The sequence below is a fragment of the Peromyscus leucopus genome, chromosome 15 (assembly GCF_004664715.2).
Source record: "Peromyscus leucopus breed LL Stock chromosome 15, UCI_PerLeu_2.1, whole genome shotgun sequence".
NCBI lineage: Eukaryota > Metazoa > Chordata > Mammalia > Rodentia > Cricetidae > Peromyscus > Peromyscus leucopus.
The window spans coordinates 55,453,839-55,525,927 of record NC_051076.1 but is presented as its reverse complement, the minus strand read 5'-3'; positions in this window follow the sequence as shown (position 1 = coordinate 55,525,927).

Below are 72,089 nucleotides of genomic sequence, written 5' to 3'. Positions count from 1 at the left end.
ACAACTTTCTGGGTGGCATTTCAAGCTTCATATAGCCAATGATTTTTGAGGTTCAGTATTTTATCCATTTTACAATTACTGATTTAATCTTTGAAAATAGCCAGGGGCCATGAAAAATCAAAGCATCGAACTAGAACAAAGTTGAGAACTGGGAAGTGAGCTAATAATGTAGGCTGCTGTTAGAAGGCAATGTTCTGGGGGCGGGAGTGTGGCTCAATGGTAGAGGGCTAGTCCAGTGTGTATAAAGCTCTGGGTTTGATCCCCAGCACCACATAAAACCTGGGGGCACCCAGGAGGTGGAGGAGGGAAGATTAGGAGTTCAAGGTCAGCCTTGGCTACATATCAAAGCCAGCCTGGGCTACATAAGACCTTGCCTCAAAGGAGTGAGGGAAGGCAATATACTGGTTGGGCATGGTGGCACTTATATGTACACACACACACACACACACACACACACACACACACACACACACGCCAAGACAAGAGGATCATTGAATTCAAGACTAGCTTTGACCACATGGAGTTTGAGGTCAGTCTGTGTTATCTAGTGAGACTTTGTCTCAATAGCCACCCCCAAAACCAAAACAACCTAAACAAAATTAAGGCAATATATTAAATGTATTTAAGAGAAGAAACGCAGCTACAGATGACCAATCAAATATAAGTGGAAGATGTAGAGTGTCTTTTCCCCGTGTAAAAATGTGGGCATGATGGCTGGAGTGTCAGCAGTTATTATGTGACCAGAGGGACACGGAATTGGAAAATCCTGTATTAAGGAGGGCTAAACAAAAGTAAGTGTATGAGTCCCTGATTACTGATATACCATTATCTAAGGTCAAGCTGCCTGACTCTAAACTTGTTTCACATTTTCTTCCATTTATTTATTTATCCATCTATTTATTTGAGACACAGTTTTTCTGTGTATCCCTGGCTGTCCTGGAACCAGCTTGAATTCAGAGATTCACCTGCCTCTGCCTTCCAAGTGCTGGGATTTAATGTGTGTGCTACCACGGCCTGGCAAGTTGTTTTTTTTTTTTTTTTGTTTGTTTGTTTTTTGTTTTTCCAAATGTAAGCCAAAAAAAAAAGTCTTTTATAGATTAAAACTTTTAATTTGTTATTTATTGTAAGATGTTTTGTTAGGAGCCTGCACAGTTCATTACTACGACCGTGTATGTTTATTGATAGGGGAACATGGCCCTAGACCATTTCTTTCTGTTTGCCAAATTAGTAGGAAGAAGAAAAGGAAGTCCTAAGAGCTGTCCCATTATTTCCTAGCGTGAGCGGATAATCCTGTGGGTTGTGAAAGTGAAGTCACAGCTGAGCTTGGAGACAGAGACCAGAGAGGATGCAATGGGTGTGTGCTAAGCCATCTTCTGAGGCGGCTAGAGAGCGTGGAAGAGGCCCAGGAAGGTGCACAGTGCTCTGATATTAGCTACTTTCCCAGCTACTTTGACAAAATACCCTGACCAAAGTCCTTCACGGAACGGTTTATTCTGGCTCACGGTTTGAGGTCCATCGGAGCAAGGCTTGGTGGCGAGAGTCTGAGGAGGCTGGGCACATTGCATTGCACTGTCAGGTCAGGAGATGAAGGATGCTGGAGCTCAGCCTCCTTTCTCCTTTTGATTCAGTTCAAGACCTAAGCCCAGGGAATGGTGCCGCCCAATTCAGGGTGGGGCTTCCCACAGCTATGGAGCCTAGAAACTCCCCTACAGATATACCCAAGGGTTTGTTTCCCTGGTGACTCTAACTTCCATCAAATTGAGATTCCAGACTGACCATCACAGCTATAGATGGGCAAATGGACCTTAGATAATGTGGGAACTAACAGCCCAAGGCTGAAGAGGGAAGAAAACTATACAAGAAGCCGCAAGGACTGGAAACAGACAAACCCCAGGAGCTTATCAAGACCAGTGATGGTTAGTCCAAAGAGCCCTGGAGAAGCTACAGAGAAACCCTGTCTCCAACAACAACAACAATAAAGAATAGCCCTAGAGACTTCATCAGGACCTAACAGGCGTTTGAGTCTCACAACATGATATAAAATGGGAGATTCATAACAGTGTGGGTCATCTAAATAGATCCACTCAGTTCACATCACACAGTCTGAGACGCTGGCGCTGTGGTCAAGCACACAAAAGGGAAAGGAACAGCAGATTTGAAAATTTATAGCCACACTTGAAAACAAGGAAGGGGAGCCTTGAAAGCTATCAAGGAAGGAAGGCAGATTATTTACCCAGAAACTACAATCACATCAAAACCAACCCTCATATGAAATGGCAGGTGCTCGAACCAGTGGAATACAATACCTAAGTGCAGAAGGAAACAAGGCTTAATGGAAGATTCTGTGCCCAAGTAAGGATCCAAAAAAGACATCTGAAGGCAGACAAGAACCCAGAACTTTACTACCTCCAGACTTCCACTGGAGGGATTTAAATAAGAAGGTGAACCCCACAGGAGAAAATGCAGGCCGCAGAGCGGGACACAGGGTCATGTCCATGGGCATCGTTGTAAAGACAGTGCCGGGGTTGGGAGGTGCTCAGCCTGTGAGGCGCTTGGCATGTAAGCACAAGGAGCCGAGTTCAATCCCCAGCACCCGTGTGAAAAGCTGACCAGGGTCACATGTGTTTGCAATCCCAGCCCGGGGCAAACAGACACAGGCCAGCTAGAATAGTCCAATGGGCAAGCTTCAGGTTCCAGGGAGAGAGACCCTTTCTCAAATAAATGAATGAATAGTAAATAAGTGAGGATGGTTGGGAGAGGTGGCACAAGCCTTTAATCCCAGCACTCAGGAGGCAGAGACCGGCGGATCTCTGTGAGTTCGAGGCCACCCAGGACTACATAGTGAGACCCTGTCCAGAACAAAACATCAAGGGAGGCGGCTCCTGAGGAGTAACATCCAGGGTTGATCTCTAGCTTCCACTTGCCACACATGTACCTACACACACACACACACACACACCACACACACACACACACACACACACAAAGGAAGGACTAGGGTAGGGTGTGTTGCTCAGTGGTAGAGTTCTCTCTTCACATGCCCAAGGCCCAGGGATTTACTACTAACACTCAACAAATACATACATGAATTATCAATGAAGTAAGAAGATTATAGCGCCAGTGCCCCCAAGTCCCCTAGGCTTCCTCTGCGGGCTTCAGGCTGCCCAGCGCTCTGCTCTGTAGCTCTTCTTGATTGAAAACCTTAAGCAGAAGCAGAGTCCTCTATTGGGAAGAGGTTGTTTCTCTGAAAAGCCCAACATCGGGTAAGCGGCTACCAGAGCCTTTCACCCTCCAAAGAAGCCAGGGAGGAGCCGCCATTAGGGGGGATTTGTCTTCCAAGTCAGGGGCAATAGGAGGGTGATGCAATTCTCTGAGGAGGGGACAGGAATCGCTCTGGACAGTAATCTGATCTGCCCCAATAGGCAGCTACTGGAAGGAATGAGGGCTAATAGCTGCTAATTCTGGTGAGGAGAAATATATGGCATTATGTTCTCAAAGCAAAAGAAAAGGGGGGGGAGGCAGGGAATGGTAGGCTCGCTTTATTGTATTGGATATTGATATCCTATCCTATTTGAAGCTGAGCATGAATTTTGTGAGCATGTGCTCAAGAGGGCTAATAATCCACTGCATTCCTTGTTACAAAAGGCATCAATCAATCTGATATGGCTAAGAGACAGTGCATGAGAGGATAGAATTTGGGGCTACGGGGATGAAACAAGGCGCATTTACCACGGAACGTACGTGGCTGTCTGGTGCCTCATGGTTTGTGATTATGGTGGAATGCCATGCAATTTGGTGGAAAACTTCAACTTTCGAATGAAAAACTGCCAACTAATACTGAGAGCGTGAAGGCTAAGTGTGGCCTGGAACTTGATCTGTGGATCAGGCTGACCTCAGACTCACAGAGATCCACCTGCTTCTGCCTCCCCAGTGCTGAGAGTAAAAGCATGTGTCACCATACCATAGTTGGTTTTGTCTTTAGAAAGTTTTGTTACACTTATTTTACTGTGTATGTGCTCATGTATGTGTGTGTGTGTATATGTGTGTGTGTGTGTGTGTGTGTGTGTGTGTGTGTGTGTGTGTGTGCACGGCACAGTATACCTGGGAAGGTTAGAAGATAGCCTATAGGAATGAGTTTTCTCCTTCCACAATCCGGGCTCCAGAGATCAATTTCTGGTTGTCAGGCTCAGCAGCAAGCATCGTTACTTACTCAGCCATCTAGCCAGCCAGATTTTCGTTGCAGACTATTCCTTTACCCTGTGTGAAGATGTGCCTCTGTGACTGGTTTAATAAAGGGCTGAATGGACAATAGCTGGACAGGAAGATGTGAGGCAGGACTTCTGGGGATGGAGAGACCTCAGGTAAGAAGAAAGGCAGACTCCCCAGCAGGACACAGAAGCAGCAGGCCATGCAGGAGGAGAGGTAAAAGCCACAAGCCTTGTGTCAGGACATAGATAAATAGAAATGGGTTAATTTAAGTTATAAGAGCTAGTTAGAAACAGGCCTAAGCTAAGGCTGAGCTTTCATAATCAATAATAAGTCTCTGTGTCATGATTTGGGGTCTGTCAGCCCAAAAAAGCCTGCTATGGGTTTCCTTCCTTCCTTCCTTCTTTCCTTCCTTCCTTCCTTCCTTCCTTCCTTCCTTCCTTCCTCCCTCCCTTTCTCCCTCCCTCTCTCTCTCTCTCTCTCTTTCTTTCTTTTTTTTTTTAAAACTACCCTTTATAAATAGGAGTGTTGTTTATGCCTATAATCCCAGCATTTGAGATGCTGAGTCAGGAAGACTGTGAATTTTAGGTCAGTCTAGGTTACTTACATAGTGATAATTATTTGTTGTATGGCAATTCCTCAGAATTAAAACATTCCATCCTAGAGGGAGGTTCTATTATATTCAGGAAGTAAAGTAAACTTACAAAGCTCAGTCAGGAAGCAAACTCACAAGTCCTAGGAAGTCCCTGAAACTTAAAAGATCCCCAAGCACCCAATCCCCACGTCCTGCCTCAAGAATGTATAAGTACTAAGGGCAGCTCAGGAGAGTTGACTCTAACCAGCCAAGCTACCTGCAAGTCCTATAGGAGAGTCTGGGAATACAGCTTGCATAAGTCATCAGCCATGCTCAAAAAGGCTTTCCAGTGATGCAACTGCCTTTGAGTTATGTAGTTGGAAAGTTTATCCAGTCCCTCCTGGCCCTGCCTGGCCCCTTGATCCTGTGTTCCTCCAGGCCTGCTCGGCCGCAGCCACTTATAAAATAATCATTCAGAGGCTTAAATTAATTACCAATTTCGTGGCCTATGGCAGGCTTCTTGCTAGCTAGCTCTTATAACTTAACCCATTTCTATTTATCTGTAAGTTGCCATATGGCCGCGCCATACCAGTATTTTCACATCTTGCTTCTCCTGGCAGTGCTGACATCTCTCTCCAGACTCTACCTTTCTCTTTCCTGTCTCTCTCCTTGGATTTCCCACCTGCCTCTAAGCTGCCTTGTCATAGGCCAAAGCAGCTTATTTAGTAACCAATGGGAATAACATATATTCACAGCATACAGAAAGACATCCCCAGCAGAGTCATCCATGATCCTATAACTGATCCTTGACCCATCCTCATATAAGTTACTTGGATCAATAAATCAGTTCACCAAGTTAGACTTGGATGGAATTGTTTTTCAGTCTGTCACTGGGTCTGATCTCGGGTGAGGCAGATGTTGGTTCACATTGGCCCCAGGAAAAGTCAAACAAACCTAGTGGAGATGGTGGGACCACCCTCTGCAGGCAGTGGACCGAGGAGGAAGGACATCTGGTTGAGGAAGGGGCCAGTCTGCTCAAGAGCTCCTGCAGCCAGCTGCTCCACAGGCACCTGCTTCCTGCCTCCCTGCGAGGGACGGAGTTCCAAAAATGTTCCAGAATTCTTCTAAGAAATGCCCCTTTGGATGTGATTACTATGGACTCACTTATTATTTACAGTCACTATAACTAACCAGAGCAAAGGGCATCGAGAAATAACATAGATCTACTACCCTGTTGAGATCCAAGTCCTGGGCCGGAACAGGGGAAGAAGACCCACGCTCACTGACTTGGTGGAAACCTGAGCTCTTGACTGTTGGGTTGGTGGTGTAGCTCAGCGGCTGAGTGCTTGTCTGGTATAATCAAGGCTCTGAGTTCAACCCCCTGTAGCTCCCCACTCTTTCTCTTCTTCCTTACTCTCCTACTCCACACTCCCCTTTGGTATCCCGAGTGCCTCCCACACCCTCGAACTGTGCAGCAACCCTTGCTTGCTTCTTCACGGGTAAAACTAGAAACAACAGAAAAGAACCTCCACTTCCCCCCTACCCCGAGTCGGTTTGCTTTGCAACAGTGTCTCATAGAGTCAGCCTGGCCTTGAATTCACTATGTAGCCAAGGCTGGCCTTGAACTCTTAATCTTTATGCTGGGATTGCAGGTGTGTGCCACGAGCCATGCCTAGATTCAGTAAATAACTTCTTCAGATTGGCACCATCTATACCTGCTGGCTTCTAGACCATACTGTATCTGGTATCTTGTGCTAGCTGGCCCTTGTCTACTTAGTCCTTATGATGTCCATCAAAAGAATTCAGACAAGACGCACAGACTACTGTGGGAGATGGGTAAGATGCATTACGGACAGCAAGAAGCTCTGGAAGGTGAGGGGACAGTGGCCAGAGGAGCCACTCTCTGGCCCTGCATGTTCAGGCAGGCTCTATTCCATTTTCTAAGGTTTCTGGAACAGACAGCTTTCCTGAGGGGGTGTTTCCCTGCTCCCGTGAATGACAGGCCCATTTGGGTTTACTCTGGGGAGGGGACAATAGTATGTCTTTGTTCTTTACCAGAAAGCTTCCCACTAGAAATTAATCTTACCATTTTCTTGGCAGTTCTGAGAGTCCTATCTCAACCCGGGGCCAGAGATACATCTCATATCCTCTTCTTTCGACCAAAAAAAAAAAAAAATCATGTAACAGAGAAGATTAAAAGAATTAAAGAGATTAAAAACAATTAATCTTTTAAAATAGCCATGTTTTCCCAGAAAGAAGCAGGCTTTCCATAATGGGGCTCAGCAAAGTCAGGCCACCCCTTCCCTTTGTCTACGTGGTAGCCATCCCTGCACAGAGCTTTTCAAAGCTTCAGGAGCCATTGGGAGGCTTTCTCCTTCCTTCAAACTCTGTTCAACAGAGACACAGTAGAGGGAGTCCCAAGCTGATGATGAGAAGGGGGTTCATCCTAGGCAATGGTCTAGACTGCTAATCTGACTGGCCACCCCCAGCACAATCTCTTCAATCTTCCTCAGATGATGCCTCCTTGGCTCCCTTGACCCCCTTGGCCTCCTTGGCTGTCCTCTCCTCTCCATCTGTACATGTGAGTACCCCAACATGTGAGTACCCAACATGTGAGTGCCCCAACATGTGAGTGCCCAACATGTGAGTACCCCAACATGTGAGTACCCCAACATGTGAGTACCCCAACATGTGAGTGCCCCAACATGTGAGTGCCCCAACATGTGAGTACCCCAACATGTGAGTACCCCAACATGTGAGTGCCCCAACATGCCAGTACACTGGGCTACACTGAATTGAAGCTGCAGCTCTGCCTTGGCCTCTTGATTGCTGGCATTATAGACATGTACCACCACACCTGGTTTCTCTTTGTTTTTATTTTTTTAGGCTATCATTATTATTATTGTTGTTATTTTATGAGTGCTGGTATTTTAGGGCTGTGAGCTGCCTTATAGGATGGAAATTGAACCCAGGTTCTCCGGGAAGAGCTGCTGGTGCCCTTAACCACTGAGCCATCTCTGCAGGCCCTTTGCTTTCATTTTAAGTTAAAACTCTGTTTTATTGATGTGTGTGCTCGTGCATGCGCGCGTGCACACGTGGGTGCGTGTGCATGTCTGTGCATGTGCGTGTCTGTGTGTGTGTGTGTGTGTGTCTGTGCGTGTGCGTGTGTGCGTGTGTGCGTGTGTGTGTATGTGTGTGTGTGTGTGTGTGTGTGTGTGTGCATGCGTGTATACATGTGAAGGTCAGAGGACAGCTTGTGAGTTGGTTCTCTCCTTCCACTCTGTTTTCCAGGGATTGAACTCAGGTCATTAGGCTTGGTGGCAAGCACCTTTATCCACTGAGCCTTGTATCTGGCCCTCCACCCAGTTTTCAGTCTTGAAGTGCCTAAGGACCCAGGCTCAGGCACTGACTCTCTCTACTCCTTTGCTGATTGTTTTGAATTGGTACGGGTTGTCCTAGCTTTCTGTAACTGCGATAAAGCCCACGACCAGAAGCAACCTGGGGAGGAAAGGGTTCATTTGACCTCAAAGGCACAGCTCATCCCTGAGGGAAACCAAGGCAGGAACTCAAGCAGGAACCTGGAGGCAGGAACTGAAGCAGAGGCCAGAGGAGTGCTGCTCACTGGCTTGCTCAACCTGCTTGCCTTATACCACCCAGGACCGTCCGTCAGACTGTGGCGGAAACTGGACAAGGCCGAGGTACTCGCTGAGACTGGTTAGTTCTCTGGGCTATCATAGGCACAGCCAGCAGAAGGCCCTCACACTTTATCTTTGTCTCCTGGCTCAACCAGCAAGGTGAGGAGATCGTGCTCTGCCCACCAGTGGGGTGGGTGGCCGAAGCCCTCTCCTCCCGCCTCTGACGCTGGCTTTGTTCGTTATTGACTTTGTCTCTAGCTGTTACTCTCTTGGCTGCGTTACATCTCAAGGGCTCTTAATTACACTAAGTTCTCTTTGTTCTCACAGTGACTAAGAAGCAGCTGCTGTCCTCCTTAGCTCCTCATCTAGAGGGTAGCTTGGGGTCTGTCCTCTTTCCAGAAATAGGTGGAGGCTTTCTTAGAAGCTATCTTTACTTGGTCTGTTAGAACCGTATTAGAAGCAAGCGTGTATGAAAGGACAATAGCGTCCCCCATGTGTTCTTCAAGGGCTCCGGGGACCAGCTGGCCTGCTGACACTGGCTCAGAGCCCTGGCCTGTTTCTTATCTGTGAGTATGGTTGTCTACCAGCCTACCCAGCTGCGAGCTCTTGGCTTCTCATCCCTAGTGGTACTGATTTGACTGATTTTATTGTTGTTTCCTGACAGGGTCTCCCTGTGTAGCCTTAGCTGACTTAAACTCATAGAGACCCCCTTGCCTTTGCTTCATGAATATTGGGATTAAAACCATGTGCCACCATGCCTGGCTATCTAGCTGATATATATATATATATCTTGAAATTTAGTCTTCACAATTTCATACATGTCGTCTTAGTTAGGTCACTATTGCTATGATGAAACGCCACAACCAAACACAATCAGAGAAGGAAAGGGTTTATTTGATTTATACTTCCACACCATAGTCCATCATTGAAGGAAGTCAGGTCAGGAACTCAAACAGGGCAGGAACCTGGAGACAGGGGCCGATGCAGAGGCCATGGAGGGGTGTTGCTTACTGGCTTGCTCCCCGTGGCTTGCTCAGCATGCTTGTTGGTAGCATCCAGGGCCATCAGCCCAGGGGAGACACCACTCACAAGGGGCTGAGCCCTCCCCCATCCATCACCATTTAAGAAAACCCTACAGGCTTGTCAGCTTATGGCCGGATCTTCTGGAGACGCTTCCTCAACTGAGGCTCCCTCCTCTCAGATGACCATATTTTGTGTCAACTTCACATAAAACCAGACAACACAGGTGCATACAATGTAGTTCAATCATATTCACCTTTCCCTCTCCAACTCCCCTCCTGGGCCCTCACTAACGTCACCCTCCTAACTTGATTGATTGGCTTGATCATGGTACAGGTCCTGTGCAGGCAGCCAGAGCTGCTTTTGAGTCCTTTAGTCTCCCAACCCTCCGCCCCCACCTCTGGCTCTTACCGTCTTTCCACCCCCTTTTCTGAGTTTTGCAGGGAAGGACTGTGATATAGATGCCCCACTAAGGACTGAGTACTCCACAGCCTCTTATTCTCTGCCCTTCGGTCAGTGGCGAGGCTCTACTGACCGCTGTCCACTGTGCAGAGGCAGGTCTCTGTTGAGGATGGGAAGCTGCACTCGTCTGTGGGTAGAGCAATGTGCACCTAGAAGGCTATTGGATACTATGTCTGTTAAAAAAAAATAGTAGTGTAGGTTCGCCCCTAGGGCCCACGAACGTCTCAGCCACGTACTCTTGGCCAGATCTGCAGCACCAGGCGTGAGTTCCCTCCTATGTATTGTGGGTCTTAAATAAAAAATAAATAAAATCAGAAAGGATTGGTTATTGCTGGGTCTCAAAGAAACAGGGGGGAGGGGGAGATGGCTAACTGGGGTGCCTATTAACATATCAAAGCAGAAGTCTTCCCTCAGTACCTGTGGCTCCTCCCAACACTTCTCACCAGGACCCCTACCCCAAACCTCCCCCTCCCAGGGGCTGGGCTTATGTTTCCCTTCCCCCAGCTTTTCTCTCCTAAATAAGCCATGCTGTCTACCTGGTTTCTTGGTTCCCGAGTGCTCTCTTAGCCTCTTGCTCTTGGTTTCTCTCTTGGACTAGTGGTCAATGGCTCCTCTCTTGGTCTGCTTCCCCCTACTCTCCCCCTGCCCCCCACTTTTCCTGCGGAGGTTCAGTCTGGACCCTTCCAGATGCTTCTGGTTGTTTTCTTCCTCATATCTACCATGAAAACATTCTCCTTCACCATGCCTAGGAGCCTCATTTTCTCATTCGGTTATCGCCCCACGGCATTCAGCCTTCTGTTGCACCCATGGTTACTGTGGCCCACGAGGTCGAGCTGGCTGTTTTAACCCTGCCCTTACTTTTAACTCCATGGTCCATTTTCACTGAGACTTGCCGTTTCCACCATGGGCCCTCCCACAGACAGCTAGCTCCTGCCGTAGCTTTTCCTTCACTTATTTGCTTGTGACAGGGACTCCTGTGGCCTAGACTGGCCCGAAACTCAGTCCGTAGCTGAGGCTCCTGGTTGAGAAGTCTCAGGTTTGGGATTCAAGGGAGACGCAGAGGCAGATTGTCCTTCTGTATAAGAGGTTTATCAGAGGAGTTATTAATACCACAGAAAGGCTCTGTTCAGGTCCCTAAGACAGCGTGGAGGCCCCTTCTCTAAGGAAGGCGTCCACGCCATGCAGTTGCTGAGTAGTAGGTACTACTTGGTTGTAGTCAGGCGGTTTCTGATTTTCAGTCTGCAGGAGTAGAGGAAGTCTTGCATTTGGGGGAAGGAATGTGTGACCCTGAGAATATGGGAGAAGCGGGGAAGAGGGGTCCATTTAGCTAACGTGTATCCATCACGTGGGGTGTGCCACTGGCAGGCCCTGGTAGCTGGCGTCTGGTGGCCTGTCTGCAGAATCGGCTATGAGGGAGGGGAGGGCCGCAGCTGCAGGTGGCTCGGCTCTGGCTTCCATTACTGGTCCTTGGGCCTCCATTGAGCTTACAGGCTGTTGCCAGGGTATGTTTTGGTTTGTTTGTTGAAATTCTGTCTCCCTTTGCTACTTGGGCTTTTCTTAAATTCCTTGTCTCCAGGGATCCTCCCACCTCAGCCCCTTGTGTTGGATTTCCTGGCTACTCCCTCAGCTACATGACTGTATATGTGCTGGCAAAAATGAGTACTCACCCCAGGGCTTTTGTCCTATGTAATTCGCTGCATGATCCATAATTTGCGCACAGTGTGATCACACAATCTGTGCGCATGCGTGGTGTAGCTCCTTAAGCCCATATGTGCTTGTACAGGGGAATCCATAAAAAGCGCCTCACAGACTCCTCACCCTCCTTCTTCTTCTCCCCCTACCCCTGCACATGTCTTCCACAGGCCTGATCACATTCTTTCCTGTCCCTCCTTCCTTAATAAACTTTGATAGTGGGTATTGTCGTGCCTCGTGGGTTTTCTCGAACAGTAACAGCGCAGCTTAATGAATAACATCGTGCCACAGCATAAAACCAACACCTTGAGTAGCTGGGGTCATTGGAGTTAGCCAGCAGGAACACTCTCATTCCATTTTACAGCTTGAAGTACTTTATATATGTGAACAAGTTGTCAAATTTACAAAGCTATCCCTCTTCTGTATGTATTAGGGGATTTGCCCAGGATACCCACGGTACCTACATTCATGAAAGCACCCACTTTTTATAGGAAATGGCTGCAGACAGCTAACTCCGCTTCCAACCCAGACTTAGCTTCAGAGCTCCTGACTTAAGAATCTACAGCTGTCTACTCAACTTCTCCATCAGGAGAACCAGGCATCTGAGACCCCTCTCCTCTTCCTCTCTCAGCTGATGGCGACAACCTTATCTTTCCAGTTGCCTAAGAGCGAGTCACCTTGCAGTCATATTGAACTCCTTTTAAAGACATTTTACTTAGAGGCAGGGAGGAAATATTTTTTATTTTATATTATTGAGTTGAGTATTGCGTATTCCAGATTGATCTCAAACTCGCTGCATAGCTGAGGATGAATGTCAACGTTCTGACCCTCTTGCTTCCATCTCCTGAGCTCTGGGATTACAGACAGGCACCAGTTTTGTGCAGTGCTGGGCACTGAACTGGGTTTGTGCATCTTAGACAAGTACTCTGTCAACTGCTACAATCTACCTCCCCCCACCCGTTTTTAATTTGTTTTGTTTTCGGGTTTTTTTTTTTTTTTTGAGGCAGGGTTTCTCTGTGTAACAGCCTAGGCTGTCCTAAAACTCACTCTGTAGATCAGGCTGGCCTCAAGCTTGAAGAGATCCAACTGTCTCTCCCTCATGAGTGCTGGGATTAAAGGTGTGCCACCACCACCTGGTGCTTTTTTTTTTTTTTTTTTTAATGTATATCTTAGGGTTTCTATTGCTATGAAGATATACCAAGATCACAGCAACTCCTATAAAAAAAAAAACATTTCATTGGGGCTGGCTTACAGTTCAGAGGTTTAATCCATTATCACCATGGTGAGAAGCACAGTCACACACAGGCAGACATGGTACTGGGGAGGTAGCTGAGAGTTCTACATCTGGCTCTGCAGGAAGAGAGAGTGACATTGGGCCTGGCTTGAGCATCTGAAACCTCAAAGTCCCCAGTGACACACTTCCTCCGACAAGACCACACCTCCTCCAACAAGGCCACACCTCCTCCAACAAGGCCACACCTCCTCCGACAAGGCCACACCTCCTCCAACAAGGCCACGCCTCCTATTAGTGCCGCTCCTGATTTCCATTTTTATTCAAACCACCACGGTGTGTTCGAGTGTTTTGCATGCACGTGTATGCCTGGTACTTGCAGAGTCAGTCCAGAGAGGGTGTCAGAACCCCTGGGACTGGAGTTACAGACTATTCTGAGTCACCACATAGGTGCTGCAAATTGAACCATGGGTCTGCTGGAAGAGCAGCCAGTGCTCTTAACCCCCGACCTCTCTCTAGCCCCAACCCTGCCTACTCTTGAGTCAGTGTCTCAGTATGTAACCTAGACTATCCCTGAACTCATGTAAACCCTCCTGACTCAGCTTCTGAATGTGTGGGGATTGTAGGCATGAACTACCCACTTAGCTTGAAAAAATTCTTTTCCAAAATACCATATCCATTTGTCCTATAGGTTTCTTTTTGAAGTGTTCCCAGAATCCAACCATTTTCTGGTATTTTTCCCACCACCACCATCACTTCTGGCTTGGATTAGCAGGATAGTAACAGACCACCTAGCTCCTACATTGTGGTTGTGGAACGATCTTTTTGTTTTTTTTTTTTTAAATTTAATTTATTTTATTTTACAATACCATTCAGTTCTACATATCAGCCACAGGTTCCCCTATTCTCCCCCCTCCCACCCCCTCCCCTTACCCCCAGTACACCCCCATTCCCACCTCCTCCAGGGCAAATCCTCTCCCGAGGACTGCGATCAACCTGGTAGACTCAGTCCAGGCAGGTCCAGTCCCTTCCTCCCAGACTGAGCCAGGCGTCCCTGCATAAGCTCCAGGTTTCAAACAGCCAACTCATGCAATGAGCACAGGACTTGGTCCCACTGCCTAGATTGCCTCCAAACTGATCAAGCCAATCAACTGTCTCACCTATTCAGAGGGCCTGATCCAGCTGGGGGCCCCTCAGCTTTGGTTCATAGTTCATGTGTTTCCATTCATTTGGCTATTTTTTTTCAATAATTGAGTGAAATCGAAATTTATTATAAGCCACAGTCATCCTAGGGACCTCCATGCTATATATATATAGCCTCCATGGTTCTATGGGTTGTGGTCTGATTGTTCTATTTTATATCTAGAATCCACTTATGAGTGAGTACATACCATGACTGTCTTTCTGGGTTTGGGTTACCTCACTCAGGATGATTTTTTTCTAGTTCCATCCATTTGCCTGCAAATTTCATGCTTTCATTGTTTTTCTCCGCTGAGTAGTACTCCATTGTGTATATGTACCACATTTTTTTCATCCATTCTTCCATTGATGGGCATCTAGGTTGTTTCCAGGTTCTGAGCTATTACAAATAGTGCTGCTATGAATATAGCTGAGCATGTATCTTTATGGTATGAATCAGCATTCCTTGGGTACATGCCCAAGAGTGGGATGGCTGGGTCTTGAGGTAGTTCGATTCCTAATTTTCTGAGAAACTGCCATACTGATTTCCACAGTGGTTGTACAAGTTTACATTCCCACCAACAGTGGAGGAGTGGAACGATCTTTTTGTACATTGTGAAGATGTGTGACTCTGATTGGTTTAATGAAAAGCTGAATGGCCAATAGCTAAGCAGGATTTTTAGGGCAGAGAAGATGCTGGGAAGTGTGGTGGTATTGTGTTCCCCAAAATATTGTGCACCCTAATAAACTTATCTGGGGTCAGAGAACAGAATAGCCACAATATTAAACATAGATGTTAGGCAGTGGTAGCACACGCCTTTAATCCTAGCATTCCAGAGGCAGAGATCCACCTGGATCTCTGTGAGTTTAAAGCCATACTGGAAACAGCCAGGCATGGTGACTCACACCTTTAATCCCACGAAGTGAGCCTTTAATCTCAGGAAGTAAGGGCAGAAAGGTATATAAGGCGTGAGGACCAAGAACTAGAGGCTGGTTAAGCTTTTAGGCTTTTCGAGAAGCAGTTCAGCTGAGATCCATTTGGATGAGGACTCAGAGGCTTCCAGTCTGAGGAAACGAGATCAGCTGAGGAACTGGTGAGGTGAGGAAGCTGTGGCTTGTTCTGCTTCTCTGATCATCCAGCATTCACCCCAAAACCTGGCTCCAGGTTCGATTTTATTAATAAGAACTTTAAGATTCGTGCTACAGGGAAGAAGGCGGCTGAGATGCCAGAGGACACAGAACAAGCAGGATGGACAGTACAGAGATGAGGTGATAAAGCCACGAGACAAAACGTAAATTAATAGAAATGGGTTAATTTAAGTTATAAGAGCTAGGTAGAAACAATGTCTAAGCTAAGGCTGAGCTTTCATAATTAATAGAAGTCACTGTGTCGTGTGTGTGTGTGTGTGTGTGTGTGTGTGTGTGTGTGTGTGAGAGAGAGAGAGAGAGAGAGAGAGAAGAGAGAGAGAGAGAGAGAGAGAGAGACGCTGGCAGTCCAAAGAAAAATCTGTGTACGCATTGTAGCTCAGGTCTGTTTTCAACATGGCTGCTTGACCTTCTTTTAAGAGTCCTGTCTCTTCTGTGTTCAAAATCCTGACACAGCAGGGCTGGAGAGATGGCTCTGATGTTAAGAGCACTGGCTGCTCTTCCAGAGGAACTGGGTTCACTTTCTAGCACCCACAAGGAACCTCACAACTGTCTACAAATGCAGTTCCAGGCAATCTGACACCCTCTTCTGGCTCTCTGCAGGCTACCAATCACACATGTGGTATACAGACATATATCAAGCCCAAACACCCATACATACAGGATAGAATAAAAGGAAATTATTAACATTATTAATATTATTATTAACATTAAAATTATCAACATTTTTTAATGTTCATTTTATTATGTATACAGTGTTCTGTCTGCAAGTATGCCTGCAAACCAGAAGGGGGTAATAGATCTCATTACAGATGGTTGTGAGCCACCTTGTGGTTGCTGGGAATTGAACTCAGGACCTCTGGAAGAACAGCCAGTGCTCTTAACCTCTGAGCCATCTCTCCAGCCCGCCTAAGGCTTTCGAAGCCAGAACTCCCTCTGCATGGAATGCCCTGTGCTTAGATATTCACGAGGCTGACTTACCTGCTGCGAGTCTTATTCAGATGTCACGCTCTCACCCAGGCTCCTCTGCTCTCCTTCCCCAATCTCTTCTATTATTTTTTTTCCTTTAAAGAATGTACTTATCCCCTTCCAAACACCCTCACTTATTTATCACGTGTGTGTGTTGATTTCCCCCTCCCCCAGCGAGTACCGCTCCTCCAGGGCTGAGTGTCTTTGCCTCCTTATTTCCCATTGTGCTTACTGGGCTACCTGGCACTCCCCGTGGATCCACTGCCCGGGCACTAGGCCAATCAGAGTAATTTGATTGTTCAACAAGGTTCAATAAGACAAGGTCCAATTCAAGGTTAGCAAACAAGAAGCCAGAAGGGGGAACAAAACTCAGATCCTGAAATCCCAGATCAATAAACCAATAATAGCATGCCAAGTCCAGATGCATCCCACATAATAAATGCTGAGGGCTGAACATGTGACGTAACTGGTAGAGTGTCTGCCACCATGTACAAGGTCCTGGGTTCGAGCCCTAGCACCACCCAAGCTGAGTATTGTGATGCACTCCCAAAAGCCTGGCATTTTGAGGCAGGAGGATTAGGAGTCTAAAGTTAGCCTTGGCTACATGTGAGTTGGAGGGAAGCCTTGTTACGTGGGACCCTGTCTCAAAAAATAAAACAGGACACACAACAACAAACACAGAAACTGAGGAGTTTTAAAAGATGGCCAATGGCACCAGGCAGAGGCTGCCTGCCTCGAGCTAATACTCTTGGGAAGACTGGAAAAGCAGCTACCAGAGCAGTAATGGACACGCTCAACATATTTTTTTAAAGGTCGTACCCAGTGCAGCAATAGCATCAGCAGGAGATGCCAGGTAAATGCCTCTTTTCTTAGCACCAGATGCTTGACAAAACAGAAGCAAGATGCCATTTAAAAGAGCTTCTGTGCCACTGGCGTGGCAGCTCAAGACCCTCTCAGCAAACTCGGATCAAGGGTCACACACGGGCCTGTGAACTGAAACTTGGCTAACAGAAGCCTGCTAGACCACAGATGCAGCACTTTGAATTGTATTGGTGCAGCATTCAGGGAGTGAAAAACCCAATGGGACCAGGTCTACAGGGGAGCTCTCATACAGACTGCAAGCAGCACCCAGGACATCAGGAAGACCCGTATTTGAGACCAGAACCCTGAAGGGATGAAGTGTATGGCCAGCATCTGAGACTCTCCCCATGAAGCATCGTCCATGGACTGAGCCAGCATCTGTAACCCAAGCATCTTAAGCAAGACTCAAATGGGAGAATGGACTACCCATTGCCAGTGAGCTTCTAGGGCTCAGAAGAGCCCACCGTGGAGGAACTCCAGGGGTGAGACAGGCTTCTAGGAGCCAAGGAAGGACCCCAGCAATCAGGCCAGGCAGGTTTTATCTCTCTCCTGTGCTGTTATATCACAGTGTCTTTGTTCTTTCTTGCAAATAACATATAGCCTGGCTTGGTTTGCAGGGTCTCCAGGACTCAGCTGTCTGAGAAACAGGACTTTCTATGTTATCTGACAGTATCTCATCTATGATATGACATGACGTGTCTACTTAGTATTTTTGAGACAGAGTCTCTCTACATAGCCCTGGCTGTCCTTGAACTCACACCACGTAGACTGGCTTGATCTGCCTGTCTCTGCCTCTCGGGCGCTGGGAATAAAGGTGTGTGCTACCGTGCCGGCTAGCTGAAACTCTCTTGTTCTCCTCCCTTCTACCCATATAGTTCCACAGTCTACTTCCAACTTCTTCCTCTACTTTCTTCTCATTTGTTTACAGATTTGTTTAATTTGATGTGTATTTGTCTGCCTGTTTACTTCTGCACGATGTGCATGCCTGGTGCTCCCAGAATTCAAAAGGGGGTGTTGGATCCCCTAGAACCACGGTTACCGATGGATGTGAACCATTATGTGGGTGCTGGGACCGAACCCAGATCCTCTGGAAGAGCAATGAATGCTCTTAACCACTGAGCCATCTCCTGCACCCTGCTTCTCTGCTTGCGGGCAGCACAGGAGAAACCACGGTTTTAATCCTTTTCTTCTCCTTCCACCCATACCCACAGTAGCTACGACATCCGTGCATGTGACTGTTCTAGCTGCTGCCAGTGTCCCTCTGTTCCCTAACAAGACTGGTGCCTAGGAGTGGGTTGTTTCGTAGTTGGCGATTACTGTTTTCAGTGTTTCTACCCTGGACAGCGACTGTTGTTGCGGACAGACCGCATTCTACTCTCAGGAGAACCCAGGAGGTGGAGCCTAGTTAGTCTAAGGGGAAGGTAACATCTTCATTCTACTACAACCCAGTTACTCCCAAACACTGCAAACATTCCCCCTGAAAGGAGAAAATTCATTTAAATTGAAAAAGAACAAGAACGAACAACCCGACACCAGAGGCGTAAGTCTCAACTCAAAACCAGAAGTGACATGACAACCGAGGGTCCTGGATGGTTCTGTGTTAACTCAGCACAAGCTAGAAGATTTGTGGAAGAGGAAATCTCCATTGAAAAAAAATTCCCACTAGATTGTCTGGTGGGTAAAGCCGTGGTGCATTTTCTTAATTGATGATGAATGTGGAAGGGCCCAGCTCTCTCTGGCCAGTGCCATCCCTGGGCTAGTGGCCCTGGGTGCTATAAGAAAGTAAGTAAGTAAGTTGTAGAAAGCAAACCATTAAACAGCACTCCTCCATGGCCAGCGCTACACCAGCGCCTGCTTCTAGATTCCCGCCCTGCTTGAGTTCCTGCCTTCACTGCATTTGATAATATTCAATACTCTATCTGGGAACCGTGAGTGACATAAACCCTTTCTTGCTCAGGCTGCTTTTGGTCATGGCATTTCATCACAGCAATCGGAACTCTAAGACACTTCCGAAGTTACTTTTGGTTATGGTATTTTATCACAGCAATAGAAACCCTAACTAAGACAGCAAGACAACATGTCTCCTCCCAAAATTACCAATCCCACAGGGATTGCTTCAATGACAGCAGCTAAGATGGAATTCTAGACAAAGGAATCGAAACAGTGATGACCAATGTATTCCAAGAAGCTGAAGAGGATACAAATAAAGTCTTGAATGAATTTCTAAAGAACACAAACGGTGGGATGAAGTCAATGCACAATATGAAAATGGAAGTCAATAAAGAGAACTACTGAAGAAAAATCACAAAAATGCTGGAAATGGAATCCATTAACTAAAATAAAAAATAAAACCTCAGTGGAAAACCTCACCAATAGATTGGATTATATGGGAGACAGAATCCCAGGGCTTGAAGATAAAGCAGAGGAATAAAAATATTCAGTCAAGGACAAAGGTCTTTTGAGCGATGGCTCAGCAGGTAAGGGTACTTGCTGCCAGTCCTGATGACCGGAGTTTCTTTCCCAGAATCCCTCTCTTCCCATACACACTAATTAAATAAATAAATGTAAAAAAAAATTACAAGTGAAACATCTGAGATCTTTGGTACATCATAAAAAGATCAACTCTAGAAATTATGGGCATAGAAGAAGTAGAAGAATTCCATGCAAAGTCATAGAAAACATTTTAACACAAATCATAGCACCAAAACCTCCCAGTCCAGTTACAAGAGGCACACAGAGCACCAAACAGACAGTATCAGAAAAGGAACCCATCCCCACTGTATCACTGAATATACAGAACAACAGCAATGAAGATGTGTTGAGAAGTTGCAAGAGAGAAGCACCGAGTTACATGTGAAGGCAAGACCCTCAGAACATCAGCTGATTTCTCAATAGAAACCATCAAAGCCAGAAGGACACGGGATGCTGTGCTTCAGATCTGAAAGACCACAGCTACAGACCTGGACTACTGTGCCAAGAAAAATGGCACAGCTGAAGGAGAAAGAAAAACTTTCAGGATACATGCAGGCTAAAGGAATTTATGACCACCAAATCAGCTTTACTGAGGACTCTAAAGTGAATTCTTCACCACTGAGTGGAAGATAAACATTTCCAAAAGGCTATGGAAAAGAACAATAGTTAAGCAAGTGAGTATCAGGAAAATGCAAAACACTACAAAATCAATAAAATGGCACAAATTAATACACATCTTCCAACAATAATGTTGAATATTAATGGTCTTACTTTCCCAATAAAAAGACACAGACTGACAGGTTGGGTTTAAAAACAGGATGTTTCTTTTTATTGTTGCTAAGAAACACACCTCACCATCAAAGTACACTAGAAAAGAGTATCCCCAAAAAATAGAACTGGGAGCTAGTGGGTGTCACCATTCTAACATCTGACATTTAGATTTCAAACACACAAACAAAAATAGCCAAAAGAGATAAATAAGGTTACTGCATACTGATCATGGGATGATCCCCTATTACAACATGAATATTCTAAACATATACACACCAAAGACAAGGGCATCTGATTTCATAAACAAATGCTACTAGATGCTACAGATTGATGCCAACACAACAGTGGTGAGCGACTTCCATGTCTCCCTCTCACCAATAGACAATTCATTCCAACGAAAATTAGTCACAGAAACATTGGAATTAAATGACATATCAAACAGATCTAACATGCACGTTCTCAACATTCCATACAAACACATACTTTTCAGCAGTCCATGGAACTCTCTCTTGAGTACAGTGTGTATTGGGAAACAAAATTAAAAGAAAAAATTCTTGTATTCTGTCTGAACTCAATGGAATAAAGCTAAAAATCAACAGCAGGAGAAACCACAGAAAATTCACAAACATATAGCAATTAAACAATAGGCTATGGAATGGTGGGAGGGTTATTGAACAAACTCAATATTCAAGAAGGAATTTTTTTTTTAAATCCTAAAATCAAATAAAAGTGGAAATGCAACACACCAAAACCTATGGGGTGCAAATAAAAATAGTCCTAAAGGAAAGGCAATAGGTTTAAGTGCCTACATTAAAAAAAATCAGAGATCCGAAAAAATAACAGTGAAGCACTCGAAGACCTTGTAAAAACAGGAATAAGCCAAACACAACAAGAATTGTAATAAAGATAATTAAACCAGGACAGAAGTTAATGAAATAGAAATGAAAAACAATACAAAGAATGGAAGAAGTCAAAGAGTTGGTTCTTTAAAAAAAGAAATAGGATTAGGAAATTAATGAAATGAACCAAAAGAGAAAGGACTAAAATTAATAAAATTAGAAATGAAAAGGGAGTTGATATAGGATGTCTTTCTGTACTCTGTGAAAATATGTTGCTCTCATTGGTTGATAAATAAAGCTTTTTGGCCAATGACGAGGCAGAATAAGGTTAGGTGGTACATTCAAACTAGAGACAGAGATGAAGAAGGGTGGAGCCAGTCCACTGCCAAAGGAACAACAAGATGCCAGCAGACTGGTAACACAACGGTCATGTGGCAACACATAGATGAATAGAAATGGGTTAATTTAAGATGAAAGAGCTAGCTAGCAAGAAGCCTGAGCCATAGGCCATATAGTTTGTAATTAATATAAGCCTCTGTGTATTTACTTGGGACAGAGTGGCTACGGGACTGGGCAGGACACAGGAAAACTTCCATCTATAAGGAGTCAGCCTGGTCTACAGAGTGAGTTCCAGGACAGCCAGGGCTACACAGGGCTACTTTGTCTTGGAAAACCAAAAGAGAGAGAGAGAGAGAAAGAGAGAGAGAGAGAGAGAGAGAGAGAGAGAGAGAGAGAGAGAGATCAATGAGCAATGAGCTAGGTGTGATAGCACACACATTTAATCCCAAGGATCTCTATGTCTTCAAGGCCAGTCTCATATTCATAATGAGTTCCAGACCAGCCAAGGCTACATACCAGCCAAGGTTACATAGTAAGACCTTGTCTAACAGATACTAATGAAATTCAGAAAATCATAAGAATATACCTGAGGCTGGGCGGTGGTGGCACACGCCTTTAATCCCAGCACTCAGGAGGCAGAGGCAGGCGGATCTCTGTGAGTTCGAGGCCAGCCTGGTCTCCAAAGTGAGTTCCAGGAAAGGTGCAAAGCTACACAGAGAAACCCTGTCTCGAAAAACCAAAAAAAAAAAAAAAAAAAAAAAAAAAAAAAAAAAAAAAAAAAAAAAAAAAAAAAAAAAGAATATACCTGAAAAACTCATATTCTACTAAACAGGAAAAATCTAAAGGAAACGGATACATTCCTAGATGTCTATGCCCTAACAAAATTAAGCCAAGATCAACTAAACAATTTAAACAGATTTATAGCAAGTAATGAGATGACAGCAATAATTTTTTAAAAATGCAACTAAAAGAAGTCCTTGTCTGATGGACTCCCTGTAGAATTCTCCCCAAGAACTAACACTGATCTTTCAGATTATTCCATAAAATTAAAAAGGAAAGAATACTTCTAAACAAAGCACAGGTAAAAATATGTTTTTCATCTCCCTTACATGATTAAAAACAAAATCACCCCAATAACCCATATACATTTATATCTAAGTTACTTGTTACATAGTAACAGGACATAAGCAAGCAGAAGGTATGTTTTTCATATCCAAGTGTTTATAGCAGCAAACATGTAAAGGCACAGTAGAAGCAAAAGACATTCTGGGGTCTGGGGTCTTCAGGGGGCCTTGCCTAACTGAGATTCACCCATCAGGGGGTTGCCTCCTGGTGGGTAGATGCCTTGAACTTCAATTGCTACCTGCTGCTCCTCTGACATGGCAAGGCATAATCCCTCTCAAGTAGTGCCACTCCCTGATGACTAAGCATTCAAATCTATGAGCCTGTGGGGGCCATTCTATTCAAACCACCACACTAGATAAAAACACAACAACAAAAGTAACTTACAGAGAAACCCTGTCTCAAAAAACAAAACCCCAAAATAAAACAATGACAAAAGAGCAAAAATGAGGAGGATACCAGAAGATGGAAAGATCTCCCGCGCTCATGGGTTAGAAGAATTAATGTTGTAGAACAAACAAGCAAAACAAACCAACAACAAAAAAGCCATTCTTCCAAGAGCATCTAGAGTACAACCCCAGTCAAAATTCTAATGCCACTCTTCACATAGCTAGGAAAAAGATATTAAAATTCCTATGGAAGCAAAAAAAAAAAAATATTCCGTCTATTCCATCTAGCAAAAGCAACCCTAAGTAAAAGGATAATGCTGTATCTGATTTCAAGATATACTACTAAGCCATACTAATGAAAATGACATGGCACTGTTAGAGCAACAGGAAAGACCTATTAAGGGAAAGTTTCTAGTCAAAAGAAAAGAATTTTGGCCTGGGTAGAGACTTGGCATTCCAGTTGGGCCTGGTAAAAACCCTGGCCAAGGGACCACCCCCTCGGAAGGTGGGTTCACCTAAAACCATACTAAAGAGATAGGCAGAACAACAATAATAATTCTTTTTAAGATTTATTTTTAATCTTATGAGTATGGGTATTTTGCCTACATGTGTGTCTGTGCCCTGTCTGTGTGCAGTGCCCTAGGAGGCCAGAAGAGGGCGCTGGATCCTCTGGAACTAGTGTTACAGATGGGTGTGAGCCACCATGTGGGTTCTGGGAAACAAACCTGGGTCCTCCATAAGAGCAACATGTGCACTTTACTGCTGTGCCGTCTCTCCGGCCCCCTGACTAATTATTTCTTCAATGAAACACTGCACTTTTCCTTCCCTGAATTTTTACTCTGTGGGGTTTGGCTGGGGTCTGCTTGCGTCTCTACAGTCTTTCCTTTTTCTCTCTTCTGTCTCTTTCTTCTTGGCACTGGCCAGAGCCTAAGAACACTTTTTTTCTGGTACTTAAGGTTTCCTTGCTCTTTCTCTGAGCACCAACAACCCCTGCTGTGGGATGCTCTGTATGTCAAGTTGCTCTGATTGGTCAATAAATAAAACAGTGATTGGCCCGTGGCTAGGCAGGAAGTATAGGCGGGACTAACAGAGGGGAGAAAAGAAAGAACAGGAAGGCGGAAGGAGTCACTGCCAGCCACCACCATGACAAGCAGCATGTGAAGACACCGGTAAGCCACAAGCCATGTGGCAAGGTATAGATTTATAGAAATGGATTAATTTAAGCTATAAGAACAGTTAGCAAGAAGCCTGCCACGGCCATATAGTTTGTAAGCAATATAAGTCTCTGTGTTTACTTGGTTGGGTCTGAGTGGCTGTGGGACTGGCGGGTGACAAAGATTTGTCCTGACTGTGGGCAAGCCAGGAAAACTCTAGCTACAAACCGCCCCTCCCACCCTCACCCCAGACACACACACAGCATGGAGTGGACCTCCATTCAGGTAACTCAAACAGCAGGCATTTTTTCTTCTTTCTGCCATTCTCCTCTGGGCAGTTGCTGAGATTTGGAGCTTGCCTGCCTCATTGGTTTTTTCTTCTAAATGCTAATAAAATTATCCTTGAGCTTCTGTTTTAGTCCTTGTTAAACTCTCTGATTAATGAGATTTAAGCTTCAAGAGGGACCCCAATATCCCCATATCGGTACTGGCACAATAACAGACATATAGATCAGTGGGAAAGCACAGAGGGACAGGTACAAGCCCACACAGAGGCAGCTGAAGTGTCTGCCAAAAACGCACACACAAGAAAAGACAGCCTCTTCAGCAAATGGATCCTCACATGCAGAAGAATGAAGCTACATTCTCATATCTCTCCATCTTAGTTTGGTTTCTATTCTGTGTTAAAATACCATGACCAAAAGCAACTTGGGAGAAAATGGTTTGCAATGGTTCTCAACCTTCCTAACACTATGACCCCTTAGTACATACAGTTCCTCGTGTGGTGGTAATCCCCAACCACACAATGATTTTTGTTGCTAGTTCATAACTATAATTTTGCTACTGATATGAATCGTAATGTAAATATCTGATACGAAGGATGTCTGATGTGTGACACCTCCCCCAAAGGGGTCGCGACCTATAGGTTGAGAACTGCTGGTCTAGTGGCTTGCATGTCCTGATCATAGTCCATCACTGAAGAAAGCCAAGCCAAGAACTCAAGGCAGGGCCTGGTGGTGGTGGGGCACACCTTCAATCCCAGCACTCAGGAGGCAGAGGCAGGCGGATCTCTGTGAATTCAGGGCCAGCCTGGTCTACAGAGTGAGTTCCAGGACAGCCAGGGCTACACAGAGAAACCCTGTCTCGAAAAACCAAAAAAGAAAACAAAACAAAACAAAAACCCTCAAGGTAGGAACCTGGAGGAGGCCATGGAGGAATGCTGCTTCCTGCCTCCTTCCTCCTGTCTGCTTAGCTTGTTTGCTTATATACCCCAGGACCATCTTCCCAGAGATGGCTCCATCCACAGCGGCCTGGGCCCTTCCACATACATCATCAGTCAAGACAATGCCCCACAGCTCATCTCTAAGCCGGTCTGATGGTGGCATTTTCTCATTTGAGGTTACCTCTTCTCAAATGACTCTAGCCTGTGTCAAGTTGACAATAAATTAACCAACACACTTGCTGTGACAAAAATTAACTCCTCCTACTAGAACAAAGACTTTAATGTAAGACCTGAAATAGAGGTAAATATAGGTTAAAAACTTCAAGATATAGATAAAGAGGCAGGAGAGGTGGCTCAGTGGTTAGGAGCACTGGCTGCTCTTCCAGAGGATCCAAGTGTGATTCCCAGCACCCACATGGCAGCTCACAACTGCATATAACTCCAGTTCCAGGGGATCCCACACCCTCTTCTGGCCTCTGAAGGCACCAAGCCCATAAGGGATGCACAGACATGCATGCAGATAAAACACTCACACACATAAAATAAAGGGGGAAAAGTAAAACAAGAGATGCAGGTATATACTAGGACTTTATCAACAGGACCCAAGTTGCTCAGGAAATGAGGCCGATGTTTAACAGATAGGACTGCAAGAGACTTAAAAGCTTCTGTACAGAAAAAGAAAAGTTAATGGAGTGAAGAGATGGCCTAGAGATGGAAAACACCTTTGCCAGTACATCTGATGGACGATTAATGTCTAGAACATATGAAGAAGTTATATATATATATATGGAAATAAACAACTCAACTAAAAAATGGGCAATGAGATGCATGGACAGTTGTCAAAAGAGGAAATACAAACGATCAATAAGATGGAAAGTGTTACCTCACTGGCCACTGGGGTGATTCTAGCTGACCTCAATCTGAATGAGGTCACCAATAAGAAAACAAATAACAGCAGATGCTGACAGGGACATGGATCAAAGGTAACCCTTCTATACTGCTGGTTGGTATGTGAAGCAGTCCAGCCAGAGAAGACCGAGTGGAGGTAGGGAAGCATGACAGTTCAGCAGTAAAGGCACTTGCTGCCAAGCCGGACTTTTACCCTGAGAACCCACATGTTGGATTGCTGTGGAACAATCCTTTTCTACACTATGAATATGGATTACTCTCATTTGCTAATAAAAAGCAGATTGGCTGATAGCTGGGCAGGAAGAGATTGAGTTTGAGAGCCAGACTAGGAGAATTCTGGGAAGAGGAAGGGCGGAGTCAGAGAGAGTTGCTGGCAAGACACAGAGAAGCAAGATGAGACTGTTGTACTGAGAAAAGGCACCAAGCCTCGTGGCTAAACATAGATAAGAATCATGAATTGATTTACGTGTAAGAGTCGGCTAGTAACAAGCCAGAGCTATCAACCAACCATTTATAATATAATAGTAATATTAAGCCTCTGAGTGGTTATTTGGGAATTGGTGGGCAGGAGAGAACCATCCGACTATAATGGATGAAGAGAACCAGTTACCTCCAAGTTGTCTTCTGATTTCTACATGTGCTTTATGGCATATGAGAGCAAGTGTGTGTGTGTGTGTGTGTGTGAGCACACGTGTCCGTGTGCACACACACACACATACAAACATAGACACACACTAACTAAATGTTAAAAAAAAAAGAACCTCCCCCAAACAAACAAACAATATAGCCCAACTAACAACAGGCCTTCCATGTGACCCAGCCACACTACCCCTGGTTATTTACCCAGGGACTCCAAGTCGACTTAGTAGAGAGATCCTTGCACACCTATGTTGACGGCAGCACTGTTCACAAGAGCTAAGTTATGGAACCAGCCTAGGTGTCCATCAGCAATGGAATGGGTAAGGGAATTGTGGTGCCCAATGGAATCGTTCTCAGCCATAAAGAAGTTTTCAGGAGAATGGATGCAACTGGAGATCTTATAAGCCCATCACAGAAAGGCAAATATTGTATGCTTTCTCTCATTTAGAGTCCCTGGAGTTTTATAGATTGTATATACACACATTATATGTATGTTTTGAAACTAGGTGTAAAGTTATCTAAGGGAACAAAGTGGGGTGGAAAGTGAAAAAAGGAAGACCGGGAAGTGAGGGTGAACAAAGAGAGTGGTACAAAGGCTTAAAAAATAGAGAGGAGGGGCTGGAGAGATGGCTCAGTGGCTAAGTGTGCATGCTGCTCTTATGGAGGAGCCGAGTTAGATTCTATCACCCATGGCAGGTGGTTCACCACTGCCTGAACTCCAGCTCCAAGGAGTCAGACCCTTCTGGCCTCAGCAAGCTCTCCCGTCCTCAAATACATCTTTTTAAGACACAGAAAGAGGAAACATTGGTTTGCTCTCTTTCTGTGTGAGAGGTTGTTGCTCAGGGCTGGGATCCTGGAACTCTGACCAGGAATATGGGGACAGCACTAAGAATTGCTCAAGTCTTGACAAATCTTACCAGGAATAGAGGGACAGAATCGCTGACATCCTGACCTTGGCTCCCGTAAACAACCTCTGGTCAGGGTAGCTTTGCAGAAGAGGGGCCTCTCTGGCTGCAGGAATGGAATGTGGTTTGGGGTGAGGGGCAACATTCCTGGTTAGGTTAGAGCAGATAAGCACACAGCTACCAGATGCAATGCTCATCTTTCATTCTGGGCCTGTGACTGGATTCCTACAATTCTAAGGCAGGCCAGTGGGCCTGACTCAGGCCTAGCCCCTCAGCTTTGGAGGCGCGCATTGTGTGTGGATGGCAAGGCCAGGCCATGCTGCTGATGCTCTTTCATCTATGAACAAGGCTCTGTTTCGATTTCATTGCTGGGTGTCACATTCTTGGCCTCAGAACAGATAATGACTGCAAGATCCTTGCTTTCATGGAGCTTATGTTTTGGCTGGGAAAAAAAGCAATAAAGTAAAACATGACTTAGACAATTTAGATTATGGTGCTTAGCAGGCAGGAACAGAAATGTGCATGGGAAGGTGGTGGGAGCGGGTGCCGGGGATGGTCAGGGAGGCCCCTCTGGGAAGGTCTGTAACACACAGGCGTCCAAACTCAGAAGCCCTTAGCCCTTTCTTGGTAAGTGCACAGCTTAGAGATGAGAACAGAGACAGGGTCAGTCACTGCAGTGAGAAGGAAGGCCACTGAACTGATTTGCCAAACACTGTATTTGCTTTTTTGGTGGGGAAAATCTATACATATTCATATAGGAAGAGCCCATGGACACAGACAGAAGTGAGCTCTTTCCTGAACACGCTCATTTCTGAGTTACAGTCACATGTCTAAAACAAATAGCAGGTACATTCCTGAGCATAGACTTAGTCCTTTTGAGTTTCTCTCCAGAGCCTTGGGTGAAACCACAGACAAACTTTGAAGGCACTTCAATAGTGTTAAAGGAACAACCTCTCCTCATTAATATTGGAGCCTGTCTCTAAAAGTGACCGCCTTGCCTAACATCTGATATCAGCACACACACACTTCCCCTGTCTTTGATCATTAGAAAGTGCAGGGAGCCTGGAGTGGTGGTACACTCCTATAATCCCAGCAATTGCGAGGTGGAAGCGGGAGGAATTCAAGGCTGGCCTCAGTTACAGAAGAGTTTGAGGCCAGCCTGGGCTACAGGAGAGAGTCTGTCTAAAAAACAAACTAACCAAAGCAAAGTAAAAAAGGTCTGGCAATTTTTCCTGACCAATGACATCAACTGTGTGCTGTATACTTCAATTCCATCCTGACACCGTCCCATCTACCTGGAGATAGCATCAGACCCCACAGGTTGATGGCTCGCAAAATTGCCTCTACATCAAGCTGTCCTGGTGACTCATGCCTGTAATCCCAAAATGAGGCAGGAGGATTACCAAAAGTTTGAGGCCAGCTGCAGACAGTCTGGGCTGCAAACAAACAAACCTGCAAACCTGCCTCCACCTTAGATGCCAATCAAAGTCACCAGGCTATGATCTGTGCTCCTGAGTGACTATAAAGTGGAGTTCCTGCCTCCTTTCTTTGGGTTTGATCACTTGCTAAGAATACTGTATGCAAAGCCAGGTGGTGGTGGCAGCGCACACCTTTGATCCCAGCACTCGGGAGGCAGAGGCAGGCGGATCTCTGTGAGTTCGAGGCTAGCCTGGTCTACAGAGTGAGTTCCAGGACAGGCTCCAAAGCTACACAATAAAACCCTGTCTCGGAAAAAGGAAGAATACTGTATGCATATCAGTTTGTTGTAGAAGATACTAGAAAGTATGTGACTAGATACAGAGGGAGAACATGGGGGGCCCACAGGCCTCCCAGGCCCTGGCATGTGTTCAGTAAGCTGGAAGCCCATCAAATACTGTACTTTAAACAAACAAACAAACATGTGTTTATTTACTGGGGAGCAGGGCGCATGTGGAAGTCAGGGGACAACTTGCAGGAGTCGATTCTCTGCCATGTGGGTCCTAGGGATTGAATTCGGGTAGTCAGAATGAGTTAGCTCCATAGCCCTTGTCCAGGTTTCTGGAGAACTTATGTCCAGGTGTCTCATTCTCACTCACTTCTTTCCCAACCTGCAATCCTCTAATCTCCTGGACTTGACTCTGTTCAGCTAGGGCTATCTCAGGGGCCCAGCCTGAGTCACAATTATTAGGTAAGCCTAGGTGTGGTCAAAAACAGAGGCTTATCATTAGACAGAATGTGCTCTGGAGACTTTGGAAGTTGTGCAGGCCTTAGGCATTCCAGACAGGAAACAGGGGACAGAAACCTGGGCTATTTCATGTTATCATGGACTAGAGGAGAAAAAGGATCCAGCGCACATAGAGCAGCATCTAGGCAGAAAGAATAGCAAAACTGAGAGTTCTGGGCTGGGAAGCATGCTCACAGAGACCCTGGATGCCTTCACAGCTCAGGAGAAGAGCAGAGGGTGAGGAAGAAAGGGATGGGAGAGGGAGTTGGAGCAGTTCTATGGGGTGGGCCATGCAGTGGGCAGAAGCCGATAGCGTACACAGAAGAACCACAGTCTGACTTTAACTTCATAAAATTGAAGGGACATCTGTAGCACCAATTCAATTGTCCAAGCAAAAAATAATGGCGCTGGAGAGATGACTCAGTGGTTATGAGCACTGCTTGCTCTTCCAGAGGTCCTGAGTTCAATTCCCAGCAACCACATGGTAGCTCACAACCATCCATAATGAAATCTGTTGCCCTCTTCTGGTATGAAGGCATACATGCAGGCAGAACACTGTATACATAATAAATAAATAAATAAATAAATAAATAAATAAATAAATAAATCTTTAAAAAAATGACAAGTTGGTGAAGGTAAGTGACTATATTAGAAATACAACTACAAGGAAGAATTAGGGCTGTAGTTGAGTTAATAAGGTGTTTGCCTATCACGCATGAGGCCCTGGGTTCAAACCCAGCACTGCATAAACAGGGCTTGATGGCTCATGCCTGTAGATCCAGGGCTCAGGTGGTAGATGTATGAGGATCAGAAGTTCAAAGTCACCCTTGGCTACACAGCAACTTCCAAGATAGCCTGGAATACAATAGACTCTGCCTCACAAACACAACCAACCAAGACACAAACAGACTCAAGGGATAGTGGAGGTTTTAGAGAGTGAAAGAATACACCAGCTAATTAATCAAAGTATCATTTGACAACCAAGGGATGGTTTAGGGGGTGACCTATCCTATAGTAATAACTGTCTTGCTGGCATAAGGATTATTTTGAGTTGGAGGTAATTGAGAAGCGGCAAGATACCCACAACGTCCTCTGCCCTAACCTTGCTTGCAAACAAGACGTGACCTGTAATTGTAAAGTTGCCTCCCTCTCTACCCTGAGCACACACTGTTCTGTTTTGTTCAAATATTTCATGTGCCCGAGTGTTCTGTCTGCGTGAATGTATGTTGGAGTGCCTTGTGTATGCAGTGCCCGTGGAAGCCAAAAGAGGGCGTCGGAGGCCCTAGAACTGGAGTGACAGATGTTTGTGAGCTGCCTGCGGGTGCTGGGATTTGAACCCGGGTCCTCTGTCGGAGCGTTAAGTGATCTTCACTGCTGAGTCATCCCTCCAGCCCACTTTTTTAAGAGCTGGGGTCAAACTCGGGGTCTCACACATAGTGTGACTGTGCTGCTGAGTTATAGTCTCACTGCTACCCGCCGACTTTTAGTTACCGGAGATACGCTAGACTCTCAGACTACAAGCGGCGAAGAAGAGTCTACATAATGAACAGTACTAAATAACCCCCGTATAGTTGCCACCTTAAAACCTGACCCATTTCCTGTGTCTCCTCACTTCTCTCCACCGCTCTGCTCGCTGCGATAGGCTACGTATACCTAAGTTAGTTATTGTTGAGTTTCTCTGTGTATATGCATTTTTGTGGGTTAGTAAAACTCTCTTTTTCTTGTTCATTTGTTTTTATCAGCGTCTTTTGTTTTCATTTTTTATTTTTATTTTGTTTTGCCTGCATGTATGTCTACGCACCCTTTGTGTCCCTGGTGCATTCAGAGGCCAGAAAAGGGCATCAGACTCCAGGAACTGGAGTTACAGACAGCTGTGAACTGTCATGTGGGTGTTGGGAATTGAACCTGGGTCCTCTGGAAGAACAGCCCCCTATTTTATACCAGTTTAATTTCTAGGTTCCCAGCCATGGAATTTAGGAATTTTTCTTTCTTACTTACAGTAAGTTATGGTTCTGGTGGAAGATCCACCTCAACTCCCCTCCCCATCTCTTTCCCCAAACCTGCCCCTTCAAAGCCGGCCAAACATGGCTCCTCCCCCAGAGATGCTCAAGACCACTCACACAAGGTATTTAAGCTGCATCCCAGAAAACAGATGCATGGTTTTCTGGTCTCTCATCCCTGTCTCCTCTGGGGGGTGGGGGGAGGTGAGGGGGCTGGAGATTCACCCCAGAATCATTAAACTGGGGCCTTTTCTAATTTGGTCTGATTTGGATTGCTGTCGGCAGAGAGGCCTATCAGGGTGCAAAACCTTTCAGTTACCACGAACTGTCACAAACTAGCTTTTGTACACTTCTCATAGTGGCTGAATGGAGCCAAACACATATTCTGTAGGAAGTACATAAAAATAAACAGAGGTGAAATTATACATAGAATCCATCTTAACTCCATCTTGGGAATCTTAGCTATATGATGAATCAGCCGTGCTTAGCATCAGCCCAAAGTTTGAAGTTCCTCAAAATCTTGGAAATCTGTGGTAAAATTTACTGATTTTGTCAGAATAAATACTCCATGTGGTTAAAAATAAAGTTATGCTTTATATAATCTAAAACATTAAGTGGAAGTAATGTTAATTTATTCAACCAGCAAAAATTGAGCTGAAGAGTATTTCTGGGGCTGGGGAAATGGTTCTAGAGTTCAAATCAAACAGCCACATAAAAAGACAGACGTGGCTGGAGCAATGGCTTAGTGATTGAAAGCACTGGCCGCTCTTCCTGAGGACCTGGGTTTGATCCTCAGCTCCGACAAGGCAGGTCACAACCTGATATAATCCCAGTCCCGGGGGATCCTACACTCTCTTCTGGCAACCAAGCACCCTATACGTATTGGGGTGCACCGTGTAGCGCGGGTCGACTGAAGAAAAAAGGCACTCCAAGCTGAAATGTTAAGGCCTATGTGGTGCAGGAAGGTCCAGCCTCTCCTGATGGACTGAACCCTGATCAGCCAGACAAAGGCGTATTTATTGAAAGTTACAGAACGTATTTCCTCATACCGAGGTCCCTCATCTTAATTTACATGTCTTACTGAAGGAGAGCATCACATGCTTCCAACACTAGTCCTTTATTATGTATTGTGTGCAACACAATAATACAAGAACCTCAGTGTGCCTGAGGTGTCTTGAGACCAAAGTCATGGGATGGCTGCAAAGCCCCTCAGCAAATCAATCATTGTTTTCCACAAGGCTTCTTCAAGGTCAGTGTACTTCTGAAAAACAGCTGTCCATTCTACTGTCTACCCTGCACAGTGACTGCTAAATTCCTACAACATATATGTAAATGGTACCTCCACATGCATGCAGGCCAAACACCCTTGTGAAAATAATAAAATAATAACAAAAACCTCCTGAAAAAGTCAGGTTAGGGCCCTGGCAAGATGACTCGGCAGTTACGAGCACTGGCTGCTCTTCCAGAGGACCTGGGTTCAATTCCCAGCACCCACATGGCGGCTCACAACCATCTTTAACTCTAGTCCCACTGGATCCAGCACCTTCTTCTGGCCTCTGTAGAGTGCTGCATGTACTCGGTTGCAACAACATACAGGCAGGCAAGACACCCCCACCATTAAATAAGATAAAAGGTGAAAGGAAAAAACCAGACATGGCTTTGTGTGCTATAAGCCTAGCACAGGGAGGCAGAGCCAGGTGGGTCCTGGGAGCTCACTGGCTGTGGTGGTTTAAGTGAGAATGACCACCCCCTCCAAATAGGCTCATCTATTTGCATGCTTAGTCCTCAGTTGGTGAACTGTTTAGAAAGGATTAGGAGGTGTGGTCTTGTTGCAGGAGGTTTGTCATTGGGAATGGACTTTCAAAAAAAAGAGAGAGAGGGAGCGGGGAGGAGAGGGGTTGAGGTGCACACCTCATGGGAATGGAGGGGCAGTTTTCCTTTTTCTTTTACTTTCTTTCTCTCTCTTTTTGTTTGTTTGTTTGTTTTTCAAGACAGGGTTTCTCTGTGTAGTTTTGGTGCCTGTCCTGGACCTCACTCTGTAGACTAGTGTTGCTGGAAAGTTTTCTCTCTGGGTCCCACCAAACCCCGGCAGTCCCTTAGCCCACTTATAAAATAAACACACAGATGCTTATATTATTTAAACTGTTTGGCCTAATGGCTCAGGCTTCTAGCTATCTAGTTCTTACATCTTAAATTAATCCATTCCTATAAATCTATACCTTGCCACATGGCTCGTGGCTTACCGGCATCTTCACATGCTGCTTGTCATGGCGGCTGGCAGTGTCTCCCTCTGCCTTCCTGTTCTCTCAATTCTCCTCTCTGTTGGTCCTGCCTATACTTCCTGCCTGGCCACTGGCCAATCAGTGTTTTATTTATTGACCAATCAGAGCAACACATTTGACATACAGACCATCCCACTAGCTCACTCTAGCTCAGCTGGTAGAGCATGAGACTCTTAATCTCAGGGTCATGGGTTCGAGCCCCACATTGGGCGCCAAATGTAGATGAACGGTCTTGTTAAATAAGAAACACAGAGCCAATGCAGAGATGAAAGCCCAATAGGTCAGAGCTAAAAACCTTACCCTTCACTGCTGTTGTTGTCCTCTTCAGCAAGAGACCTACTTCCTGTGTATTTGTCTTTATACAGGCTTTCTGTTCTGCCTTCTTATTGGTTGTAAACCCAAACACATGACCTCCTCGTCACTGCCCTTCTATACAGACCTCCAGATCTTCTATGGTTGGTATTGAGATTAAAGGCGTGTGTCTCCATGCTGGCTGTATCCTTGAACACACAGAGATCTGCCTAGCTCTTCCTCCCAAGTGCTGGCGTGTACCACCACTGACCAGCTTCTGCTATGGCTTGCTATTAGCTCTGACCCCCAGGCAACTTTATTTATTAACATACAAATAAAATCACATTTCAGTACAAATAAAATATCACCATAGACTAGGCTGGCCTCGAACTCACAGAGATCCACCTGGCTCTGCCAGTGCTGAGATTAAAGGCCTGGGCCACCACTGTCCGGCCAGTTTTCTTTTTTAAAGGGGACTTCATGTCTCCAAGGGGCGGGTTTCCAAGGGTCAGTCAGAATACTAACATTTATAATCTAACTTGTTAGGTCTATGTGGAGGCAGGAATGTACTATATATTCTTGCCATGAGAGGTAAAGGCCCTCCTGGGTTTAGGGAAGTACCTGGACAGACAGGTAAGAACAAGTGCTTAGAGACTTCACTCTAAGAATTTAGCTCTGGCTCAAGCAATCCCTGAAGAGCATCACAGTACCAGAGAGAGCCAGGACCCCAGTCTAGTGACCTGGCTCTGGATGGACAAAGCAACCAGGACAAACCAGTCACAACAGCCCTACTTTCAGATCATGGCAGAAGGCAGCCAAGTCATAGAAACATTTCGTCTTGGGGAAGGGGATCAAGGAAACTTCCAATTCAGCCCCAGACACTGATCCCAGGTCAGCCACATGCCAGGCCCTGATGGCTAGAGCTACTGAAAACAGCACTTTCAGATCTCAACAGCAGTATGTGTGGACACAAATAATAACTGCTTTAAAGGAAATAAGAGATGTTTTATCCCGAGCCACAGCTGCGTGACCGAGACCCAGGAGCTCGGATTCAGGTTAGTCTACTCCTAAGTAGAAAAGGTTATAAGGGCTTTTGTAGCCAAAGGAAAAAGAAAGCCACAAACCAATGCATTTTAAAAAGTTTGTTTTTTTGTTTATATACAAGTGTTTTGCCATCATGTATATATGTACGCCACATGTGTGTCTGGTGCCTGTGAGGGTCAGAAGAGGGCCTGGACCCTTTGGAACTGGGGTTATGGATCGGTCTTTTGCAAGAGCAACAAGTACCCTTGACTGCTGAGCCACCCCTCCAGCCCTATAAATCAATACATTTAGCAAATGGCATTAGGTATGGGGGCCACATCAAGCAGATCTTTCCTATGGGCCTCAGAGGCTATCTGTTAGCATCTTAGCTTTAGGGTCGTTGGAGGCTCTGTGGTCTGCTTTTCATCAGACTACAGCAAACATTAACTAAGCTTAACAATACATTCCAAGGGGTTTAACTAACAGTCATGAGAATGTTAGGCCAGACACAGAGGTTAAAAGTAAATGACATGAAAAAAAAAAAAGAGTAAGTGATGTGGGGCTGCAGGGAGGACCCAAGAGGGGAGTGTGCTTGCCGCTTGCTGCTCAAGCATGGGGAAATGAGTTTAGATCCCTGGTACTCAGGTATAAGCTGGATCTGGAGGCGTGTTCCTGTAACCCCACTGTAGAGATAGTGTGATCTGGGGGGGGGGGCTTGCTGACTGGCCAATCTAACTGCAGCTGCAAGCTTCATATTTAGGGAGAGATCTTGTCTCAAAAATAAATAAGCAAATTAGTAGAAAGGTTGAGAGTGCTAGAAGACACCTGACATTAACTCCGGCATCTGTCCACATGTGTAAACATGGGTGAGCATACCTGCACACATATATGTCACACACACACACACACACACACACACACACACACACACACACACAATCCCACAACTTTTTTATAGTTGAAAACAAAAACAAAAAACAAAACCCACTGTTTTTCTGATGGGTCTAAGAGAGCCTAAGATGATTTTGGATCCAGGTACGCAAAACACACCATTGCATCTTTCCTGGCTCTGTAAGCTGAAATCAGAGTGCCCTTCACCTTTCTGCATTATGGCACTTCTTGGGATGCCTTCAGCATCCAATTATTGGTCAACTATTTATGTCCTTGCTCAGAGATTGAATCTGTGTTTCCCGATCTAAGGTCAATTGCTAAGAGTTCTGCTCTCTGAGAGGCCATGACTTGTTCCATCCCCTTCAGGCCACACCCAGCAGTCAGCTAACCAGCTGTCTGAAAATGTTAACATCCTTGGCCTGGTAAAGCCCAGCTCATGGCTACTAAACTGAAGAACAATGCTTTATTCTTCCAAGAGCCAGTTTGAACTCAGAGATCCTCCTGCCTCTGCCTCCCGCGTGCTGGGATTAAAGGTGTGCATCACGGTTGTCCGCTGTCAGGGTGGTCTCTGAAGATAAAGATGTATACAAATCCTTGCCTTTCCTCCTCTACTAGATATGTCCAACCCACAGCCCATGGGTCTCCTGCAATCAAAGACAACTTCGAAAGCACAGTTTATAACCCTACTTAAAGCAGATGTTGGTGTGTGGTTTATTGGTTTATTTTGTAACTCGACGGTGCCGTTCTCAAGCATGAACTTTATAGATGATGATGTTGGGTTGCAATATCAAAAGGCAGACCGGTCGCTGGGCAAAACCTGCTTCGCAATGGCTCCCACGTGGCGAGTTTGGAATGAAAGCCTGTGCCTTCTGCTGCTCAGACTCTGCAACTGAGCATGACCGGGATCCGGGGTGCTACTCGAGAACAAACACTAGAGACCATTCTAGGTCCCCGGGAGTCCCCGTGGCTGTCTGTCTGGCAGAGGAAGCATGGCTGTGGAGGGGTATGCACTCTTCTCTTGAGATGCCTCTGAGCCTGTGTGTTTCTTTGTGCTTTCTGTGAGTCTGGTGGTGGAGCAGAGCTCTCACTGAGAGGGTGCAGTGAGGGCTGTGTCTCTTGAGTTTACTGTTGCTCTTCCTTTGTTCTTATCGCTGGCATGTGACAAGGACCAGCAGTCACCAGTGATTCAACACTCTCCCAGGCTGTTCTCTAACCTCTCACATATAGGCATTCTGGGGCCAGTAACATCACATGGATATATGGGCCTCTGACAGATTGCTGTCTAGGATAATCTACGCCAGGCATGGTAGTGTATGCTTGTAATCGTACTTGGGAGGCTGTGCAGTTTACCTATAGAGTGCAAAGCCATCCTCAACTCACAGAGAGGCCCTGTCTCAAAAAAAAAAAAAAAAGGAAAGTTTAAAATCTCTTTGAAGATTTCAAAGGATTTAATGGTCCATGTTCAACGGCTGTAAAGAGATCTCCAAAAAGGAGGCAATTATAAAGTCACTTCCTTTAAGGGCCTTTAGGAAAGGCAAGTTAAAATCTGAAGACTTGCTGGGTATAGCAAGTCTTTGCTCCCAGGACTTGGGAGACATAGGGAAGAACCCTGTAAGTCTGAGACCAGTCAGGGCTACAGAGACCATGTCTCAAAAAAAAAAAAAAAAATAGTAGTATCTTAAGATCGCACATATTTGTGATGTTCCTTATGTTTTGTTAGGTAGCAGTGTGTGTAAAGTGTCCAGCTAGCCTTCTGTTATTGACTTCTGATTTTATTCCATTGACTGATTGTATTTTGTGTAATTTATATTGTGTGCAGTACTGAGGACTGAACCCAGGCTTTTGTAGATGCTAGACAAGCTCCCTACCACTAAACTGTATCAAAAGTCGAATATGTATTTGCGATGGAGTCACACTAAGCTGCCCAGGCTGACCTTGAGACTGTGGAAGTGGTGGGGTTATTGGCCTATACCAGAACGTTGCATAATTCTTTTAAATGAATTGGGGTGATCTTGTGACCTCAGAACTTGTCCTGGGAAATGTTCATCTGAGAATAAATGCTGTGAGGCTGGGGGAGCGGTACCTTGGCTTATAATGTCTTTGTTAGTCATGTTGAGTGTGAAGTATTGGGGTCTCAAGTTACTGTTATTAAAACATCTTCTAGCGTCATTCAATTCTGTCCATTTTTGAGGTTCAGTTGCTAAGTGCAGATATGCTTACAATTGTTATGTATTATTGATTCTCTCTCTCTCTCTCTCTCTCTCTCTCTCTCTCTCTCTCTCTCTCTCTCACACACACACACACACACACACACACACACACACACACACACACACACCCTCTATCCTTGGGACAGAATCCTGCTACAATCACCAATGCCTTTAGGGCCACAGTCTTCCTGCTTTGCCCTCTGGAGTGCAGCAGCAGCGGGCACGCCCCTCCATGCCTGGTCTTGCTTGTCTCCTGTTATAAACGCCCTCCTTTACCTGTGGTAACAGTTGTTTGTATTATCAGTAACCGTGCGCTTTAGCTGTTATCAGTTATCCCTCATGTGGTAAGTTCTTTCCCCATCCTTTCAGCTTCCACCTCTGGGCCTTTCCATCTGAACGTCTCTTTTACACAGCATATGGTTTGATCATGTTTTGTATCTCTCCTATCAATATTTGTGTTGTCTTGATCTTTCCACAGTGCTGAGGCACATTGGGCACAGCTTAGCAACTTGGGGCTCCAGTCGGCTTGGGGTGCACTCACACCTCTCCTCTAACAATGCACCTAGCAACCTGACACCCCTGTCTGCGTGCACTGTGCACACACCCCTCTCCCAACAATGCACAGAGCAACCTAATACCCCATCTTCATCGAGCTGGATGTACACCCACGTCTCAACAATGGAGTAAATTCTCTTAGAACAACCATCAATAACTCCCCCTTCATGCTCAGTTTCTTTTGTCTTTTAATGTGCAGAGGCAGGTAAAGTAACCAAAAGTTTTTTTTTGTTTTTTCTTTTTTTTTTTTTTTAAATGCATGTATGGCAGTGCACCATGTGCATCCCGTACCTGCTGAAGCCAGAAGAGGGAGTCAAATCTCCTGGAATTGGATTTACAGATGGTGGTGGGCCAACATGTAGGTGCTGGGCACTGAATCTGTGTTCTCTGGGAAAACAGCCAGTGCTCTTAACTGCTGAGCCATACCTGCAGTCCTGTGTTCAGTTTCTATTTGCACGTATTCCTGGGTATATGCAGGATCTGGAGCTAGGGGATTGATGCAGCCTGAAATGGTTCTGGGTGCGTGTGCAGGAAGGCAAATTATGCTCTCAAAAATACAATGTTAGGGATATGACATCCTTTTACCATACTATGCTTATTCATTCTTGGGTGTGCATATGATTAAAATGAGATGCATTATTGGGAAAGTCACAAGCAATAAAGAAAAGCTTACATAACCCAAGTCTGTCAATAAAAATAGAGGCCCACCCCCCCTACCCTTGGCGACCAGCTCCTCCTCCTCTTTGACCCCACAGAACCATAACTGAGCCCCCAACTCTGAAGGGCCACAGTTTGCATGTACCTGATCTGTACTGCAACTCTGCTTTTGAATACAGTCCTCTGCCATTTTGCAATCTAGTTCTTTGAATAAAACTACAAAACCTAAAAACACTCTTTCCAGGTAATGGCACCTGGTAATGGTGCTGGCACTAGATCTAGAGCCTTGCACATACCAGGCAATTGATCTATTTTTAGACTCTGTCTGCATCTTTCTTTCTTTCTTCCATGCCGCCCCCCACTTGTTTGTTTAAAGACAAGGTCTCTCTACACAGCTCTAGCTGGCCTGGAACTCACTATGTAGACCAGGCTGGCTTCAAACTCAGAGATCTACCTGCCTCTGCTGCCTGAGTGCTGAGATTGAAGAGATTAAAGGTGTGTGCCACCATGCCTGGCTCAGCACTGGGGATGGAATTCAAGGCCCTATGCATGGCAGGTGAGCACTCTACTGACTGAACTACACCCTCTGTCCCAGTTCGATATTGATGGGATTGGATTTATGTCTGTCATTGTAAGGGGTTCATTTAGTTTCTTATAGAGCAGATGTTTAGTAGTTAACTCTCTGTTTTTTGTTATAGGGCAGATGTCTAGTAGCTAAGTGTCTGTTTTTTGTTTTTGTTTTTTTCTCGTGTGAAACTGGCTTAATTTCTTCTTTTTCCTATCTGTGCTAGGAATCCAATCTAGGCCTTTGTGCATGCTAGCCAACTGCTCTACCCCTGAGCTATAGCCCCAGACTCAGTTTCATGGTTGAATGATAGCTGTGTTGGGTACAGAGTTCTTTGTTGACAGGCTTCCTTTTAGGATGATAGCTGTGTTGGGTATAGAAATCTTTGTTGACAGGCTTCCTTTTAGGATGATAGCTGTGTTGGGTATAGAAATCTTTGTTGACAGGCTTCCTTTTAGGATGATAGCTGTGTTGGGTACAGAGTTCTTTGTTGACAGGCTTCCTTTTAGGATGGTAGCTGTGCTGGGTACAGAGGTCTTTGTTGACAGGCTTCCTTTTGATGTGTGTTGTACAGGTCTTTTCACTCTTTTAGGATGATAGCTGTGTTGGGTACAGAGATCTTTGTTGACAGGCTTCCTTTTAGGATTCTTTATCATGACACTGCTTTCTGATCTCACTGAGTTTTGATGACTACTGATCTTACTGGAGATCACTTGTATGAGATAAGGTAATTCTTTTCTTCAAGCTCCTTTTTAAAATGTGTTCTATGGTGAATATACATCCCTTTGAAGTTAGCCTACTGGGAATTCACGTAATTTCGTGGATATACAAACTTGCATATACTGCTTTTTGTTTAAATTTTCCAAGTTTCTTAAAATTTAAAAAAAAAGGATTTATTTGTTTTATTTATTTATTTTGTTTTTTGAGATAGGGTTTCTATGTATAACAGTCCTAGCTGTCCTGGAACCCACTTTGTAGAGCAGGCTGGATTCGAACTCACAGAGATTTACCTGCCTCTGCCTCTGCCTCTGCCTCCCAAGTGCTGGGATTAAAGGCGCCCACCACCACCACCACCTGGCTCCCATCTCCTATTTTTATTTTATTTTACTTGTGGTATAGAGGATCAACTGGGGCCTCATCATGATCCCCAAACACTGCGTCATTGAATCACTCACCAGCCCCAGAACACGGCTCTTTATGGACATTGTGGAAGAAGCTACAGAAGGTAGAGCCGTAGCAAACCAGGCGAGGAGTAGTCCTCACATGAGCTAACTTGTAGGAAGGTGTGTGTAATTTTCCAAACAATACAGCGGCGCAGATGATATTAACCTCAGTAGCAAAACCTTCCCCTGAACACCATTTCATATTGTTCATACAGTGAATATATCCACTCACCAGAAATTTAGCACTCACCATTACTGGTAAAAGATTATTGAACAGTTCATGAAACAAAGAAGTAAACATGGTGGGGGGGGGGCGTTAAAAATATATTCAGAACGGAATGATAATACAATTCTTACATTTCTAAAATATGTAAAGGACTAAAACAGTCCCAAGGATGTTAGTATTCTTAGATGTTCATAATACACTAAAAAGTTTATTATGAGCATTATTATTATCATTATTATTACTTATGGTTGAAGTTAAAGTGCTACAGATTTCTTTCAAAGCTAGAAATCTAGTAATCAGAAAATCAGCTTGAGAGAGGGCTCTGTGGTTAAGCGCACTTGCTCCTCTTCCAGAACTTGCTCAGTTTCTGGAACTACTTTGGCATCTTACTCTGGTCTGTAACTCCAGCTCCAGGGGTATCCCAATACCTCTGGCAGGCAGGACACCTGCGCTCACATCCACATAGCCACACATATACACATGCATAATTAAACATAATAGTTATAGGAAAATCATGGCTGTCTGGCTGAAATCTCCAAATGCTAACTGGGAACTCTGCAAGTTAACTGGCCTAGTTTCCATTCTGAGGTTATCAGAACAACCCCAGGGGCTTGGTTTCCACTTTGATGGTCAGATTACAGGGTTCAGGAGATAAGCCTAGGATTTGATAGGAGATGATACTAGACAGGATGAGAAGAAAATGTCTTTGGATAATGTCCAACAACTCAGGAGGCAGAGGCAGGCAGATCTTTGTGAGTTCAAGGCCAGCCTGGTCTGTGTAGTGAGTTCCAGGCCAACCAGGGCTAGACAGTGAGATCTGTCTCAAAAAAAGGAGGAGGAGGAGGAGGAGCAGAAGGGGAAAAAAATCAACAGTCTGGTGACCCCTGACCCTGGCATTCACTCTTACATGTGGTGCCTTTCCTCAATGAATGAGTCACAGAGGAAGCAGTGAGCCACAGAGGACTCCAGGACTATCATTTAACACACTGACTTAGTTTCACTCTGGTGGACCAGGCATTCTGAGAGAAAGCAGCTGCCATACTGTGAAGACACCCAAGCCTGGCTGTGGAGAGGCAAGCAAGCAACCGAGGCCTTCTTTAGAAAGCACACTAACATGCCCGGCGGTGGTGGCAGCGGCACACACCTTTAATCCCAGCACTCAGGAGGCAGAGCCAGGCGGATCTCTGTGAGTTCGAGGCCAGCCTGGTCTACAAAGCGAAGTTCCAGGAAAGGTGCAAAGCTACACAGAGAAACCCTGTCTTGAAAAACCAAAACCAAAAAGAAAAAAAAAAAACACTAACTCAACTCGTCAGGCTGTGAGTGAGCACTTTAGAAGGGACTCCTCTACAACCATCTCCATAGCAAGCTTGAGTCCAGCTTGGGTTACATCTTAAAAACAAAATAAAATAGAGGGGTGGGGAATAAAAGCAAGACCAACAAACTGAGTAGGAAATGTGGTGATATTGTGTCCCCCAATATATTGTGCACCCTAATAAACTTATCTGGGGTCAGAGAACAGAACAGTCACTAGACAGACATAGAGGCCAGAAAATGGTGGCACTCACACCTTTAATCCTAGCATTCTGGAGGCAGAGATCCATCTGGATCTCTTGACTTCAAAGCCACACTGGAAACAGCCAGGCATGGTGACACATGCCTTTAATCCCAGGAACTGATGGCAGGAAGCAGAAAGGTACATAAGGCATGAGAACCAGGAACTAGGCTGGTTAAGCGTTTAGGCTTTCAGCAGCAGTTCAGCTGACATCCATTCAGATGAGGACACAGAGGCTTCCAGTCTGAGGAAACGAGATCAGCTGAGGAATTGGTGAGGTGAGGTTTGCTGTGGCTGGTTCTGTTTCTCTGATCTTTCAGCGTTCACCCCAGTCCCTGGCTCTGGGTCTATTTTTATTAATAAGACCTTTTAAGATTCGTGTTACAAGGAAATAAGAAACTATCATGAATAACAAGGCCGATTTTAAAGAGGACAAAGTACGGAGCTGGGGAGAAGGCTCGGAGGTTAAGAGCACACGCTGCTTTTCTAGAAGACTCGAGTTTGATGCTCAGAACTCATGTCAGGTTCGTACTACTCATACTGCTGCTCCAGAGGCTCCTACACCTCTGGACTCTTTCATGTGCACATATCCACATATAAACACATACATATAACTAAAAATAATAAAGAGAACAAAGCAGAACTTCTATAAGTAAAAAATAAATGGCTTTAAATTGATCAATGAACTTATTAAACCGTAAAATAGATACAGCTGAAGAGAGAACTAGTGTACTGGAAAATAGATTCAAAGAATTTATTCATAATGCAGTCCATTGATTCAGAGATTGGAAATCTGAACAAAAGCTTAAAAGACTTGGAAGACAATAAAAACACCCAACATATCTTAGTGGAAACCCAGAAGAAAATAATACTTAGAATGGAAATGAAACAATATTTGAAGACAAAAATGTCCAAGAATGTTCAGGTTTGGTGAGAAGGAGCAATCTTCTGATCCAGAATGCTGAACAAAATTTGGAAAACTAGAGTAAATTCAATAGAAAGATGTATTGAGTAGTGTGTGGAGAAGAGTCAGGGCTGATGAAACACTTAGCAGATGTGTTAGGCAAGGTTCTCTAGAGGAACATAACCATAGAAGATGATTTTTGTTTTCTATACACACACACACACACACACACACACACACACACACACACAATCTGGTTAGTCTAGTAACTGCTCAATCTACTAGGCTGGATGTCTCAGCAGTCTCGATCTGGCCCTGAGGTTCTGGAGGATTCCTAGAGCGCTGCTGATGCTCAGTCTACATTGGAAGCCAGATGAAGATGATTCTAATATCAGTGAGGGAATGGAGCAGCAGAAGCAACAGGACAGATGACCTTTTCAGCAAGAGTGAAGGTGAGCAGGCAAAGAGGAAAATGTCTTTCCGTCTTTTTATCTGGACTGCCACAACTAGGGTGAATCTCCCCACTTCAAATAATCTGATCAAGAAAGTTCCTTCCAGGAGTGCCCAGTCACTGGCCTTTTATTTGATTCCAAATCCAGTGAAGTGGATGTCAAGATTGACCATCACAACAGGTAAAAGCACTAGCTCGCTGTGCCAACAGAATTTGACTTCTAGAATACATGGTGGAAGGAGAGAACCGATTCCTGAAGTTGTCCTCTGACCTCCACGTGCATGCCATGGCCTGTGTGGCCCACTCTCACACGTATCACGCACATATACACGTAATTAGTTAATTAAAAAAAGGAACCGTGCAATCTTACAAAATGGGGCCAATTCAAAGAAAATATAACGGAAGGCTTTAAGTAAAACATAAATTAGTGAGATAGAGCTAAAACTGTTGAGGGGACACTGAAAAGGAGGTAGATGTCAAAACAGAGAAACTTGAGGCCGGCAGGACAGCTCAGTGAAGGCACAGGCTGCCCGGGCAGATGACCTGACCCCCGTGATGGGAGGAGACAATCCACTACAAGCTGTCCTCTGACCCTGTGTGTGTACACGCTTGCATGCGCGCGCGCGCGCACACACACAGTAAATAAACAAATGTAAAATAGAGAAACTCACAGCCATATTGGTAAGCAAATAAGCTGATGTGTTAATAATATCAGGAGTAAAAAGGAGACTTGATTTCCTTTACAGGACAGTTTTAGAATTTTAAAGGTTGGGCCGGTGAGACGGCTCTGGGTAAGGGCACTTGCAGCCACACCCAAAGACCTGAATTCAATCCTTGGAGCTGTGCTCTGCCCTCCACATTCACACCGTGGCATACACAGGCCCCCAGACACACACATCCCACAAAATAAACAAAGAAAATACAAAGAATATTAGTAGAAGACCATTGTAAAGTACTTTGTGCCGACAGGCTTGTAAGGGCAGAGGACATAGATGGCGTGTTAGGGCACACTTGGCTTCATGTCAAAGGATGTCCAACGGTTGTTTGAGCAGTGCAGTAGTTACTTTGCTTGTGACAAAAAAACACAACAACACTAATAGAACAACAGTTCTCAACCTGTGGGTCGAGACCCCCTGGGGGTTGTCAAAGACCCTTTCACAGGGGCCGCCTAAGACCATCAGAAAGCACAGATTTTTATATTACAATTTGTAACAGTAGTAAAGTTACAGTTATGAAGTAGCAATGAAAATAACGTTATGGCTGGGGATCACCACAACATGAGGAGCTGTATTAAAGGGTCCCAGCACTAGGAAGATTGAGAACCACTGTGATAGAAAATACTGAGGGAGGAGAGATTTAAACTCATGAGCCTGAGGCAGGGACAGTCCAGATTCACATCACAACATGCATTAAGATATTTACTTAAAACGCAAGTGAGCTGGACACAGTGTTCATGACTGATCTCCTGCTATTCAGGGGGTTGCTGTGGGATAATGCTTTTGTACACTGGTTTAATAAAACGCTGATTGGCCAGTAGCCAGGCAGGAAGTATAGGCAGGATAAGCAGACAAGGAGAATTGTGGGAAGGCTGGGAGGCTGAGTCAGGAGATGCCAGCCTGCCATCCAGGGAGCAGCAGGTAATGGCACCCAGGTGAAGCCATGGAACATGTGGCAACATGGAGATTAACAGAAATGGGCTGAGTTTAAGTGTAAGAGCTAGTCAGTGGTAGGCCTGAGCTAATGGCTGAGCAGTTTTAATTAATATAAGCCTCTGTGTGTTTACTTGGGTCTAAGAGGCTATGGACAGGTCGGGATACAGGAAAACCTTCAGCTACAGGGGGCCAAGGTGGGAAGGCTGCCTAAGCCTAGAGTTCAACATCAGCCTCTGCAACATTGCAAGGTCTTGTCTCAAAATAAAGAAAGGAAGAAAGAAAGAAAATAAAGAAGGAAAAAAACATACAGAATGAATTTTGATCAGACAGTACTGTCTATTAATCATTTGGCACTAATCATTTTCAAATAAACTGTCTTCTGAAGTAAACATTTACACACTAAAGTGTATAAACCAAATGGACACTTCACAAACACACACAAACCCCACACACAGTAGCCAACACCCAGATCAAGACAATATTACCACGGAGACTGGAGGTGTGCAACCCAGGAGCACAGAGCTTTCCCAGCAGGCAAAGGCTATGAGTTAAATCCTACCATCAAAAACTACAAGTACATAAATGTTTAAAAAGGTAGTTACTATGAAACTGAAGCCTCCTGACAATAATTTGTTTTTGTTTGTTTGTTTTTCAAGACAGGATTTCTCTGTGTAGCCCTGGCTGACCTGGAACTTGCTCTGTAGACCAGGCTGGCTTTGAACTCAGAGATCCACCTGCCTCTGCCTCAAGAGCCGGGAGAAAAAGCATGTGCCACCACTGCCCGGTTAACAATAATGATTTAAAGCCATTTTCACAAGGGCCCGAAGTTCACATGGATTTGGCCAGTTTGTATTTTAAAAACAACTGTTTTTCTGCCTACAGGTTCCTAAACGAAACACACACAAGATCGCGGTTTTTCTCCTTGACCTCAAATTCTTGCTTGGGCTGTGCCTGCTTTCTGGGTCCTCTAGATTCTCCAAATACCTTCTGAAGTTTCCACAAAGCTCACACAGGTTGCACAAGACCAGGGCCAGAGTTGAAAGTTGAGTATGGAGCAGAGCTGCCTGAGACCTGCCTGAGACCCGCCTGAGAATTGAACTGTTAGGGTCTGTATCTTTGTGTAAGGGTCAGCACGTGCGGTTGCCTTGGTGGACAGACAAGCTGCAATGTCCTAACATAAGTGGTGGTAACCTGCCAAGATCAAAATAATAGGCAGTTTAGGATTTAAAGGCTTTTGGAAAAGGCCAAAGCGGCAACTATAAAAACCCACCTAACTTAATGTGATTTCTTTAAAACAAGTCAAATATCCTCTAAAGTCTACAGCCCAAGGCTACATACTTTCCCTCACTAAATACTAACTACTTCTCATGTCAGGTGACTCACAATTGCCTGTACCTTTATCTTTAGGAGATCCAACTCCATGGGCACATGCACTCATGTGTACCATGCCCCCCCCCATACACTGACACATAATTAAAGTAATACAAATAAATCCGAAAGGAAAAAAAAATCACCCTAGAAACAGCCCTTTGATAAGCCTCTGAGGGTGTTTCCAGAAAGGTTTAATAGACCAAGGAAGACTCGTCCTGAATGTGGGCGGCAGCATCCCAGCGCTGGGGTTACAGACTGAAGAGGACAAAGAGAGCCGAACACCAGCATCCAGCTCTGCTTCCTGCAATGCAGATGCCGTGGGACCGGCTGCCTCACACTCCTGTTGCCATGGCTACCGAGATGGACAGGATTCTCAGACTGTAGCTGAAATAAATCCTCCCTTGAGTTGCGCTTGTCTGGTGTTTAGTCACAGCAATGAGAAAAGGAACTGATTCAGAAACTTGGTACCAAGAAGTAAGGTCACGGCTGTGATCATCCTGACCGTGTGGTTCCCAAGCCTTGGGAACTGGTTTGCGGGAGGAATGTAGAAGAGTTGAAGCTGTGGGCTGCAGAAGCCCTCGAATGCTCTCATCGGACCGTAATCAGTGGTTCTGATGGGAGTCTGGAATACCAGGATGTGGAGAGAAATGCTAACGGAGAGGCCCACCAGGCTCAGGATGTTTCAACGGGAAATAATAACTGTTCTGAACTTGGCCAGAGGCCATGGTGTTCTATTCTGGGAAAGAATCTGGCAGCTTTCTGCCTGTGCTGAGAAGTTGAATGAAGTTGAATGAATTGAAAAGTAATTAACTATGAGCTGGGCGTGGTGGCGCACGCCTTTAATCCCAGCACTAGGGAAGCAGAAGCAGGCAGATCTCTGTGAGTCTGAGGCCAGCCTGGTCTACAGAGCGAATTCCGACAGCCAGGACAACATAATGAGACCCTCAAAATGAACATGCAAGCCCCTCCCCTCCCCCCCCAAAAAAAAACCAAAAAAGTAATCAACTATTTTTTTTTTTTTTACAATCTGGCACTCTTTATTTAAAATTTTAGAATTCTGAGTACTGTATTACAGTATTTCCACCCCTTCCTCTACCCCATCCACTTACAGCAATGTTCATATGAGTCATTTCAGTCAAATGATAATGATGAATAATATTGATTCATGACATTGAACAAAAAATCATAAACCTAGTGGTTCTAATTCCAGGAATTTTTCTTTGGCACACAATTATATGTAGGTAAATTAATATATGTTCAAAGTTAAGCAAACAATTGGAAAAATCATAAATGTCTATAAATTTAAAAAGCAAAATAAACTGAACATCCATAGAGTGAAAAATTATCCAACCATTAAAATTATTAAGGCAGTTTGTTTGTTTTGGTTTTTTTTTGGTTTTTGGAGACAGGGTTTCTCTGCGTAGCTTTGTGCCTTTCCTGGAACTCACTCTGTAGCCCAGGCTGGCCTCGAACTCACAGAGATCCGCCTGGCTCTGCCTCCCAAGTGCTGGGATTAAAGGCGTGCGCCACCATCGCCCGGCCTGGCAGTTTGTTTTTTTAATTAATTAATCAATCAGTTGATTTTTTCCCAGCCCAATCACAGTCCCCCCTCTCTCCCTCTTCTTCTCCTCCCGGACCCTCTCTCTTTCCTTTAGAAAAGCGCAGGCCTTCTATGCTTAATCAACTAACTTTAAGCTCCATTTGCAAAAACACAAAATCATTTGAAAGGGGAGCGCACAGACCAACCACACCACTGGAGGGGTCCCCTGCTTGAAAACTACCTCCTGAGGAAGGTTCCCGGTGTCTACCTGTGGCAGCTGTGGGCCACAGGGCCAGGTACAGCACCAGCCAGCAGGGGACCTGGACCCTGGTCCACACGGTGCTGGTTTTACAGACGCCATAGCTGTAAGAGGCGGCTGCGGAGGCCTGTGCTGAGGCTCCCGAAGTCTGCTGGAGACAAGCAATGTTGACCCGGTCAGACTTGCCGTAAGGAGGCTCTGAGAGGCAGGCTACTGAGTGAAGCTGTGAGGATAAATCCTGGGCTGCAACCCCAAGCTGTTGGAGATGCCGGGGCCGTGGGATGTGTGTTGAGGAAAGCTGTGTGAGCAGAATGGAGCTGGTCCAGAAGAGGTGATGTGTGCTGTAGGCAGCAGAGCTGGGGGGGGGGGGGAACTACCCAAACCCTCTGGGTCCTGGGTGATTCCGGCACAAGCCTGACGTGCCTGACATAAAGCTGCAGCAGGATCTGGTTCTTTTTCCCTCCTGGGTTTTAGTCTTCCTCTGCTCCAGTCTTCCTCACTATGCCTCCATTCATTCCTTCTGGAATGTGAATGTTTATTTTGGGCCATTTGATAGGGGAAGTATGTGACTCGTGTTTTGATTTTATAGCCGCTCACAGTTAAGAGGGTGCCTTGGGTCTCGGAAGAGATTTTTGGACCTTTGAACAGTCTTGAGACTTGTTAAGACAATAGGGATTTTTAGAGTTGAACAAAATGCATTTTTCATTATGAAAAAAAAAATGAGACTTTATGGGCCAGAGGTGGAATGCTGGTCTATATGGTAAGTTCCAAGCCAGATAGGAACATAGTGAGATCCTGTCTCAGTTATGACAATTACAATAATTCAGAAAGATCTAACAGACCCAGCCTAAATGTGGGCAACACCTACTACCAGGTCTGTACTGAATGGAAAGGAGCAAGCCTGCTGCTCAGGAGCAGCGTTCATCCCTGTTTCCTGACTAGGGACAGTCTGACCAGCAGCCTCGCGCCCCTGCTGCCGTAATGGACTACCCTATCAAACTATGAGCAGCATGAACCCCCTTCCTTAAGATGCTAACGACAGCCAGGCAGCGGCTGCAGCACACACCCTTAGTCCCAGCACTCGGGAGGCAGAGTCAGGCGGATCTCTGTGAGTTGGAGTCCAGCCTGGTCTACAGAGTGAGTTCCAGGACAGCCAGAGCTACACAGAGAAACTCTGTCTCAAAAAAAATAAAACAAAACAAAAAGATTCGGAAGAGAATGGTGAAAAGATTCTATGTTCTCAGACAAACACACAGGTCGATTTTCCTAAACTCATCTGAAGTAATGCTGATCTCTTCACATTAAAGCTCAGGACAAGGGATGGTAGAGAGGCCATGAAAGTTCTGGGAAGACTTTCTCCCCAAGCTGAGGAAAATACCAAATGATGGAAGCTGCGTTCTCTCCACGTCTCAGCTTCAGAAACTAGAAGATGTCATCTCGTTATGTCAAAGCCACTTGAGGAGATGTGTGCCAGACCCAAGCATCGAGCTGCCAGCACTCTGCTGAGGCATTCCAAAGACCAGTGATGTCGGGGCCATGGAAGACCCACAGCTCCTATTCTCCTTGGTAGTAACCAGGTCTTCAACAGGATGGAAGGGACCACAGCTTCAAAAAGGAGAGCAAGAATCACAAGGGGGGAAGAAGGGAGTTGAAAAGACAGCAATGTAAAACACACTGAGCATATAGTCTGGGGATACTGAAAGGAAATAAAATCAGCAGCAAACAAGAGAAAGATACAAAATAGTTAATGTAGCAGGAATCTTAAAAGTTCTTATTAATTAAATCAAACCCGAGGCCAGTTATTGGGGTGAATACTGGAAGGTCAGAGAGACAGAACAAGCCACAGCTATCTCACCTCACCAGTTCCTCAGCTGGTCTTCTTTCCTCAGACTGGAAGCTTCTGTGTCCTCATCCCAATGGCTCTCAGCTGAACTGCTGCTCGAAAGCCTGAAGCTTAACCAGCCAAATGCTTAACCAGCCAAATGCTTCTAGTTTCTGGTCCTTATGCCTTTTAAACCTTTCTGCTTTCTACCATCACTCCCTAGGATTGATTAAAGGCTCGCTTTCTGGAATTAAAGGCGTGAGTCACCATCCCTGGCTGTTTCCAATGTGGCCTTGAACTCACAGAGATCCCAGATGGATTTCTGCCTCTGGAATGCTAGGATTAAAGGCTTGTGCTATCACTGCCTAACTAGTGGCTTTTCTGTTCTCTGGCCCCAGATAAGTTTATTAAGGTACATAATATTTTGGGGAACACAATACCACCACATTTCCTCTCTTTTTGTCTAAAATTAAAGAAAGCTTATAACTAATACAAGAAAAACTATCCAATAAGTATATACAATATATACAGCCAAAATTACATTAATGATGTCTAGTCCATTAACATTTGACAGATTCAGAGAAAAACTCCATTATATATATTAACAATGTCCAGTCCAGTAACATCTGATAAACTCAGATCAAAAAATTTTCATTACTTATCTTATTTAAAACAAGTAGTTCCTTTTTAAAAGTAGATGGCCGGGCAATGGTGGCGCACGCCTTTAATCCCAGTACTTGGGAGGCAGAGGCAGGCGGATCTCTGAGTTCGAGGCCAGCCTGGGCTACCAAGTGAGTTCCAGGAAAGGCGCAAAGCTACACAGAGAAACCCTGTCTCGAAAAAAACCAAAAAAAAAAAAAAAAAAAAAAAGTAGATTCCATGATCTCCCTTTTTATCTTATCATATCCATATTCTCTCGTTTTTCTTTTCATAATAGATTCAGTAGTCTACCTTTTGTCATTTTTATATCTTCCCCTTTTCTTCCGTGTAGATTCAGTGATTTACCTATTTATCCTATTATTTCTTTATCTTTTTTTCTCAGAGTAGATTCGATGATCTATCTCATATCTATATTCTCTTTTTCTTTTTGCTTGCTAGGGGTGAAGATATCTTTAGGGAATCTTGAAAAGAAAATTTTGGGTTAATTGTCAAGTCCTATATCATTTGTCCAGTCTCTGCATAAAAGGAAAGTTCAGGGCTTGTTTCAAGTCCTTGTTCAAATAGTCTGTCAGGCTGGATCATCTTAGCTAGCCATCTCAAAATTGTCCTAAGCAGTTTGTAGTCCAGGTCATGGTTCCATGCAGACTTTTTTTTTTTTTTTTTTTTTTTTTTTTTTTTTTTTTTTTTTTTTTTGTGCCTCCTCTGTGGTTTGGAGCAATCACAGTCTGATAAATGTCTGTCTCTCGGAACCATGAACATTCTTCCCTAGAACAGAAAATCTTCACAACAATATCTCCCCACCATTTGTCTTGCCAAACTTTTCCAAACTGACCTTTGCCGATGCTTTCTTGTAACACGATGGTCCTGGCAATTCTTCTCTGAACCAGCAGCAGTAAACCCTTCGTCCCAGGTAGCAGCATCACCGCAGTCACCAACACGATGAGAAGGAGCTGGCAACGTGGAGCAGTAGCCACTGCTTCCATGGTCCCACCACTGTTTGTGGCTCAGTCCAGGCCGAAGCTTCTCCCAAGCCTCCTAGGCTGGCCTCAAACTCGGGATCTTCCTGCTTCTGTCTCCTTCAGCAAATCCTACCGGCGTGCGCCACCACAACCGGCACTTTTTCGTGAATTCGTACCACAAACGTTGGGCGCCAGATGTAGCATGAATCTTAAGGGTTCTTACTAATAAAATCAAACCTGAGCCAGGTATTGGGGTGAACACTGGAAGATCAGAGAAGCAGAACAAGCCACAGCTATCTCACCTTGCCAGTTCCTCAGCTGGTCCTGTCTCCTCAGACTGGAAGCCTCTGTGTCCTCATCCAGAATGAATCTCAGCTGAACTGTGTTGCTCCAAAGCCTGAAAGCTTAACCAGCCACATGCTTAACCAGGCCAAAATGCTTCTGGTTTCTGGTCCTCACGCCTTCTATACCTTTCTGCTTTCTACCATCATTCTCTGGGATTAAAGGCTGGCTTCCTGGAATTAAAGGCGTGAGTCACCATGCCTGGCTGTTTCCAATGTGGCCTTGAACTCACAGAGATCCAGAGGGATTTCTGCCTCTGGAATGCTAGGATTAAAGGGGTGTGCTATCACTGCCTAACTAGTGGCTTTTCTGTTCTCTGACCCCAGATAAGTTTATTAAGGTACACAATATTTTGGGGAACACAAAGCACTACAAGTTAAGCCTCAAGTGACATAGAGCAGGCCATAGGTGATTCGGAGAGTTAACAGGAGGAAGACAGACATGCTGAGGGAAAGGGAAGGAGTGAAAAGGGCCTGTTGATGACCTGACCCGTGATCAGAGCTCAATCCCAGGACCCAACACCTGCAGCCTGTCCTCTGACCTCCACATGCTGCCATGGAATCCTCCCACACAAAATAAAAAAAGTATTATGGCAGCAGAAGACAGAAAACATTAAATTCAAGAATTACTATTGTTCCCAGGGGCTGGAGAGACCACTCAGATGTTAATGGCACTGGGTGCTCTTCTGGTGGACCCAAATTTGGTTCTAGCACCCACATGATGACTCATAAGCATCTATACCTCCAGTCATAGGGGATATGATGTCCTCTTCTGCCTTCTGTGAGCACCATGCATGCATATGGTGCACATACATACATGCAGACAAAAAACTCTTACACATAAAAACAGAATAAAATAGCCAGGCGGTGGTGGCACGCGCCTTTAATCCCAGCACTTGGAAGGCAGAGCCAGGTGGATCTTTATGAGTTCAAGGCCAGCCTAGTCTACAGAGCGAGATCCAGGAAAGGCGCAAAGCTACACAGAGAAACCCTGTCTCGAAAAACAAAAAAACAAGTAAACAAACAAAAAAAAAAAACAAAACAGAATAAAATTAATTAAAAAAATAATTACTGCTGTCCCTAAGTAGAGGGAAGAATGGTTGCTGGGAATTGAACTCAGGACCTCTGGAAGAGCAGTCAGTGCTCTTATCCTCTGAGCCATCTCTCCAGCCCCTAGTAGAGGAGCCATCTCTCCAGCCCCTAGTAGAGGGAAGAATGGAAAGGAAGTCAAAATAGAAAAGTTTTTAAACTTCTAGCTCAAAGATCATTATTTATATTGAAGAAAAAAATTAACCAGATCCAGGTATAAAATAAGAAACAACACTATCAGTTCTAAAGGCAGTCACTTATAAAGAAAAAGTAGTATTCTTGATTTCAACTTTTCCTATACTGCCAAATATAAGACACCTGTAGAAAAATAGAAGTCAATTTGGGGAAGAAATTAATAGTCCAAAGTAAGCCGAGAGAATGTAGTAAAACAGGTATTTTCAAAGCAGCGTCCATGAGCCCCTTGGGGTCTTTGAAATCTTTCCAGGGCCTCTGTGGAGTCAAAACCATTTCCACTGTAAAACTAGCCCGTTATTGGCCTCCTTGGTGGTGTTATTTGTGTGATGGATCTGTGCCACAGTACCAACTGTCCAGGTCATCACTATTCCTCACTCTCACACGCTCACAGGCAAAGAGGCGTGTCCTGGATGGAACCAGGAAAATGCTTATTTTATTCAGTTTGAAGCTGAATGTACATTTTCATCAGATTCCCTGGGAAAGCTGGGGATTAGCCACAAGGCACTTTGCCGCCTCTCGACTCGAGTACCAAGGGAACACGTGTGTGAGCTGCAAACTGACCTGCCTGCTCTTTCCAGGTGGCATCATTGTCACCCGAAAATGAACAAAACAATCCTCCTGTTTCCAGGAAAGCAATTGACAGTGTTTGTTGCCAGTGAGGAACTTTGAGATTTCAAGTCAACGACGCAGCTCAGTCGTGGTGATTGCCTAGCGCACGAAGGTCTTGGGTTCAGTCCTCAGCACCAGAAACCAAGATGAGATCTGAAGTGAAAGTTCAAGTATTGGGAGAGCTGTGCCTGTCTCTCTGGGCTCAGAACCGCAGGACTCGAAAGTGCTTTCTGATGGGTCTTATGGTCACATAAATGATTGTGACTGCTTTGATATCATTTAATGAAATGTGCAAACATTTGCAAGATATATAACTCAGTGAGCCGATATTTTCCAGTTGGCCAACTGCGTGGTAGCCGCAAAGTTATGTACAGGGCAAGATTCTTTTTCTATTTATGAAAATACAGACCAAAGGGTTCTGTACACAGCAGGAAGCTCAGTGACAGAGTTCTCAGCATCGTGTGGCTACTGTGTCTTAAGGAACAAATCCTTCTTCAGCTTTAGTACAGTGTCGAGGAAGGACACCCAGAATGACCTGAGAAGATAAATGTTTCCATTCCCCATTCTATATATCCGGGAAAGGCCAGCTTCTCTTTCCATTTTCTGAGACAATATAACAAATTGAATATAAGAATATATAAGAATGTAGCTGTCTTCTATTAAGCCAAACATTAAGCTTATTTGCACAAAAATGTATTTTATATCTAACCAAATGAATTTTCCTGAAGATACCGGGAAAGTGTCCTCAGATATGAAAGGGCCTCATAAGACAGCTGACTTGAGGTGGGGAGACAGCGCAGTCAGCCAAGCCCTTACCACGGACGTATGAGGGCCTGAGTGTGGACTCATCCTGTGGGTCCCGAGAATCGAACGCAGATTGTCAGGCTTAGAGGTGGGACCTCACCGCTGAGCAGCAGGCCAGGTCAGTGCTATTGAATTGAGGACACAGCCTGGAGTCCATGTAGAATTGAAGAGCCTCAGTACTGGTTTTCCAGAAGAAAGGGAAATAAATAATTCGTGATGAGCTGTGTTATTTGTACTCACATGGGTGTTTAAAATCATTCACCTTTCATTTTTACAAGGTTACAACACTTGCTCTCAGTCATCCTACTGGCCAGACTCAGAACAGGGACTCAACTCAGGTTGTTCTTTCTCCAAGTCTATGCCTTCGCATTCCATTACACACCTTAGAGCTTATCTAATCCAAATGAGCTGTCCAACCTGTTGCTCAGCTGCCTATGAAGACAGCACCCCGTGGGGCTGGAGGGTGGCTAGTGGTTAAGAGCATGTACTGCTCTTATGGAGAACCTGGGTTTGGTTCCCAGCACCCATGTCTTGTGGGTCAAACTCACTTGTAACTCCAGCTCCAAAAGCATCTGATTCCTTTGATCTCCCTGGGCACCTACAGTCAGGTGCACATACCCACAGGCATAGACATAAAGAAATGACTCTTTAAAAAAAAAGTGGGCCTCATCGATAGTTATCAGCCCAGGGTCATCTTATTTAGATATAGTCCAGTTTCTTTTCCTTTAAAAAAATATTTATTTATTTATTTATTATATATACAGTGTTCTGCCTGCATATATGCCTGCAGGCCAGAAGAGAGCACCAGATCTCATTATAGATAGCTGTGAGTGAGCCACCATGTGGTTGCTGGGAAATGAACTCAGGACCTCTGGAAGAGCAGCCAGTGCTCTTAACCTCTGAGCCATCTCTCTAGTTCCCAGTTTGTTTCTTAAAGTTTATTTTATGTGGTGTATGTATCTCTGTGTGTATATGCATACCTGTGTGTGTGTGAGTGGATGGGCCTATGTGCTTAGAGGCTACATGAGGAGTTAGGTATCCTCTCTCACTGTCTGTCTTAGTTAGGGTTACTACTGCTGTGATGAAACACCATGACCAAAAGCAAGTTGTGGAGGAAAATGTTATTGGTTGTGTTTTGGCTCTTGGGGGTGGGGGCTGCCACCCAGCTCCCAAATAAATCACATGGAAGCTTATTCTTAATTATGAATGCCGGGCCTTAGCTTGGCTTGTTTCTAGCCAGCTTTTCTTATCTTAAATTATCCCATCTACCTTTTGCCTCTGGTCTTTCCCCTTTCTCTTACTTCTATAAGTCTTACTCTTACTTCATGGCTTACTGTGTAGCTGGGTGGCTGGCCTCTGATGTCATCCTCCTTCTCTGGCTACTTCTTTTTCTTCTTTCAGATTTCTCCTTCTATTTATTCTCTCTGCCTGCCAGCCCCACCTATCCTTTCTCCTGCCTCGCTATTGGCTGTTCAGCGCTTTATTCAATCATCAGGTGTTTTAGACAGGCACAGTAATACAGCTTCACAGAGTTTAAAAAATGCAACAAAAACAAAAATAACATACCTTAAAATAATATTCTACAACAGGAAAGGGTTTATTTGGCTTATGCTTCTATACCATAGTCTATCATTGAAGGAAATCAGAACAGGAACTCAAACAGAGCAGGAACCTGGAGGCAGGAGCTGATGCAGAGGCCATGGAGGGAGCTGCTTATTGACTTGCTTCTCATGACCTGCTCAGCCTGCTTTCTTATAGAACCCAGGACCACAGCCTGGAGGTGGCATCACCCACAACGGGCTGGGCCCGCTCTCATTAATTACTAATTAAGAAAATGTCAGCCGGGCAGTGGTGGCGCACGTCTTTAATCTCATCACTCGGGAGGCAGAGCCAGGTGGATCTCTGTGAGTTCAGGCCAGCCTGGTCTCCAAAGCGAGTTCCAGGAAAGGTGCAAAGCTACACAGAGAAACCCTGTCTCGAACCCCCACCCCAGAAAAAGGGGGGGGGGTTGGGGATTTAGCTCAGTGGTAGAGTGCTTGCCTAGTAAGCGCGAGGCCCTGGGTTTGGTCCTTAGCTCTGAAAAAAAAAAAAAAAGAAAAAATGTCCTACAGGTTTTCCTTTAAACCCATATTACGGAGGCATTTTCTTAATTGAGATTCCCTCCTCTCAGATGATTTTTAGCTGGTGTCAAGTGACATTAAACTAATCAGCATGCTGTCCATCCATTCCTTTTGAGGTAAGATCTCTCCTTGAGCCAGCAAGCCTTAACAATCTTCTCTGAGAGCTGGGGTTATAGGCATTTGTGGGGACACCTGGCTTATTACGGGGGTGCTGGGATCCACATTTTAGTCTTCATGATTACTGAGCAAGTGCTCTTAACTGCTGAGCCATCTAAGCCCCATTTTTAAATTTTGAGACAGTGGCCCATGCAGCTCAGAACAGCCTTGACTTCTCTGAGTAGCTAAGGGTGACCTTGGATTTCTGCTCGTCCTGCTGAAACTACAGATGTGCGTCTCGAAGCTCGAGATTAGCCCAAGAATCCGTGTTTGCTAGGCAAGCCCTCGACAACTCCCATGTTATCCACTGACTGCTTTAAGGAACTTCTCTAGGTAGTAAGCTGACATACTCTGAAGCCCTTAACCGGCAAATACAAACATCCTTGGAACCTATGCATAACGAGACAGTGGGAAACCATTCGCTGGACGTCTGTGTTCTTCTATACTAGCAGGATTTTACTTTGGCACCAAGGCAGATATCCCATAGCGCTGATGGAGCAGGAGCTGCACCTCCCCTGTCTGGGTGCCTGGGGACGTTGCAGTAGCTGCAGCTGTGGCGAGCTCTGCACAGAAAGAACACACTGCCATTGAGACACAAGTCTGGGGCTGGCAAAAAGCGTCTGCCACTCAGGCCTGACTTCCACTCTTGGAACCTATGTAACATACATAGTGTGAAAGAGAGACTTCCCAAGAGTTGTCCCGGACTTCCACAAGTGTGTCATGCACAATAAAAATAACTTTCAATAATTAATAAAAAGGAGCATGTATGGGTAAATGGACTGGAGTGGGACCTGAAATTCCAAAGTTGTGTCTACAGCTGTACACTCTAACTCTGTTTTATATGTTTTATATGCATTGGTGTGAAGGGGTCAGGTCCCCTGGAACAGGAGTTATAGACAGTTGTGAGCGGCCATGTGGGTGCTGGGGATTGAACCCGGATCCTCTGGAAGAGCAACCAGTGCTCTTAACTGTTGAGCCGTCTCTCCAGCCCCTAACCATACCACTCTAAATGTCCATTTCCTCTGAAGCACCAAAGTCCTGGGAATTTGTTATTTATTTTCTCATATTTAGCAAATATTCACCTTGTAGCTAATTTTAAACTAGAAACATTATATTGCTACCTTTAAAGCAGGTTCCCAAACCTGTGGTTAGCCTCACGGCAGACCCATGCTGGTTTGGATGCCGGTTTCCAGTACAGTACTTCTGTCTGGGAAGTTACACAACAGACCTTTCTCCGGACTTGCTGAATCCTCCATTGTTTGGGGCCAGTGTCACAGCAGCCAGATCAGGGCTAGGAGACAGAATCTTTAACTTCTCTGCTGTTGTGTGCACACATGGCTGCCACCTGAGTTGATTTGCCAGAGGAGATGCCTGGCCCAGGCAGGGTCCACAATTCCTTGTCTGCCGTTATCAAGCGGGGATTATAAAGAGAGTCAATCTCCTTCTGTTTCCATGCACTTTAAACTGGAGAGCACAAAATCAGCTGGCAACAGCATTAGTCAGCTTTCCATTGCTCCGAGGAAACCCCAGCTGCGGCTACTTATGAAATAAAGAGATTTATTTTCGTTGACGGTTCTGGAGCTTTCAGTTCAAGACTGAGCAGCTCCATTGCTTTGGGCAAGGGAGGGACATCATGGTAGGAGTATATTTGGGACAAATTGCTTGTGTCATGACAGAGACAGAGCATCCTACAATCCCCTTCAAGGGCATACTCTCAATAAAAGAAAGGTCTCCCACAAGGCTCTTCCTCCTAAAGGTCCACGGCACTTCCAAATAGCATTGCACAGGGCAAGCCTTTGCTACAAGAGTGTTTGGGAGACATCAGAAAAAAACTCCTATATGTCAACCTTTAGGGCACAACAGCAATTCTCTTTCTAATTGTTTCTCTTTACATCCATACAGAGGGAGCAAGCAAGCGTTGGTGGAACATGAGGAAAAAAAAAAAAAAAGAGGAAAAGCTCTGCAAAGCCCTTTTTGTTCCTTGGACCAAGCTGCACGTCTAAACTTCTCTTTATCAGTTCTTTAACACACAGAACTGCCCCAATATCCTTCAATGAGCTCCTGGTTATGTCCCAGCTTGCTAGACCTTCTGAATGAAGAGGGCTGCCGCATGGGCAGGACTGGAACGGACCACCTTTTAATGTCTTGATCCAGCACGACTGAGGATATGCTTTCAGCCTGAGTGTGTTTTGTGGTTTGAGTCATGTATCAATCGTATGCTCCCCACTCTTGAAAAAGATTACAGTCTGCTGTGTATGGGCAGAGCCTCTCCATCCTGCCCAGGTGGGCACTCTTCCTGTGGCAGCCTCCCCTGCTTGCTTCCTGCTGTCCCCACTGCCAACCTAGATGTTCAGCAGAAACCCATGCTGATGGTATCTGGTTTCCCAGATCTACAAGGGCCTCCCAACTGCAGATGGGTACAGTGACATCAATCTTCAAGGGGGCCTGAGCCCAGCATACGGAGCACAGAGAAGCAACCACCTCCGGTAGTCAGCATTCTGCTAGCACACCTGCTGCATCCCACAGATCTGAGATGCAATGATTTGCCAGGGTAGAAGAACCGTATGTAATTGGTATTAGTTCCCCTCTCCGGGGCCCTATCAGCCCTTAACTTTTACTCATCAAAAAGTTCTTTACCAACAAGCTATCGATTGTAGAAACTGTAATGCATTAACTTCTCAATATACCCTGTGTGGGAATCTGCTAGATGAACAGCTCCCAGCAACACTACACTCTCAACTCTTTTTTCCAAGTTTTCCCTCATTATCAACTTTAAGTTTTATTTATTTGTTTACCGACAGGGTCTCGGTAGTATAATCTGGCCTGAGACTCTGTGCAGTTGAGCATAATCTTAAAGTATTGGTCCTCCTGCCTCCACATCCTGAGTGCTGGGATCACAAGTGTGAGCCACCACACCCTGTTTACACAGTGCCGGGATTGAACCAGGGCCTGTGTGTGCTAGGCAAGCAAATCCACCCATTGAACCACATCTTTAGCCCTAAAATGTATTTGCTTTTGACAAAGCCACCTTAGTCCTATTTTGCTATTGTTCCTATTGTTTGGTGTTGGGGTAGGAACCCAGGGCCGAGCGCATGCTGAACACACTTGATCATTGGCTACACTTCTGGCCCACTGTCACGGTTCTAGGTTTGGCTTTCTGTTGTTCGCTGGACCTTCATAGGTGTACCCACCTATCTTAAACTGTAATGCCAAACAAGGCAGATACCAGCTCTGACCTCATCTGATGAGCCTAGCAACACATAGTTTTCAAAATCATAAACCAATGACATAGAGGAAAAACTAAAGGTATAGTCAAAAATATTCACACTCATAGGCTCCCCTCCACAAGCCCCTTCCTGCTTAGAAGGAAAAAGGAGGGACTCCCATGAGTCACTAATGAAAGTTCCCTGTGCCCATCTTTACTGTTCAGAATCCCACAGACGTGGAAAATTATATATTTAAGAAAGAGGTGCCGGGCGGTGGTGGCGCACGCCTTTAGTCCCAGCACTTGGGAGGCAGAGGCAGGCGGATCTCTGTGAGTTTGAGGCCAGCCTGGTCTCCAAAGCCAGTTCCAGGAAAGGCGCAAAACTACACAGAGAAACCCTGTCTCGAAAAACCAAAAAAAAAAAAAAAAAAAAAAAAAAAAAAAAAAAAAAAAAAAAAAAAAAAAAGAAAGAAAGAAAGAGGATTCTTTGGAATGTGGTTCGGAGGAAGTCCAAGATTGTGGGGCCACATCTACTTAGTACCTGCATCACGGCATCAGGGAAGGGCAAGTATCCTAGTTAGGATTACTGTTACTGTGACGAAACTCCACGACCAAAGCAACTTGCTGAGGAAAGGGTTTCGTTCACTCATGGTTCCACAGAACAGTTCATCACCAAGAGCAGTGAGGGCAGGAACTCAAGGCAGGAGCCTGGAGGCAGGAGCTGATGCAGAGGTCATGGAGGGCTGCTGTTGACTGGCTTGTTCAGCCTGCTTTCTTATAGAACCCAGGACCACTAATCCAGATGGCACCTCCCACCATGGGCTGGGCCCTCCCTCGTCAATACTAATTAAGAAGATGCCCTACAGTAGGATTTTTTTTTTTTTTTTTTTTTTTTGGTTTTTCGAGACAGGGTTTCTCTGTGTAGCTTTGCGCCTTTCCTGGAACTCGCTTTGTAGACCAGGTTGGCCTCGAACTCACAGAGATCCGCCTGGCTCTGCCTCCCGAGTGCTGGGATTAAAGGTGTGCACCACCACCGCCCGGCTACAGTAGGATTTCAAGGAGGCATTTTCTCAGTTGAGGCTCCCTTCTTTCAGATAACCCTAGATTGTGTTAGGTCGACATAAAATTAGCCAGGACAATTGACCCCCTGTCCTCTTGACACACAAACATAAGCTATAACCTTTCCTTTCTTGCTCATCCCCAGGATCACACATTAACATCAACATCACAATATAAAAATTTTACAGACTTTAAAAATCCCACAGTCTACAAATTCAAACATTTTAAAATTCAGTCTCTTTAAAAATCCAAAGTCTCTTTTAAAATCTAAAATCTCTTTTAAAATTCAGTCTCTCAACTTAGGGCTCTTGTAAAATCTCTAAAAATTCAGTCTCTCAACTAAGGGCTCCTGTAAAATAAAAAATAAGTTAAATAATGTCTTACTTCAAGAGGGAAGGACCAGGGCACAGTTACAATCAGATCAAAGCAATGTGCAATGTGCAATGATTGCGATGCACTCACGATCTTCTGGGTTCCTCCAAGAGGCCTGGGTCACTTCTCCAGCTCCGTCTTCTGCAGCACACACAGCTTATCTCCTAGACTCTGCTTGGCTCCCCCTTATCACTGCTGCTGTACCACACAGCTTATCTTCTAGGACCTTCTATGGACCTTCGGGGTCATCCCAGGGAACTGGCATCTCCAAAATGCTGGGGTCTTCTGTCGCAACTGGGCCCCACTTTTACCAACGGCCTCTCCTGGGCTCTCTTCATGGTGCCAAGTCTCAGCTTCTCTCTGTGATCCCTTCAATTCTGGGCCTTCAACTGCTACTTGAGGCTGCACTTCACCAATGGCCTCTCCTGACCTCTCACAGTGCCAAGCCTCAGCTGCGCTCCATGACCCCTTCATGCCTTCAAAACCAGTCCCGCCTGGGAGACACACACTACCAAGTCCAGCTGCCACCATGAGTCACAACCTTGGTGACCTCTGGAACACAGTTTCTGTGTGCTCACTATTAGGAAATACTTTCCAGGATATTTCACCTCGATGATGCTGGTCTCTTCCTAATCACCACTAATTTCTCAGCTCCAGCTAACAAGCATCAATTGTCCCAATAAGACAAAGTTTTCCTTAAGCGGTTCCAGTCTCTTGTTAATCACAGCTGATTCTCCAGCTGACCAGACACTACAAATTCTCCACACCAATGTCCCGGCAGAGGCTTTGTTTCCTTTGCTTCCCTCTGAAACGTCACAGACCAGGACTCCATCGTCTCCACTGCCCCCAACATTCTTATCTTCAAAACCCCAACAGAAGAGTCCTCTGAGCTCTCAACACTCGATGGCTTTTCCAGCTCAAAGTTCCAAAGTCCTTCCACAATCCTTCCCAAACCCACATGGTCAGGTCTGTCACCGCAATGCTCTACTCCTGGTATCAATCTCTGTCCTAGTCAGGGTTACTATTGCTCTGATGAAACATCATGACCAAAGCAAGTTGGGGAGGAATGGTGTTTATTTCACTCCTGGTTCTTTTTTGTTTTGTTTTGTTTTGTTTTTGATTTTTGGTTTGGTTTGGTTTGGTTTTTGGTTTTTGTTGTTGTTGCTGCTGTTTTTTGTTTTTGTGTTTTGTTTTGTTTTTTTCCGAGACAGGATTTCTCTGTGTAGTTTTGGTGCCTGTCCTGGATCTTACTCTGTAGATCAGGCTGGCCTCGAACTCACAGAGATCTGCCTGGCTCTGCCTCTCGAGTGCTGGGATTAAAGGTATGTGCCAGCATTGCCCAGCTCACTCATGGTTCCACTAAACAGTTCATCATCAAGAGCAGTGAGGGCAGCCATGAGCTCAATCAGGCAGGGCAGGAACCTGGAGGCAGGAGCTGATACAGAGGTCATGAACAGATGCTGCTCACTGGCTTTCTCATCCGGGCTTGCTCAGCCTGCTTATAGAACCTAGGACCACTAATCCAGGGGTAGCACCACCCACAACGGGCTGGGCCCTCCCTCAACAATATCTAATTAAGAAAATGCCCTACAGCAGGATCCCATGGAGACATTTTCTCAATTGGGGCTCCCTCCTCTCAGATGACTCTAGCTTGTGTCAAGTTGACATAAGACTAGCCGGGACAGGGAGTAGGCACATCTAGTGAGGACCGTCTGCATCACATCATCAGGGAAGGGCCAGGGAACATACTCAATGTGAGAGAGGGTGCAAGACCCAACTTCTGCTTTAATAACTAGCCCACTCCCACAGTAACTAACCCATTCCCTCTTAAAACTCTTACAGTGGCGACTAAGCTTCAAATTTGGTGGGGACATTCAAACTACAACCACTTACAAAATACTATAAAGCAGGGCTGGAGAGCTGCTAAGAACGCTTGTTGCTCTTGCAGAGGACCAAGTTCAGCTCTCAGCACCCACGTGATAGCTCACAGTTGCCTGTATTTCCAATTCTAGAGAATCTGATAACTTCTTCTGACCTCCCTGGGTACAAGGCATGCAGGTGGTACACAGACTTACACACATAAAAATAAAATAAGTAAATAAACCTGAAAATAAACTACAATAAAGCAAAAGACTTACCATTATCTTTGCTACTTCTTATCCTCAGAAGTACAGAGTCCTTAAAAATATTTTTTATTATTTTCATTATGTGTATATGAATGTGTCTGTGTTGGGGTTTGTACATCTGAACACAGTGCCTGAGGAGGTCAGAAGAGAGTACCAGATCCCCTAGAGCTGGAGTGACAGTCCTGTGAGCTGCAGGACTTGCACACTGCGAATCCGACTCAGGTCCTCTGGAAGAGCAGGAAGATATCTCTCCAGCCCCAGAACTACAGGGTTTTGACAAAACTGTTCATAAGCAAATAAATCATTTTACCAGGCCTGATGGTACACATCTGTAATTCCAGCAGCTCAGGAGACACAAGCAGGAATTCACAATTCAAGGCCAGCCTGGGCTAAACAGAGTTTCTAGCCTGGACTACACAGAATTCCTAGCTTGTCTGAGAAACTTAGTGAGATCATATCTCAAAAGAAAATAAAAGGGGGGGGGAGGGTTGGGAAAATCACAGCAGTAAAATACTTACCTAGGACTACAAAGCCCTGGCTTACTCCTCCACACCACAAAATGGGGGACAGTGATTTCATGCATACTTACAATATGCCTTAAAAATATTTCTGGCCTGTCCAGATGGTTCCATTGGTAAAGGTACTTGCTGCCAATCCTGATGACCCAAGATTGATCCCAGCAGCCACATGAGGGACAGAGAATGGACTCCTGAATGTTGTCCTCTGACCTCCACATGCATACTATCACACACACACACACACACACACACACACACACACACACACACGCACACACGCACACACGCACAGGCACACACACACAGATGTAATTTAAGTATTTCTCACACTCAACACCACACACGCACACGGCCTCCTGTAGCTCTATCCACTCCCCCACACTCCAAACAGCCTCCTCCTCACCTGGTCCCTCCTGGCGAGCAGTGGCCAGGCTGGGTTGGTCCATCACTCACTGCTGTGGGAGCTTGGGGCCTTGTCTCTCCCCGACCCGCCTAGAGGAAGTTAGGGAAAGCTTGCAAGCATTTCGGGGGCTTAATGTTCATGCAGCTCAACCACCCAGAGACTGCCTCCATGTAGAATCGTCACCATCATGGTAAGGCACCTAAGCCCAGGAGAAGGGGAATTCTCCAATCAATCTGCTTTCTCTACAGGTTAGAAAGCTGGCTCTGGGGAAGAGGCTGGGACCAAGAGGAGAAAGAGAAAACAGTGTGAGGTTTAGCCAGATGGGCTGAAAACAAATCTGTACTCCAGCCTCAGCCTCCCCAAGGGCTGGGATTAGTGGCCTGAGCCACCACAACCAGTGGCAAACTTTTTCCAAGTCTTGAATAATGTGTGTCTAGAGGCATTTATGGAATGTTGTGAAGGTGTTCAGAACACACACACACACACACACACACACACACACACACACACACACCCTGCCCCTTGCAAAAACAACAACAACAACAAATGTTAAAATGCTGTTTGGTTATGTCTGACCGAGGTACGGCCCTTTCGTTTCAATTCTTCAGAGGACTGCAGTCCTCAGTTTGGGGACCCACTTTCTCTCAAAGCTGCAATGATTAGGAAAGAGAAATAATGCAAAGAGGTGGCCCTGGTGCCACAAAAGCAAGCCTCGTTTTTAACAAGAAGCCCAGCCTTGGAAGGCTATGGAGAGTGGGCAGGGCCCGATGGTCATGCTCTGAGTGCACATACAACAGTTTATCTTCCCGGCAACGTGGGCTTGGATGACTGTGCACGAAATCTCTAGGGTTGGTGTGGAGGCCCACAAAGCTTTCCTAGTGAGAGATGAGCTTGCTTTACCCAGCAGAGCTGCATTAGAGGATTGCTTGAGCATGTGCATGGTTTCTAGGTGATTGGAAGGGTCTGCCCTTGGCTGAGCTAGGGGGGCGGTCTTTTGCTCCACCCCTTGGCATTACTATAAATAGCCCTTTAAAAGAGCCAAGAGGGGCTGGTGGATAAGGATTCAGGCCCTCCCGAGGCTATCCTGTGTTTCTATCTGTTTCTCTCCCCTCTATCCTATCTGAATCTCCTTTTTGTTTGTTTTTTTTTTTTTGAGACAGGGTTTCTCTGTGTGGCTTTGCGCCTTTCCTGGAACTCGCTTTGGAGACCAGGCTGGCCTCGAACTCACAGAGATCCGCCTGCCTCTGCCTCTCGAGTGCTGGGATTAAAGGCGTGTGCCACCACCGCCCGGCCTATCTGAATCTCTTATTCCTCACTCCTCAAGAGTCCCTGGGATAAAATGTGGGAGCTGGTCTCCCAGCTGGCCTCCCACAGGTTGGTTCCTTAAAATTATTTGAAAACTTCCAATTAATAATTGTAGTCAAGCTGGGGGTGGTGGTGGCACATGCCTTTAATCCCAGCACTCAGGAGGCAGAGGCAGACAGGTCTCTGGGAGTCCCAAGCCAGCTGGTCCACAGAGCTAGTTCTAGGACAGCTATTGCTAGATAGAGAAACTCTGTTTTGAAAAAACAAAACAAAGCAAACAAAAAGGTTATAGTGTGGGATTGGAGAGATGGCTCAGCAGTTTAGAGCTCTGGTTGTTCTTCCAGAGGTCCTGGATTTGATTCCCAGGCCCCACATGTCAGCTCACAACCATCTGTAACTCTAGTTCCGGGGGATCTGATACCCTCTCCAGTCTCTACAAATACCAGGCATGAACAAGGTATACAGACATATATGCAGGGAAAACACCCACACACATGAAGTGAAACAAAAACACATTATCTTTTAATTTGGTTTTATTTGTTTGTTCAAGACAGGGTATCTCCATGTAGTCCTGGCTGTCCTAGAACTCACTATGCAGACCAGGCTGGCCTTGAACCACAGAGATCCTCCTGAGTGCTGCTACACCTTCCTCAGACTGATCTTTAGGGTCCTGTCTTAGTTGAGGTTTCTACTGTTACAGTAAACACCACGACCAATAGCAACCTTAGGCAGAAAGGGTTTATTTCAGATTACAGTTTGCAATCTATCATCCAGGGAAGTCAGGGCAGGAACCTGGAGGCAGGAACTAAAGCAGAGCCCATGGAGGGGTGCTGCTCACTGGCTTTATCCCTATGACATACTCAGCCTGCTTTCTTATAGCATCCAGGAACTCTAGCCTAGCAGTGGCATTGCCCACAGTGAGCTGGGCTTTCCCACATCAACCATTAATTAAGAAAATGCCTTATAGGCTCACCCATAGGAGTTTCTCAATTGAGTGAGGTTCTTCTTGTCAGAATACTCTGTCAAGTTGGCAAACAAACAAACAACATGTTCACTTTGACTGTGCTTCTATTCTCAAAACAGTCTGGAAATTACTGAATACTTATAACCAGGAAACACACAGAAAAGGAAATGACGTTTGCACTGATGCAGCACAAAGAGACCATAAGAATCTACGGCACTGGCACCTGTGACTCCAGCCCTTGGAAGGCTGGAAGGAGGAACAGGAGTCTAAGGCCAACCTGGGCTACATTGCGAACCTATCTCAAAAAGACAAGACAATAACAAGGAGGAAAAAAAGACATAAATGAGATAAGGAGACAGACGAACATACCATATTCATTGATGGAAAACCCAATATTAAAAACAAAATTCCAAACCATATACCAATAGACTCATTCTGTAGAGCCTTTAGCTCTTGTGAAAGATTAAAGAGCCAAGATGGTTTAAAGAGCAGATATCAAGACCTCTTACAAAAACAAATAGACATAGTGTTAAACACCATGGCAAGGGCCTAGGGGTTACTGAGTCTGCCAGCAGCCCAGATTGGAGAGCTAGATGAGTATACACTCAAGGAAACATGACAAACTTTCTACCAAAATCCTTCATACGGTCAAAACCGTATTACACCAGCCAACTCTCCCTCATACAGTCAAAACCATATACACTAGCCAGCGACCCCTCACACAGTCAAAATCACATTACTGTTAGAATTCTGCCCTATGGTGGTATTTTATTTGTACTGAAATGTGATTTTATTTGTATGTTAATAAATAAAGTTGCTTGGGGGTCAGAGCTAATGGCAAGCCATAGCAGAGCTGGGCGTTCATGGTGCATGCCTTTAATCCCAGCACTTGGTAGAAGAGCTAGGTAGATCTCTGTGTGGTCAAGGATACAGCCAGCATTGGAGACACACGCCTTTAATCTCAATACCATAGAAGACCTGGAGGGCTGTACATACAGGCAGTGATGAAGCAGTCATGTGTTTGGGTTTACAACCAATGAGAAGGCAGAACAGAAAGACTATATAAAGACAAACACACAGAAAGTAGGCCCCTTTTTCGGAGAGGTCTCTTGGCTAGCTGCAGCAGATGGGTAAGGCTCTTAGCTCTGATCTCTTGGCTTTCTTCTTTGCATTGGTTCTGTGTTTCTTATTTAATAAGACGGTTGGTTACATCTACACTGCCCTTACTCCAGTTGCGTGACCGCACATGTGTAGTTCAGGAGTTAAGCAAAGGGTCTTGTGTCTTACATCATCAGTGTGCTCTGGTGATCACGTACGCATGGCGTGGTCACACAATCTGCGCCTTAAAGAGCCGTGACTCAGACCCCACCCTCTCTCTCTCTGTTCTGCTCTGTCTCTCCTGACCATCTTTTCCTCTCACCACACGTGCTCCTTTCCCAGGCCTGGTTCTTCTCCCCCACCCCTCTTCCTCCTAATAAAGCTCTAAAACTAACACTGGGTTCTGTTGTGACCGTGACCTTTCCACGCAGTAACCAGCTTGCCTCACCATCAGCGCGGCTTATCATTCATTTCAATTACACTAGCCAACACTCTATAACTGAAGAAAACAATTGGAATTGATCCCTTCAAAAAGCACTTCCTGCTTTTGCAGAGGACATGAGTTTGTTTTGCAGCATCTCCAACTACCTATAGCTCCAACTCCAGGAAATCTAATGCCCTCTTCTAGTCTCCCTCAGACACATGGCATGCGCTCATACAGATACATACAGATAAAATAAAAATATTTTAAAAATCCAAATGCATGTGAAAAACAAAATATAAAAACCAAAAATATAGCTGGCAGTGGTGGCACATGCCTTTAATCCCAGTACTCAGGAGACAGAGGCAGTCAGATCTCTGTGAGTTCGAGGCCAGCCTGGTCTATAGAGCAAGTTCCAGGACAGGCTCCAAAACTGCACAGAGAAACCCTGTCTTGAAAAACCAAAAATATAACTTATTTTTAAACTGTGGTCTTGTTGAGTTATCCAGGCTGGTCTCAACTCCTGAGCTTAAGTGATTCTATACCAGCTTCCCAAGTGGCTGAATCTAAAAGCATATACCACCATGACTAGCCAAAATGTGAACATTTTTATTGGAGAATTTTGTTGTAATTTGAGATAGGGTCTCATTAGCCCAGGGTGGTCTTGAACTTGATATATAGCCAAGGGTTTTGTTTTTTGGCTTGTTTGTTTTTGTTTTGTTTTGTAGACAGGTTTAGCTGTCCTGGAACTTGGTCTGTAGACCAGGCTGGCCCCGAACTCACAGAGATCCACCTGCCTCTGCCTCCCCAGTGCTGGGATTAAAGGTGTGCGCCAGCACCAACCTTCACTACTTAGTTTCTTATAGGTGAATATTTTTATGACTTTAGACATAAACATTGAGGAGAAAGACCAGTAACTTTGTCAACTTAATTTCTTCAAAACAAGAATTCTGTAAGTGTAAAACAAAGACAGACTAAGAGAATGTGACGCAATATATGTAACCCCCAAGGAGTCAGCACTTAGAATACACAAAGAACCTTTATAAATTGATAAGAAAATGAAAAAAGAAGTTTAACAGAAAAGTGGTAATGGGCAAGAAACTCAAAGAAAGAAAGCCGAGAGGCCAATCAACACAAGGAAAGATGTCACCACGCCACTTGAAAAGAGAAGTGTAAATTTAAACAATGATTAAATCAAATTCATATTCATCAGACGGAGAATCATTTCAGTGGTGGCGAGACTGTGAGGAAGGAGATTTGCTTGGGAGGACCACTTTGGGGGCGGGCCGGCAGTAACTGAAGCAGAGGATGCAGACCACACGAACCCTCTGGGATCACTGCACACAGGAGGCAGGAATGAGGACGTTCACTGCAGCATAGCATAGCAAGAACCCTAGAAACAATTCTCCACGTCCATCAGTTGTGGGGCTCCAAGGAATCCCTGAGTGGTGTAAAACGGCGTGCAGTGGCCCTGGCGGGTTTTGAGCCAAGGTGAAAAGACAGACATGCCATGGTGTGGTGGAAGTTACTCTATGCAGACACAGAATCCACATGGAAAGTTTTATTATTAAAGAAGGGAGAGGGAAGAGAGAGACAGACAGACAGAAAGAGAGGGAAAGAGAGAAAAGCAGAGTTTCCCCATGGAAGGAGAGAGAAGGAGAGAGGAAGGGAGGGAGAAAGAGAAGGGGCAGAGATTTTCTCTTAAAGGGGACTGTACATAAGATGATGTCAGGATGTTGGGTGGGTCCCTAAGGGGCAGGCCAGGATGCTAACCTTCCTCCCTTTTTGATTATGATAAAAAGGTGAGTTATGGATGGCAAATGGGGGTGGGAATGAGGGTGCTGAATTCTCAAGACTGCTTCCTACTGATTTGGGGGCAAAGTACAGAGGGGGAAGTTGGGAATCAGGGCCATGCACAGTGGGAGGTGTGAGTGAAGAAGCATTCAGTTAGCTGTTATCCTGGAAATCCTTGAAGGAGTTGAGAAGGTAGGTTGCTAGGGGGGAAGAAGTAGATTATTATCATTGGCCTCATGAGCGGGGCTAGCCATGGGAAGAGTGATAACTGCCAGAAAGAATGGGATGGAGAAGTGCCCTGGTGTACAGAAGAGGCAAGGGTGGGTGAGCCAGACGAAAGAGTAGATATGCCCTTGAATCTGGAGTGGTGGTACCAGCAGTGATGTTCCAGGAGCTTGGGGAAATTGCATGCCGAATCAGGAGTACAGGAGCCACCACATCTGCTGTTTCTCTGGAGGTGGAAAATGCCTCTATCCACCCTGTGTTAGTGTCAATAAATTAGGAGATAATGGAGTTTTCACCAGTGGGCATGTGGATG